This window comes from Spea bombifrons, chromosome 1 (genome assembly GCF_027358695.1).
Source record: "Spea bombifrons isolate aSpeBom1 chromosome 1, aSpeBom1.2.pri, whole genome shotgun sequence".
NCBI lineage: Eukaryota > Metazoa > Chordata > Amphibia > Anura > Pelobatidae > Spea > Spea bombifrons.
This window is the reverse complement of record NC_071087.1, coordinates 80,439,533-80,511,621: the sequence shown is the minus strand read 5'-3', so window position 1 is coordinate 80,511,621 and position 72,089 is coordinate 80,439,533. Positions and strand designations below refer to the sequence as shown.

The 72,089-nt window shown below is 43.4% G+C and overlaps 1 protein-coding gene across 1 annotated transcript; it reads left to right on the top strand.

The window, feature by feature from the left end:
- The first annotated feature begins 31,645 nt into the window (after nt 1-31,645).
- On the top strand, nt 31,646-71,226 carry HCN2 (hyperpolarization activated cyclic nucleotide gated potassium and sodium channel 2). Its single transcript, XM_053465250.1, has 8 exons — nt 31,646-32,101; nt 48,825-49,248; nt 63,923-64,084; nt 65,322-65,540; nt 65,674-65,820; nt 66,097-66,337; nt 68,432-68,596; nt 68,849-71,226. The coding sequence occupies exons 1-8, from the start codon at nt 31,680-31,682 to the stop codon at nt 69,742-69,744; spliced, it is 2,676 nt and encodes an 891-aa protein (XP_053321225.1). The 5' UTR covers nt 31,646-31,679; the 3' UTR covers nt 69,745-71,226.
- Nucleotides 71,227-72,089: the final 863 nt, after the last annotated feature.

Sequence of the window (72,089 nt, the reverse complement as noted above, 5' to 3'; positions counted from 1 at the left end):
TGAGGATTCAGAAGATGAAACCATCTTTACTCCACAAGTTCTATAAAGAGGTCTCAAGGCTGTTACAGGACAAGGGCTGTGCAAAAATTCCAAGGGTTTCCCTGTGTTACCCATGATTAATCCTCTCATTCAAGAAGAATGGATAAATCCCAGCAAAAGGAGCTTTATTTTTAAACACTTTAAGGAAATGTTTAGGCTCCAGGGACAAATGAGAAGCTATCCCTAAAGTGGATGTGCAGATAGCTCAACAATCCATGATTCCTATAGGGGAAGTGTCTAGTCTTAAAGAGCAGAGACTTCTTGTAGGTGTGTGTTTCAGGCTTCCAGTGCTATCAAAAGCATCAGTAGCTAGAGCTCGAAATGTTTGGTTGCAGGCATTGGAGTGCCTTTCGGAAGATTCAGATAAGGTTATTTCAAGATTAATGAAAAACTTAAGACTATCCAATAGTTTAAGGATTGAGGTAAAAAGCTATCTGCTAAAAATATGGGTCTGTCATCTAGGAGAGCATTATGGCAGATCTTGGACAGCAGACACCACTTCTAAATCTGCCTTATGTGAATTACCCTTTGAAAGGCATAAGCTTTTTGGAGCTCCATTAGAAGAGTTTATCAAACATATGTTGCATACTAAAAGAGCTCTCACAGGATAAAAAAAGAGCAGATGGGACAGAAAATATCCATATAAAAACACCAGGCTTTTTCAGTCATCTTGTAAGGCGCAGAATTTTCATAGACTAGGTCAGCACAGAAAGTTCCAGGACCAGGCTAAAAAAGCCTAGAAAATTCAGACAGTTGGAGGAAGACTGCAGTGGTTCAAACAAGCTTGGGAGCAGACAACAAGCAAAGGTTGGATCCCAAGAATCATTGCAGACGACTACAGGATCAGGTTTATCAGAACCCCCATGCCATGGTTCCTAATTTCCTCCTATCCTTCGCCAGTGAAAAGCACCGCTCCTTTTTTTGGAATGCATTTCTCTTTTGAGAAAAGGAGTTATAGAGACAGTCTCAAGAAGACAAGGACTTCAAGGTGTTTAAGTTCAAAACTGGACGGAAGGATCCATCTGGCTTTGTCTCCAAGAAAAATCTGCAGTACCAGCATTTCAGAATGGGAGCAATTTTCACAGTCACCCAATTGCAACAGAAAGGAGATTAAATGGTGACTCTAGACTTAAAGGACGCTTATTTCTATGTGCCTATTGTGGTAACATCCAGAAAATATCTGATTCTCAATAAGGACCAAATCAAGACTTCTTCATTTCCAGTTCAAGTTTATCATCTGCCCCGAGGATTTTTACGCAAATCTTAAATCCTATAGCAGCGGCTTTAAGAGAAAAAGATATCTGTTGCCCTGTACGTAGACAGTTGGCTCATCAAAGCCAGTTCTGCCCAATACCTTTGCTAAGATCAGGTTTTTAGAACAACATGGCAGGATTATAAATTTCAGGAAATCCAACCCTACGCCTTCCACAAAGCTGCAGTTCCTGGGTCTTGTGGTCGACTCCAGTTACCTGCGTCTCCTTCTCCCAAAGTTAAAAATCAGGAAAATAAGAGAGGAAATATTGGCCTTACAGCAAACTCCGACTTGCTCCTTCAGAAAGGCTATAAGCATTCTCTGTGTTCTTACAGCATGCATCCCAGCAGCCGGCTGGTCAAAAGCACACAAGACCCCTTCAATGAGAAATCTTTACAAAATGGTCCAGAGGGGAAGAGGAGCTAGATACAAACTTCAGTGTCAGATGAATTTCTATCCCAACTGAATTGGTGGAAAAAGATGGATCATCTTGCCAAGGGTCTTTGATTTCAGGAGACCTGGCCAAGCCATTATTCTTGTACATAAATGTCCCAGGGAATTGGATCTTGTTCCTCTTTGCTTTGTAGTATTGTCTGAATAGATCTGCACAGGAAGGCCTTTGACAAACGGACTGAACTGCAGAAATGAAATCTGCTTTGAGTTCCTTAAAAAAAATAACGAAGATTATCTCTGATCTTTTGATCCCCACGGTCCTTTTGTTATGTGGCCAGGAATATGCACCCCTAACCAATCTTGGGGTGTCTGTGGTAATGTAGCACCATAAGCTTAATAGATGGGCATACCTTTTTTGAGGTGAGCATACATTAGCCACCAACAGTCTGAGTATGGGAATATACTTTTCCAGTGTGTGAGGCCATCCGTCCCAGAATTTTAGGATCTGTAGAGGCCACGTGTGTGCCTTTGCCCCAGAGAACTCTGGAATGGCAGCCACCATAAGGCATAGTACCTTTATAGCCTTTCAAATAAAGCAACGAGAACAATTAATTAGGCTCCAGACTGATCTGAGAACTCTTGGAGGGGGGGCATTTTATGCCTTTGGAGTCTACCCACATACCTGGGAAATGGATCCTCTGGGATGGAATGAGAGAAGACGTTTTGAGATTTACAATCCATCTGTGACCCTTCGAGGAAGCGACAACCTCTGATATATGTAGACTGAGCAGCAAGCTGGCAGAAGCCTTTATGAACAAATTGTCTAGATATGGGATGACGTAAATACCTTGTGACTGAAGCAGGGCTGTTAAAACCACCACAATTTTTAAGACTCTGGGAGCCAAAGACAAGCCAAAAGGAAGAGCCCGATATTGGATGTGTAGAACGAAGGATCTTTTCCCGAATTGCGAATCTTAAAAATCTTCTGGAGAAAGGATGAATAAAGATGTGGCAATAAGCATGCTTTAACTCCAGCGCCCCCATGTAATTGCCTTGATCTAAAAGATGAGCCATTGACAAAGGATTCCATTCTAAAGCGTTTACTTTGGATAGATCTAGAACCATTCGAAAAGTCATATCTGGTTTTTGAACCAAGAAGATTTTGGAATAGGTGCCTATTCCTGTTTCAACCCAAAGCACTGTGTCTACAGCCTTCTTGTCTATTAGTTTTTGTACAACTTCTAGCACAGAGGGCTTCTTAGTAAAAGATGAACTTCTTTCTGAAATGAGAAAAATTGGAAGAGGAAGCTGAAGAAAATCTATTCAACCGACATTAAAAACGTTTTACCTTATCGGCCGTTTTCCCCTTGAATCTTCCAAAATATTTTTTGGAGGAAGACTGTGATGAACGGTCCTGAAATTGACACGATGATCTATCCTTTCTTGTACCTATAAGAGGAGCGAAAAAACTGTTAGCATTCCAAACGAGAGCTAAAAAGCCTGCTTTCCTGCCTGCCTGCTTTGAGGCATCTGCAGACCAAGCTTTTAACCATAAGGCATGTCTAGCGACTATAGACAAACCCATAGATTTAGTAGCTAGGCGAATACCCTCAAGAGATACATCGCAAAGAAAATCACTGGCCATTTTAACATTCCCTTACGGTTTGAAAAGTTAGTCCTTGGAAGCACAGGAAGTCAAAATATCTTCTAGTTGAGCTAACAAGATATGTTGATCCCTAGAGACTGTAGAAGCTGTAAGCACTGTGTACCTAAGGTCAGATAAGTACATCTCAAGGCACAATCAGCTTTCCTGTCCATGGTGTCTTTCAGCCCTGAGGAATCTTCAATAGGAATAGTAGTGCGTTTATCTAAACAGAAGGAGGAGATTCAAAGGCCTTAGATTCTTCCTTATCCATCAAAAATAAAGACAAATCATCAATGATTTCCCCTTCTAAGTATGATATGAGACTTCCTCTTTGAAAACTAGTAAAGTCTGATTCCTGTTCAGAGGACATATCCAAGCATTCCTCAAATTTACGCTTAACATCCATTGTCCTTAAGGGGTTAATACAGGCTGAACAGGGTTTTTTCTTATAGTTATAAGGTAAGGGGTGATCACAGGAGGCACAAATTAAATGTTTTGACTTCCAAGAGACTTTGCCTTTTGGTTCAAGACAAATGTCCAGGGGAGGATCATTACAGGCTGACATCCTGAAAACAATTTAAAAATAATTAAAAATCAGCCCAGAGCTATTGTATAAATAGTCCCAAAAGGCAAACAAATAGTCAGAAAACCTGTTCGCTTAAGGAGCTGTATCAAAATACAATGGCAGGGAGCACTAAATTTACACAAACACAGCACTTCACTACTTCAGGGATCGCATTCAGCTTTTAAAGTTTGAACTTCACGCCAAAACTTGTCCATGGATGTCACCAGGGGCCCCCGCGAGATACTACAGTACAGGCAATCACGCAAACCACGCATGCGCCTGAACACGGTAAACTCCTGTCTGGGTTTCGGCCTACCTGCACCTGCTTTCCTCCTCATGGCTCTGTGTTTGTTAGGCTGCGCCCCCTTCCTCTTCCAACTTTATGTCCAAGTTAACCCCTCCTCTTCCTGCAGGCTGTGACTATATTAACCAGCTAGTTCAGTTGCTGGTTGCCCTTTTGTGGTTCCGGACCTGTGAGTGCGTGCTTCCTTCCAGTGTTTGATTCTTGTGTATGACCCGGCCTGTCTGACTCCCATTCCTGTGCTGACTCCTGCCTGCTTTTGGACTACGTGGATTTCTGGACTCCTGACCTTGGCTCGTGTGACTACCCGTTCTGGCTCCTGACCTTGGCTTGTTCTACAACCACCCGCTTGTCTTATGTTTTGGATTCTTGTTATTATTTTATTTTAATAAACATTTTGACCAGTACCTTTTTGCCTCCGTCCTGATTCACTGGTACCCTGACAACTCCATAAAGATGGTGGATCTCTTCGGAAGCTTTGTTTAAGAAGCTGCAAGGGGTTGAAGCCGAACCCTTTCTGTCCACTGGAGGAACTCAGGGGGCCTGCCCGACTGGAAGGCAATTCTGCGGACCTCTGTACTTTCCATAAGCCTTATGGGTTCTTCCGGAGGTGGTCTCAGTTGTGGCTAATGCTACTAATCACTGTCATTACAGTGGAGGATTTTCCCTGCCATCCCAGGTGACACTAAGGATAGACTCCTCCCCCGTACCTGATAGGGCAGGACTCAAAACTTTAAAAGGGCCCTCCCTCCTACTAACACCAGTATTTTTTCCTGCCCTACCAGGTAGGAAGGACTCGTCTACCTTTTATTATTTTCTTAGGCTCTAGGTTGAGCCGTTTTCCCCGGGCTAAGCCCCCATTCCTGGGGGATACCTTGCACCTTAGCCGGATGGCTGGTGCTGCGTCGCCCAGCGCTTGTCCCGGTTCCTGGACACTGCTGCGGTGCCGCCGTCCCGGCGGTGATCGTGGCCGCGGTGGCACCGTCGTCCCGGCGGTGATCGTGGCCGCGGTGGTGCAGTCGTCCCGGCGGTGATCGTGGCCGCGGTGGCGCCGTCGTCCCGTCGGTGATCGTAGCTGTACCACCGCTGTTCTGACGGTATTCGCGGCTGCACCACCGTTGTCTCGGCGGTTAGCACGGTTGCTCCGCCGGTCATGTTGCGGAGTTGCCAGCATGTTTGCCGTCACCTCCTATGGCCGGGGACGCCTGCCGGTCTGAAGATTCAGCGGCTAGACGCCGCTGTTGCAGCTTACTGACTTTAGCCATTATGGCGTCCTTAGACTTCCGGTTCGGGCTTCTGCACTTCCGGTTGTGCGTTCCAAGCCTCGTTTTGGTCAAAATTCAAATTTTTGGCGCCAAACTTTCTGCTGTTGCAGATTACAGCCTATTTCAGCTCCTTTTCACTATATATATAGAAGGTAAGTGATTTGGCTGCTATGTGTGTTCCTGCTGTTTTCTTTTGGTCAGGTGCTGTTGCATCTTTCATTATGTCCGCCCCTGATAATTCTGAGCCGCCCTCTGTTGAGGACAAGCCTAAGAAAGCTGCTATGAAGTCTAAGCATGCCCAATGCTCCGGGTGTCACAAGGCTTTGCAGGATTCAAGAAAGAAACTCTGCTCCGCTTGCCTGAGATCTGTAGCGGATTCTGAGCCGTCTGGGGGAAGGGAGTTTTTGACCTGGCTTAAAGAGGAGATGCAGTCTACCTTCTCTGCTTTCCGTCAGACTGTTCCTGCCTATCATCACCTTCCAGCGGTTCAAGACCCCGCTCTCCTGGGACGTCAGCCTTTGTACTCAGACCCTGAGTTTGACTATCCTGAGGTAGAGGAAGGTTCCTCAGAGGGATCCGGGAGGAAAGTTCCTTTTTGTTCCCGGTGGAAGAAATTGAGACTTTAATTTCTGCTGTGCGGTCAGCTATGCATTTGGAGGAGGTCCCCACCCTAAAAGATGACGCTTTCTTTGGTGCCAGCTTCTCCAAACAATCTGCCTCGTTTCCTGTTCATCCTGCGCTTTCTGACATTATCAAGCAGGAATGGAACCACCCGGAAAGGAGGGTTAACCTGTCCAGACGGGTTAAACGCATGTTTCCCTTTGATGAGAACTTCGCTGAGTTTTGTGCTACCCCGCTGGTGGATACTGCTGTTATGAAGGTCTCCAGGAAGACTACTCTGCCGCTGGAGGATGGCTCTCATTTTTCTGACCAGATGGAAAAGAAAGCCGAAGCTGCAGTTAAGAAATCTTTCGAGGCCTCAGCTGCTGTCTTTAAGCCGGGAATTGCTTCTGCCTCAGTTTCCAGAGCTGTCAAGATTTGGCTCTCCCAGATCGCTGCCAAAACCTCCAGGGAGACTATCCTCAAAAAACGTTGCTGCCGTGAGATTGGCCGTGGATTTTCTCTGTGATGCCTCCATTGAAAACATCAGAATGACGGCCAGGGCTTCAGCGCTTTCGGTTGCGGCTAGAAGAGCCTTGTGGCTCAAGGCCTGGGCGGCGGATAATGCCTCTAAAACAGGCTTCTTAATATCCCTTTTAAGGGTAAGACTTTATTTGGGGAAGAGCTGGAGTCCCTTTTGGAGAGAACCACAGGGGAGAAGCATTGGATGCCTCAACGTAAGCCTCCTTCGAAAAGACGGCAGTCCTTTCGGCCTTTCTTCCCGGAACATTCTAGAGGCCAGAGTTCTAGATTCAACCCCTCGTCCAGAGAACAGAACTTCCAAGGCAGATTCCCTCGTGGAAGGGGGAGATTTGACAGGATTGCCTTCCCTAAAGCGTTTCAAGACCCCAAGAACGCTGCATGACGCCTCCTCCATTCCGGTGGGAGGAAGGCTCCATTTTTTCACCGACAGTTGGTTCTCACTCACCCGAGACCCTTGGGTGAGAGCCATTGTATCGCACGGTTATCAACTTCAATTCCGGACCAGGCCTTCAGACCGTTTTTTGATCTCCCACCTTCCTCCAGACCAGGCAAGGCGGTCGGTCCTGTTATCCACCATCCAACAGTTGTCAGACCTCAGAGTCCTGGTTCCTGTCCCCTGGTTCATTAGACCTAAAAGATGCATATTTCCACGTTCCCATCCATCCATCTCATCAACGTTTCCTGAGAGTGGCGATTCCCCGGGGTTCAACTATCCAGCATTTTCAGTTTCAAGCCCTTCCATTCGGATTGTCAGCAGCACCAAGAGTCTTCACGAAACTTTTGGCAGTCGTGGCGGCCCGTCTCCGTGTCCAGGGAATCTCAGTCATTCCTTATCTGGACGATTGGCTAATCCATGCCCGGTCGGCACAGATTCTTCGGGTTCATCTTTCCACGGTGGTCAACACATTACAAGATCTCGGCTGGATTCTGAACTGGGACAAATCCTGCACCGTTCCCTCTCAACATCTAGAAGACAACCCACTGGCTCTGGACAGGCGTGTCTGTCTTCCTCCGCAGGTCAGAGCTTCCCTCTCCTGGTGGCTCCATCAGAACGTCCTTGCCGCTGGGAGAAGATGGTCTCTTGTCTCCAAGGTACTTCTCACTACCGACGCCAGCATCAAGGGATGGGGAGCTACGTGTCAAGACCTGTTTGTGCAGGGTCTCTGGTCTCCAGCGGCAAAACTTCTTCCCTCAAACTGTCTCGAACTTGCAGTAGAAAAAGCTTTGCATCACTGGGGGCATCTGCTCGCCGGCAAGGACATTTTGCTTCGTTCCGACAATCAGACAGTGGTAGCCTATATCAACCGACAAGGGGGCACAAGAAGTCCTCGGCTTCTCTATATATCGCTCAGGATTTCTTTTTGGGCAGAGTCCCATCACATGACTCTGTCCGCCGTTCACCTCAGAGGAACTTTGAATTCTCAAGCAGATTTCCTGAGCAGAACTCCTGTGCTGAGCGGCGAGTGGGCTCTGCATCCGATGGCCTTCAATCTAATTGTCCAGCGGTGGGGCTTGCCCGAGATCGACCTGATGGCATCCAGAGACAATGCTCAGATTCCCGTCTTCTTTTCCCTCATGCCTCGGGATCGTCCATTGGCAATAGATGCCTTCTCACAGGAATGGAATTTCCGTCTCGCATACGTTTTCCCTCCGTTTGTCCTAATCTCCAGGGTCCTACAAAAGATCAAGAAGGACCACGCCTCCGTGATCCTGATAGCACCGGACTGGCCGAAGCGAGTCTGGTATTCCGACTTGATCGCTCTAGGTCTCTCTCCCCCTCTGAAGCTCCCAGCTTGGAAAGACCTTCTACATCAAGGTCCGTTCCTACACCCAAACCCTGCAGTGTTCCACCTGACGGCCTGGAGATTGAACGCGGACTGTTGAGAGCGCAAGGTTTTTCCTGTCATGTGGCTGAGACTCTTCTGCAGAGTAGAAAGAAGGTTACCTCCCTGCGATATATTAAGATTTGGAAGAGATTTCACAGTTGGTGTTGTTCCAAGGGGATTTTGCCAACTTCCTGTTCCTCTGCCTCTATTCTGGACTTCCTCCAGGAAGGTTTCGACTATGGACTGCAGCCTTCTACGATCCGGGTGCAGATTTCTGCCATCAGTGCTCTCCTCGGGTTCGAGCTTATATCTCTGCCTGTGATCAGACGTTTTGCCAAGGCCATCGTCCGGATACGTCCTCGTTCGGTCACCAGGATGGTTCCGTGGGGCCTGAATCTCGTCCTTCAAAGACTCACATTACCTCCTTTTGAGCCTCTTCAGTCGGTTTCTCTGTATCTATTATCGCTGAAGACGGCCTTCTTAGTAGCCATTACTTCCGCTCGTCGGATTTGTGAACTCCAGGCTTTGTCTATGAAGGAATCGTTTCTCCGTTTTTTCCCAGGATAAGGTGGTTCTCTCTCTGCCGCCAGAGTGCGCACCCAAGGTTCAGTCGGCTTTCCACAAAAGCCAGGAGATCGTGTTGCCTACCTTTTTTCCTGCTCCTGGCTCGGCTGAAGAGGAAGTTCTGCACACTTTGGATTTGAAGAGATGCCTCACCATCTATTTGGAACGGACTCTACCCTTGCGTAAGTCCTCTCGTTTGTTCGTGGCCTTGTCAGGGCCCAACAGGGGCATCAGCATCTCCAAGTCTTCCATCGCGAAGTGGATTGTTGCAACCATCAACTTGGCGTATTCTGCAGCCGGCCAACCTGCTCCTGTGGGGATCCGTGCCCACTCTACTAGGGCAGTCTCCACTTCCTGGGCCGAAAGATGTTGTCTTTCGCCCGACCTGATCTGCAAGGCGGCTACTTGGCGGACTCTCCACGCTTTTGTGCGGCATTACCGTCTCGACCAGATGACTCAGGAGGACTCTCTTTTCGGTCGGAAGGTCCTTGAGGCTGTTTTGTCTCCTTAGTTTCCCACCCTTCTTCTTTGGTAAATCTATCCTTAGTGTCACCTGGGATGGCAGGGAAACAGGAAGTTCTACTTACCGAGAGCTTCTTTTCCCTGTCAATCCCTGGTGACACGTTTTGTTCCCTCCCTTCTTTTCAATACATTTTGTTGCATCAGATTGCTTTGCCTGTGTGGTCTTTGGTATTTACTGGTGTTAGTAGGAGGGAGGGCCCTTTTAAAGTTTTGAGTCCTGCCCTATCAGGTACGGAGGAGGAGTCTATCCTTAGTGTCACCAGGGATTGACAGGGAAAAGAAGCTCTCGGTAAGTAGAACTTCCTGTTTCCCAACCCTATGGAAAACTGGAAGGTGGTGTTCTTAAAGCCTTGGTGGCTATTTCTTGCAGTTCTAAGTCCTATATTGCCTCAGCCTCAGTGGCCTAGTAAGTTAAGTCTTTGATGCAGCAGCTGCAGGAGGACCTGAGTGCTGGAGCTTTGGAAAGAGACATCCCTAGTAATGTACGTTGTTGCCTCCACTGTAGATTTTCTCTGTGATATGGCCAAAGAAGATCGTGAGATGGTAGCTAGGTCCTTTGTTGTTACTGTGCTGGCATGCAGAGCCTTATGGCTAAAGGCCTGATCTGCAGTTATGCTCTATGCATTTCATGGGCCAGAGCTGGAGTGTTTGCTGGAACGTACAACAGGCTATAAATTCTGGTTGCCTCAGAAGTTTCCGAACAAGAATTTGTGGCTTCAGAAATCAAGAAGATCTACATGGCTTGAAGTCTTTGAGAGAAGGCCTATTCAGCAAGGCGGCATTTGCCTTACAGCAGAGGGAGAAGTAGTGACATGGTCACTTTTCGTAAGATCTGTCGCCAGGTTCGTTCGTCAGGAGCCATCCAGATTAATCGTCTTTAAGGCATCCAGGAATAATTCTGTATATTTTAATTCAGGGATACGGCATGAAACTTCAGGCTAGGTCCCCTCCTCGTTCGGATCAGGGAGACTGAGGCTCATCATAGATCTGGGGCATCTGAAACACTACATACGGTTCAAGATGGACACAGTCTACCAAGTTGAAAAAGCAGGACAGCTCACCCCCAACCCTCTTTGCCGAATCCCAGTACACCAGTAACGGTCATACCCCCTAACAGCGGCCCTGGCTAAGGATAAGCCCTTATTAACAGCATGCTAGCAAGCTGAATTTACAACAGCTGTGTGTTGCCACTTTAATAACCCCCTGGCATCTGTTGCCAGAGTGGATTGGTGCCTAAAGAGCTGAGGAACGTACAATCCATGATTACCTTTAGTATAACAAAAACTTCAGCTGCCCTTCATTGGTTGATGCCGGAGAGCTCCCTGCCGGAGACCGAGTCACACATACAGACCCTTAACTCCTGATGCAAGAATTAAAGATCCGTACGTGCAACTCTATTGGTCGCCGGTAGGGGCTTCCTCTGGCATCAATCAATGAAGGTCAGCTGCGGCCCCTGGAGAGGCCTGAGAGACAGCCTCCTCCCTATTAACTATGGGCCCTGGCTTGTTAAAGACTTCTGTGTGTAGGTACGGGGGGGGTCAGTTTCTACTGATTTCCCCCCGGTACAGTTTTTACCATATTCCCTAAATATTAGAGACTCTGAGGAGTGTGGAGCTGATTTGGTATTGGTACTGTACTTTGCCAAAAAAAATGTTTTGCAATTACTTTTCCCTGTGCCCCCCCCCAGTTCCACCACTACAGACATTTAACCCAGCCAAACCATCCGTTTCCCTGGAACTAATTTTGGCCAGTAATAGTGTAGGTTGGGACCCTATTGTATTGTTAATCCCTTTACTGACCCTATTGTCTCTGGGAGGCAGATTAAGGGAACGGTTGTGCACCCAAGAGTGTGTTGTCCCAGGCTAAGGGAGCACAAGTCAACGAAGGTAGTCGGTCGGAATATCTAGCTCCGTGACATCGCTCATACAGATCTTTAACTCCTAACGCCGAAACTTGGCCTGGCAAGGCTCCAAGCGTTAATGGTCCGTACGAGCGACTCTATTGGTCGCGGGCAGGGGCCTCCTCTGGCATATATCAATGAAGGGTAGCTGCCCTTGTGTCATGTGGCCCCTCTGTACCTCCGGGTGCTATTCTTGAAAGAAGCACTCAGAAAAAAATTGCATTGTTTTTAAGAAATTTTTGGGCATATGACAGTACTAACAATCATGTTTTTAACTGTGCATTTAGTTAAAAAAATGTAAAATCCAGAGTAGGTTAAACTTAATAGAGAAGTTATATTATAGAGCAATTTTTCACTTTAATTTATTTTAAAATTTGTAATGTATGAAATTGGCATGCATTAATTGTGTTTAATGAGACAGCCCTGGCCGGCAGTGAGATTATGTACTAAATCTTTGTCGCAAGAGACAAATCTTCTTAGTAAGATCGAGTTTGGTAAGTTGCCTAGATAATGATTTTGTATCATGTCTGCAATCTCAAGGGCCGATGGTTTCTTTTAAAACCAACCTTACAAAGTCTGTTTGTATCCCAGTGCTGGTTAAAGTGAATCAGTCACTTTCCTGCATTGTAAATTTTATAGTTCAGTACCAGTGGCGTCTCCAGTCATATTTAGGGGGGAGCACATGGGGGGACAGGGACCAAAGTAGGGGGGCAATTATAAAATGCTACATATACACTATATATATATACACTATATATATAGTGCCCTGGCTGCCGATCTTACGTGGGCCGCACCTCGAGGTCTCGCGGGCCGCATTTGCGGCGTTTCTATTGGGGGGGTTCCTACGGCCCTGGGGGGGATTTCTTCATTATCTGTCCCCCCCACATGAGTTACTGGGGGGGATCTGTCCCCCCCCATCCCCCCCGTCCCCCCCGGTTCCTACGCCCATGTATACATCTTAGGCAAGACATAGGCCCAAACCCTTTAGTCATTCATCACAATGGGTAAAACCAAGAAATATAGCTTGCGTGGCAAAAGTTTGTTGAGCTTCACAAAATGGGAAGTTGTTATAAGAAAATAGCCTCTACTGTCTTTCAAAAACAAACTAAACTGTCTTTAGTTTGCCATACACTATTGCAACTTCAAATGGGATTGGGCTCTATGGTCAGATGAAACCAAAATAGAGCATTATGGTAATAAACACCAAAGGTGGGTTTGGTGAGGTAGCCATATGGAAATGTACCTCATTCCCATGGTTAAATATGTTTTGGGGCTGTTTTTCTGCCAGAGGACCTGGACATTTTGTTACAATAGAATGAATACACCTATCTTCTCCTGCTGACATTCACTCCGTTCTTAATTTCCTGCAAACTGGGTTTGATAATGGCCTTAAACCAGCCACCTTGAAGGTACAGATAGCTGCTCCCAGCAATTTTCTAGATTTCCGTCTGGTCGAACATCCATGGATTAAAAGATTTTCCAAGGGTATCTCTAGATTGCAACCTCGTCACCATCCTACGATCCCTCAGTGGGATCTTAATCTGGTATTAGAACAATTGTCCTCCTCTCACTTTGAACCACTGGAAGATGTTTCTCTCAGGCTCACTCTTAAGGTCATCCTCCTAGTGGACGTCACTTCTGCCCGTAGAGTTGGGGAGATTCAAGCAATGTCTATGAAAGAACTATTCCTCAGAGTTTTACCTCATGCAGTGGTGTTGAAACTTCCACCTGAGTTCTTTCCTAAAGTTTTTTTCTCATTTTCAAGCAAGCAAGGTTTATCCTAAACTAGGTTAACTATGAATAATAATACTATACTATAATACTATACTATAAACAAAAAAACACACCTATATAGCCTAGAAGCTGCCCTCCACCACTTATACATATAGAACTATTGCATTGCCACAGTTTTGTCTTGATAAATATGGAAAATGTTCTCCTGGATTGTGGTCATGTGGAATGGGAAATCACTGATTTTAATTAAAAGACCAGAATGCTATTCTACTGACCTGCTTCTTATTATAGATTGCAGCCAAAAATATGTGCACACATTTAGTTGTGTTATTTGTCATTGTCTGTGCTGACACATAGCTTGTCACCTCTAAAGCTTTGCACAATGTCACTTGTGTACCATATCCCCAGCCTGGGAATTGATATCCATCACTAGGTGTCACTAGCAAAATGGTGTTTCTATTTTGAGAACCTGTGCTGGCACAAAAGTTTAAAGGAATGAAGGGTGTATAATGATGTGAGTAAGAGTTACACACACGTACACACTGGGAGGGTGCCTTCAAAATGTCACTACAAAACAGATTCCCTGGAGCAGAGGTAATGAGCTCAGAGGAGATCTGCTTAATTAGCTGCAGAGTTAACCCTCTCCCATAAAGGGAAACCAAATCCTATAAATACACTGCTTCATGCTGCCCAATACTCGATTTAACCTTTAATGCTAAAGGAGCAAACACTGTGTTGCACGCTAAAGGTTAAAGCAGTGTACTCCTTCCAGATCAGAAGGAATCTTTTACCCAGCTTGTAAAAGATTATTTATCCCTTTTGCCATCCTAGGAATTTAAAGTATTGCAGAGTGCTTTAACGTTAACATAATAGGACATTATCTGCATACCAACGTGCGCTAAAGGGTTCTAATCTGTAGAATTACAGTTCATATTTCGGCTCCTCTATGTCAAATTCTCCAAAGTCTGTCAAAATACGTATTAACATCCAAATCTTTTTAATACAACGGTGCATTATAATAAAAAGAAATGTGTATTAAATATTATATACAATGATCATTATTGGCTGTGCAGACTAATAATAATCTATAATAATAATCTGGTGTTTCCATTCTATAGGTAGCCCTGGTGGAGATTGCTGTGGATACTGCTGTCTGCTGCAGCCTTAGATTTCTGTATAATCACTGCCATGCAAGGTACAAAGGGCAAAATAGAATCAGTGTCCAAGACTGCAATAATGCAGGGCCAGAATGTACAATGCTCCAGCAAGGGAGCCCAGGAGCATTGTTTGAACTCAAACTTCCTCACCTGTAACTTTCAAAACCTACATCCCTCCACTACGTTAAATAAATGAAATAAGCCTCCATTGAGCCCTTTGGAGTCTTAGGAGATGCAATACAGGCTTTTAACACTGGGGGCTGCTGCTGCACATAGTATATAAGAATGATCCCACCAAGCCTGTGGCTGAAGATTAGAAAGAAGACTACGGTATTTTACTTCTTTTTGGATGGCCCTTTTCCATTGGCTGAATGTTGCGTATATGGGACTTTGAGCATCATTAGCAGGGGATTGTGGAGGTGGGGTACAAATTGGCATATAACCCATGTGATTATTTAATTATCTCTCACCCCACCATACAGGGGATGGAGGGAGAAAGGTGGGGCAATTATTGGCCCCTCCTTGGTTAATAATGGGTCTAACGGACCCCAATTTCTTTCTTTTTTTTAAAATTATATTTATGTTGTACGGGGAAGGAGGGTCTTGCAACTCAAACTTGTGTTTACATTTCCAGCAACAATTACTGAATTTCCAAGTTGACCTGAACAGTGTTTTCTATTGAAACAATATGCAGAGCATATTTAGGGAATATTTAGCTTTAGGGAATTATTTCTACTTTTGACACCTCTGTTATTTAAATGACGTAACCCATGCGAAAAAAATATTTTTCTCCAACAAACGTACATTATTTACAAACCTAGAGGCCGCCATTGTTGTCAGTCGTAATACTTTTTCTACCCTACACCACAGAGAATTCTTTATGGTAATGCTAACAATGTCTTGCTTGTACAATTTAATTATTCCCTCTGTAGACATGGGTGATTAAGACTGAGCCAGTTTGATAAGCAGTCAAATAAATTTGGGCAAGGTAAGGCATCTAGAAAACAAAATGACTAATGTGCAGATGTCCAAAAACATTGCGTTATGCAAAACTAAAACTATTACACAATAGTAGCAGTATATTTAAGCTGATACTAGTAATACAAAATGAAGAGAGTTCCCAATAAATCATTACCTAACCCTTACACCCTATTAGATGAGAGAGTGGGAAAGATCGTTTGTGGGATTGGGTGGATAACCAACAAAACATCTTGGCTGTAGAGCGTAACAAGATGGCCAATATGGGAGCTGCAATGGTGGTCTGTGCTGCAACAGAACAGAACTCTGTTGTTTTTACAAACCCCCTGTGCCGGTCAGGGGAGATTGGATGATTTCCATAATTGGTCCTTGAGCTTTACTGCAAAATGGGACAGTGAAGTAGCTATCTGGGAAAGTAGTAGCGCTGCTTTATCTATATATTGGATGCATTGCTTTATATATACAAATTCATTTGTCACAATTATTGTACAAGAATGTACTCCATCACACATATTGAGTTGGTTGCTAATCTCATTTGGCACACTATCTGTAATCCACCACAGTCTAAAATACCCACCTTTGTTCTAACGAATACTGTAATTCTAAAGAAATATAGGTGAGATGTACATATTTGCCTCCTGAGGGTGGTGCGGGGAAATTCAAAGAGGTCAACTGAAGCAGCAGCAGCAGGGGAGGGAGAAACAGTAGGCTGTTTAGAGTAGGTTAGGTAAACATAGAGGGCAGAAAAAACACCTGGCAGTGGGGTGAGTGCAGCCAACTTATATAATTTTGTACACCTCCTGCCAGGGGAGGGCTGGCAGCCTAAGGCCTGGGGGGCAAGTCTAGTCAAGTGGCCTGTTGCACCACCAAATCAGCACACCATCCATGCCCATCTTTTCCTGATTTTCTAACGCATATTAAAGTGATTGGACTGGGAGTAAAATAATTTATGTTTAATAATATGTTTAAAAACAGCTAATTTTTGTAACAACAAAATTTTTAAATATGGAAAAATTGGACCCTAGGCATTTCCTTGGGCCCCTGCCGCACTGACCAATGATTAGGGGAAGACTGTGAAAGTCAGTACAGTCTTCTCTCCTCCTGACCTTACTGTGACATTGAGAGGTCCTCTCCCCTGTAATCATCCCCAGAGTCCCTTAGTCCCAAATTCACTAAGCCACACCTCTCTTTTACTTACTCCCTGTAGTTCAGGTATAGATCAAATAAACAACACATGTAAACAGCACGTGCATGTATAGATCAACTGAATAAGAAATACAAACCCTGTATTTGCAGGTATACATAAATGATGTATGGAAACAGATCAACAGAATAACACACAAAACCAGCTTTGCAGGTACAGATCAACTGGAAATCACATAACAACTAAGCATTAAAGGTATAGATAAAACCCCCTAAATTACAGGCATAGATCACAGGATGCACACCACCAAAGCCAGCCCTGGTGTCCACACTGCCCACATAGAACCCAACCAGCACCAAGATAACAATAACAAATTACAGTCCAGAGCCAGCCAACTTTGTCCCCATACAGCCTGTCCCGACACCAGTGCAAGCTCTGCAACACCGACACCCAAACACACACACCAGGACAGGCTCTGCCACACCGACACCCAAACAGACACACCAGGACAGGCTCTGCCACACAGATACCAGGACAGGCTCTGCCACACTGACACCCAAACACACACACACCAGGACAGGCCCTGCCACACAGACAGCCAAACACACACACCAGAACTGGCCCTGCCACATAGACAGCCAAACACACAGACACCAGGACAGGCTCTGCGACATCAACACCCAAACACACACACACCAGGGCAGGCTCTGCCACACCGACACCCAAACACACACACCACGCCAGACTATGCCACACCGACACCAAAACACACACACCAGGACAGGCTCTGCCACACCGATATACAAACACAGACACCAGGACAGGCTCTGCTTCACTGACACTCACATCCAAAATGCTTTCCACACTGGTTTGGTGTTTGTTTGTTTCCCCCCTTGTGTATTGATGCCCCAGCCAGCCCCCCTTGGGTTTTAATGTATTTCCCCCCACACCCTTGTGTATTGCCCCATGTGGATTTTTGCCCCCAGCCAGCCCCCTTTGTACATTATGCCCCTTGTGTATTGCCCCATGTGGATTTGTGCCCCCAGCCAGTCCCCTTTGTAAATTATGCCCCAACACCGTTGTGTATTGATTTATGTGATATCCCCAGCCAGCCCCCTCCCTTGTGTATTGATGCCCCCCTTTGCCCCCTTTGCATTGTTAATGACCCATGTATATTGAACCCAGCCACCCATTTATTTATGTGGTGCCCCAACCACCCTGTTGTGTACTTATACCCCCTAGCCACCCCCATTTTGTATTTAATTGTTTTCCAATGAAGCCCCTCCTTTGAATATGGCTCCCCTTCCGCCTATTACCCCACCTATTTTTTATTTTTTTTAATACTTACGTTTTTGCTGCCATCCTTCATTGCTGCTGTCCTCCAGCGTGCTCTTCTAGCCGTCATGAGGAACTGTTCCGTGTGACTCAGCCCCCTTGAGCGGCCCATCACATTGACGATGTGATGTGCCGCTCAAGGGGGCGGATTCACACGGAACAGGACACTGGGCGGCACTGTACAGGCACGTGGCCGCTTAATGATCAGCCACTTACATGGGTGGCCGCGCGGCCGTTTAATGTAGATTGAGGGCGCCCTTGCCTCCTGCTGTCAGATGGGTTTGGTCTTTTCGCACAGAATCGGGGCAGAGACACAGTTTACATGTTGTAGACACAAGGTAGTTTATTTCATGTATTGAAGCTAGGGTTTGCTAATACTCCAGCAGCTGAGACTACATTCCCCATGAATGGGGAAGTCTGTTAAGCAACATGGGGAAGCGAGTACTCAACAACTGGAGTGGCAAAGGTTAGCTTTTTTTTTTGTAAATCAAAATGTATTTTTCAACACATAAAAAGGGGAAACAGGGGGTGTAAAGATGGGGGAGTGAAGGAAAAACGGGAGGAAAAAAGAGAGAAAGGAAAGGTGGGAAAATATACGTCAAATTCCTGGCGCAGCAGGAAAATATCCAGTACAGGTAAGTCAAGTGGATCTCAGACTGCGAGCATGGCCTGCGTCGAGGGCTCGGCCATGAATTGGGACCAATAAAACCGGGTCCGTCTATGTTTTTCACTAAGATTTTCTGATCTGGTGACCAGATTCTCCAGGACCCTTACACTCTCTACTCTCACGAACCGTGGGAAAGCTTTGCCCAATGCATGGGGATCACAGCCTTAGCCTAATTTAACAAATGCCTAACCACCGATTTTTTTATAGACAGAAAGCGTCAAGGAAGTGTGGTGTAGCAAGCAACTAGTGGGATGGAATGGTGGCGGATGGTCAATTAATTCGTGAAGGGTGCCGTATACTGCCTTCCAGAATGGGACAATGAGAGGACTGTCCCACCAGATATGAACCACCGTCCCCACCAACAACCCACATCTCCAACACACATTAGGGTGGTCCGGGAACATGGCATGAAGCCTAGAGGGTGTACAGTACCATTGTGTGAGGAGCTTATAAGATAACTCCTGAGTCTTGGTGCTTATGGAACTCACATGCGTCGGCACTAAAACCTTCTCCCACTGTGACTTAGATAACATCACCTGAAAGGCTTGTTCCCACGAGTCTGATAGCATGCCATTAATCCGAACCCTAGCCGAGGGGCAGGAGTATAGGTCGGCCACCCACCCCATCATATGGGGACCAAATCTCTAAGTACCGCAAGCATAAACGTCCACTCAAGTCGATCGAACGCTTTTTCTAATCAAGTGTATAAGATTGACCGCACTCAGTGTCCCATCCCTGCACTCCCGCCCCAGCATGACCCTGATTGATGCGGGTGTACCACATCCGTAAGAAACCAAACTATATGCATGGCAAGAATTTTAGAGAACAGCTTCAGATCCACATTCAACAGCAAGATAGGCCTGTAATTACCACAAAGGTCCACATCTTTGCCTTCCTTCGGAATCACAGAGATCGTGGCAGTCAAAGTATGTGGATGAAAGCCACTAATATGGAGTTAAACACATTCATCAGACAGGGCCCTAAAACTTCAAAAAACCTTTTATAGTAGCCAAGGGACAGTCTATCTGGTCCCGGACGTTTCCCCGTCTTGGAGAGCTTAACTGCCCTCATCAACAAACTTCCTAGCAATCTCCGACGGCAGGTGGCGTGTGACACCCCTAGGGCAGCGGATTTTGGGTATGTAGGCCTGCTGGCATTTTTTGGGTAAGGCCCTAGCCAGGTACCTCCCAGGTTTGTTCCCGTGTTCATGATAAATAGCCTTAAGTCTAACATGATGACTGTCACGTTCTGCGGAGCTGCATATCTGTCCTGCTTTAGTTTCTCTGCTTTGCTTTGATCCATTCCTGGATTTCCTTTTGCTTTGTTCTATTTTCCATTCCTTGCTTCTGCTCCGGCTCTTTGCTTCAGCTCTGCTTCCTTTATTAGGTGTGCCCCACCTGTGTGTTCTGTTTGTCTCAGTCTGCAGTCTGCAGTCTAGGTATGTCTCAGTGCTGTGTGTTTGGTTTACATGTGTGGTTTGTTTTGTATCTTTGTCAGCAGGGATTAGCGTTAGGACCCACCGTCATTGGAGTACTTTGGCGTAGTGGTGGGCTAAGCATACTATGGCCGTATCATGTGACGGAATCTCCAATAGTTATCATGTAGTCCTAGGCTAGTTTCTGTATTCATGTTTGTCTGTCTTTTATTTACCTTTGCCCTTCTTCCTTGAATCATCTGAGGATTCCGGTTCCTCTCTCCTCTCCCCATGTCCCAGTTAAGATTTCCTATCCTTGCTTAAAGGAAGAAGCGTCCGAGGGTTCCGGCTCCTCACTCCTTCCCCTGTGTTCCTAGCCTTCTTCCCTGTCCTTTGTTGTGCCCTGTAACATGTATGTCTTGTCTGGTTATGTTTATTCCTTGTCTTGTGCCTGTTTATACCTTGCGCTATTCATGTCATGTTTCTAGCCACTTCTCGTGTATATCTCATATCATGTTTCTTGCCTGGTCTCCCTTTCCCTTGCTTGTTATGTGTCTGCTATATTAACCTTTGCCTAGCTTCCATTCTCCCAGCCTGCAGCATCCTGCACGTGATTCAAGTGATATGCTTTATGCCTGCTCCAGGGTGCCTGCAGGATATATCTCTGTTTTGTTCTGGACTACATCCGCTGCCATATCAGGGCGCTGGTGTTTGGCTGCACAACCCTAGGTGCTCATCACCTGGGTGAGTGTGGTCACCCTGCAACCAGGCCTTGCCCAGACTCCACTACTGCACTGTGACTCCTGCATATAACCATCGGGCGCGCTGGGTCCTTCCAGTCATCAGCTTGGACCCAGTCCGTGACACCCACTCTATAAACCCCAGCAAGACTGGGTACATGAACTACACCCAAACAGAGACAACATCCCCTCAGAAGCAACTGCTGCATAATTACCCAGCGTCTTCTTTTGGTTCAAAGCCTTTATGTCCTTTTTTTACTACCCTCTAACTACCCCCTTTTTGTAATACCTCAGAAAGTTTTCAGTGCATTACAGAGCTACACTACACTGCACAACATTAACTTTTCTTGTCTGCAATTCTTGTGATGTTGAGCAGTAACATTGCGAGTTGGTTATTACAGGAATAGTAGCTAGTAACTGCAGACTGGGCTACAGGGGAAGGGCTATAATAAGTCTTCACTACAAACACTGACTTTTGTTAACTAGATCTTAAATAATATTCAGCCAGCCATATTGCTAGCTGAGCTCTATGTGAGTTATAGACTGGGGTTGTGGTGGCCTACACCACACACTAACCTTTTTGTTGTTGATTGCAGCTCCGATGATTTCCAGTCAGCCATTACTGGTGAACACCATAAGAATTTATCTTTACCACCCCAGCTATTGTAGACTAAATATTTATGCAGGTACATGATGGTCTGTTTTCATTGTCTTTGCCCTGTCGCCATTCTGTTACCATTGTTTTAAGGTTATTACTGATGAAAACCCAAACCCAAACCCAAAAAATTAGTATAAATTGTGACAAACCCCTTTTGAGCTGAGGTCCACTTGGCTCAGGGAAATTTTTCAGGGCCTTTTTTGGCCTGTACCAAAACAGGTACCTTCCTGTCCCATCACCAGTCTCCCTGAGTCTTGTGAGCTTTCAGGGAGTTTAAATGTCAACTGGACTAGACTTTCACAATCTGGTATGGACTTCCACTCCGTTGCAACATTGGAGCTGGAGCATTGGCCTGCTCTGGTCTTCAAATGCGCCATCCCAGACCCATGTGCATACACTTAAACAGTGTAGGCTAGGGAATATAAAATGTTATTTGCAACCGAAAGATCTTATGAAGATCTGATCAGACTGGTCACCATTAATCTCAAATTAGAATCTAACATCAGTGCATATGGTTATTACTAGAATTATTGCCTTTGCTATTATTTCTGTTATACAGATATATAAACATTATTTTGTTAACTATGTTAATCCATAAGGAAAAGTATAAGGAAGCACTTGATTACCTCCTAGAAATGAATCTTTATAATACTTACATATGTGTGTTTATGATAGCCAGGGATGGAGTGTGGCAGACATAAAATACACTTCTTTACATTGAGATAGTTGGAGGAAGGGCAGCTGGCTAAGGCTGATGTATTCCAGACACCTTTTCTGTAACTGGTTATGACTTGTAGCAAGTCACACTATGCAATATATCCAATTATTCTCAGATCCATCAGGATGAAGGACGGTTTTACTGCATTCCTTACATCACTGCCTTGTTGTTTATCCTGTTAATACTGAAATTATTTTTCACCACATAACCGGGATTATTTTAGTCAATAAATGGACACATGCGCCATAAAAAAACAAACATTTTTAACCTTTAAAACAACAATGCATTTCAGGGCAGCTGAGACTGTGAAGATACGAGTGACTCATATGTTGTTTTGTGTTAAGAGGGTGACCACTTTTTGTGGGTTCCATCTGACTATAATTTCTAAGTGGATGAGCTGGTGGTACAGTATTAATTTCCCTGTCTACTGTAAATAAGGATGTAATGATAGATAACTGGTGACCAGGAAGGGTAACCACCAAGTTGCTAGACAGCTGTGGTGGGAGTGGGGTCTTTATGCGGTCTTTCATTAAACAATGGACCTATTGTTTTATCAGTTCTTTGATAGCTTACTTATAAAACTGTTTTCATCTTTTCCCAAATATAATCTGTTTACATCTTCTATCATATTATGGAAACAATTTTGTATGCAACATTTCAAAGCGATTTGTCCAGGCATACAGAACATAAAGCATAGAAAAAAGGAAAATAAAGCTGTCTTTGTGTCAGGGACTGGGTCCATACATATGACTGTAATGACCCAGAGCGCCCAAAGATGGTGTTCAGGAGTTATTGCGCAGTAGCAGAGTTGGGCACGGCCTGGTGCAGGGCGACTGCACTCACCCGGGTGTTGAGCACCTAAGGTTGTGCAACCACATACCAGGGCCCTGACCATAGCAGCGGATGTTGTCCATAACAAAACAAAGTGATATCCTGCAGGCACCCTGGAGAGGGCATGAGACATAGCACTGGAATCATGTGTAGGATGCTGCAGGCTGGGAGTACAGAAGCTGAGCAGAGAAACAGCTGAAACATAGCAAGCAAGGGGAACAGAGCGTGCAAGGACAGGAAGACCAAACAAGAAACATAGCCAGACAATACATACACAGTACAGGACACAACAAAGGACAGGGAACAAGGAACTCAAGGGATGGAGAGAGGAACCGAGATCCTCAGATGATTCAGGGAAAAGAGGGCAAAGGCACATAAAAGACTGACACAAATGGATACAGGAACTAGCCTAGAACTATGTGATAACAATTGGAGATCCTGTCACATCATATGGCCATAGTATGCTTAGCCCACCACTATGCCAAAGTACTCCAATTTTCGGTGGGTCCTAACGCTAAACCCTGCCTACTAAATTACGAATAAGCTAAAACTAAACATTGAACCTAAACACAGAACCAAGACGGACATACCTTTAGACTGCAGACTCTGACAAACATAACAAACGGGTGGGGCACACCTTATAAAGGAAGCAGAGCTGAAGCAAAGAGCAGAACTGGAATCAAGGATTCAGAAGCACAGAACAGAGCATATGGAAAATCCAGGAACGGATTACAGCAAAGGGGGGGAACTCTAGCGAGACAGGGGGAAACGAGAGAAGCAGCTCCGCAGCCTTAATGGGTACAAAAATTCATTCTCTAGATCACTCCAACTCATGTAACATTTTGTTCTCAGCTAAAAGGGATGCCTTATAGTATTTAATATAAATCTTAAGTATAATGTTCTTAAAACAATTCTTAGTTTCTTGTTGCAATGGATAAACAATAATCACTGTGTTTTGAGTTATTTTGAGGGGACAGCAAATGTACACTGTTATACAGGCTGTACTCTCACTACTTTACATTGTAGCACCGTGTCATTTCGTCAGTGAAAAGATATAATAAAATATTTACAAAAATGTGAGGGGGTGTACTCACTTTTGTGAGATACTGTATATGCTAGCAATGCATTGTATTTTGAAAGTCCTATCCATATATATATAAAATCTAACTTAATACAAGTTGGTGAAGAGAACTTAGAGTCGGTTTGGGTTACAGTACAATTTGGCAAAAGTAAAGTAACTCGCATAGGTGTGATTTATAGACCCCCAGGACAAGTAGAAGAACTCGATAATCTACTAGTGGAGGAAATAGCTAAAATGACAGTGAAGGGGGATGTTATAATCATGGGTGACTTTAATCTCCCTGATGTGAACTGGAAAACGAAAGTAGCTGGTTGTACCAGGAGTGCGGATATTCTAAACTCCTTATTGGGATTATCTTTAAAACAGGTGGTTGAGGAACCAACTCGTAAGGAGGCCACATTGGATTTAGTGTTCACAAATGGAGATTTGTTAACAGATATTTCTGTAGGTGAAAGTTTGGGATCTAGTGATCATCAGTCTGTGTGGTTTAATATACAAACAGTGACTGAGTCACACCACACAAAAACAAAAGTTTTAGATTTTAGAAAAGCTGACTTTTCTAAAATGAGAAAATGTATAGAGGAGTCATTATCAGACTGGGGCAATTTAAATGGTGTTCAGGAGAAATGGGATTTTGTAAAAGCTGTTTTATTGAAGATAACAGAAAATTGTATTAGGTTGGTCAGTAAGAGTAAAAAATTAAGGAAACCGCTGTGGTACTCTGCAGAAGTGGCCAAAATCGTGAAAGACAAGAAGTTAGCCTTTAGTAGATACAAAAATACCCAAAGTGAGGAAGATAGACAGATCTATAAAATTAGGCAGAAAGAGGCAAAGAAAGTTATAAAAACTGCCAAATCACAGGCAGAAGAGCGAATTGCCCTATCAGTAAAAAATGGAGATAAAACATTTTTTAGATATATAAATGAGAAAAGGAAAGTTAAACAAGGATTAGTTAGACTAAAAACAAAAGGCATATATGTAGAAGAGGATAAAGGTTTAGCTGACTGTCTCAATGAATATTTCTGTTCAGTTTTTACAGATGAGAATGATGGAATGGGACCTCAGTTGGGAAAAAAGACTGAATCATTTGAAATATGTGAGTTTATCGAGGCGGAGGTTTTACTTCAGTTGTCTAAGGTAAAGACAAATAAGTCGATGGGGCCTGATGGGATACACCCCAAGTTATTAAAAGAGCTTGGGGGTGTACTAGCAAAACCGTTAACTGATATATTTAACGAATCATTGGTAACGGGAGTTGTCCCTGGGGATTGGAAAGTAGCGAATGTTGTGCCTATACACAAAAAAGGCAGTAGGGAGGAGTCGGGCAACTACAGGCCAGTTAGTCTTACATCTGTAGTGGGAAAATTAATGGAAACAATGTTAAAGGAAAGGATTGTTGAACATCTGAAGTCACATGGCTTTCAAGATCAACAACAACATGGGTTTTCCTCAGGAAGATCTTGCCAAACAAATCTTATTGATTTTTTTGATTGGGTGACTAAAGTAATTGATCAAGGTGGTGCAGTAGACATTGCGTATCTGGATTTCAGTAAGGCCTTTGACTCTGTCCCACATAGGAGACTTATAAATAAACTGCAATCTCTGGGTTTAGATCCCAATGTTGTTGAATGGATTAAGGAGTGGCTGAGTGACAGAAAACAGAGGGTTGTAGTCAATGGCGTATATTCAGAACAAGGTCTTGTTACCAGTGGGATACCTCAGGGATCTGTACTTGGACCCATTCTCTTTAATATTTTCATTAGTGATATTGCAGATGGTGTTGATGGAAAGGTATGTTTATTTGCCGACGACACAAAAATTTGCAACAGGGTTGATGTTCCTGGAGGAAGAAGCCAAATGGCAAACGATCTAGGTAAGCTGGAAAAATGGTCAGAGCTGTGGCAATTGGCATTTAACGTGGATAAATGCAAAGTAATGCACCTGGGGCATAAAAACCCAAGGGCAGAGTATAGACTATTTGGTACTGTCCTAACCTCAACGTGTGAGGAAAGGGATTTAGGGGTAATTATTTCTGAGGATTTAAAGGTAGGTAGACAATGCAGTAGAGCAGCAGGTAATGCTAGCAGAATGCTTGGTTGTATAGCGAGAGGTATTAGCAGTAGGAAGAGGGAAGTGCTCATGCCGCTGTACAGATCACTGGTGAGACCTCACTTGGAGTATTGTGTACAGTACTGGAGACCATATCTCCAGAAGGATATAGATATGTTGGAGAAAGTGCAGAGAAGGGCTACTAAAATGGTTTATGGATTACAAAATAAACCTTACCAGGACAGGTTAAAGGATCTTAACCTATATAGCCTGGAAAAAAGACGGGACAGGGGGGATATGATAGAAACATTTAAATACTTAAAGGGAATCAACAAAGTAAAGGAAGAAAGTTTATTTAAAAGAAGAAATAAAACCGCAACAAGAGGACACAAGCATAAACTAGAGGGGCAAAGGTTTAATGGTAACATCAGAAAATATTACTTTACGGAAAGGGTAGTGGACGCATGGAATAGCCTCCCAGTGGAAGTGGTAGATGTTAATACAGTGAGGTCATTTAAGCAAGCATGGGATAGGCATAATGCCAAGCTAGATATAGGATAAGGGCAAGTACTAAAGGAGAGTACTCAGAGGTTGGGCAGACTGGATGGGCCTTCTGGCTCTTATCTGCCGTCACTTTCTATGTTTCTATGTTTCTATGTTTCTATATATATATATATATATATATATCCAAACAATTTCACTAGCCAACATCTTTCAAATGGTAAGTTTCTGCTGTTCACCTGCATTAAAGTAGAGGCCATGCCCAAAAGATTACACTCACCCTTTTCTGGCACAGTAAAAAAATCCGTTGTGTGTCCTTCACCCTTCCCACTGAAAAGCAATTAAGAATGAATAGTAAACAAATCACTAGCTAATGAGCTTGTTAGTGTTTTTTCGCTGCCAGGATTGTGAGCTTTCTGTAAAAGTGACAACATTGCTCAGTTAAGCAATCAAGAATATAAATAGACCGTAGTATGTAAAAATAGGTAAGTGTATAGCTTCCTACAGTATGTTCCTGTGGGGTATTTTATCACTGGGTTCCTGTGCCTAATTAGAAATCCAATTATAGACTTACTGATGCATCATACTCTGTGTGTAGCAGCATAATTACCAGATTACAAAGCAACAATTAGCAAAGCAGACCACGATTTAATGAAAGGAAAACATCTTCATTGGTACAGTGCAAAAATATGTGTTCTCGGGTCTGAGTTGCGATAACACCAGGTGACCATTGACTATGCTTTTTTGCTTTTCTGACATTTTTTTTATAGCTAGGCTGTGCTATGTGTTACTAATCCTTCTAATTTGTTATAGCCCATTGTAAACAGAAATGTCCGACACCTTGACAGAAATTTGGGCTTGCCATACCATTATAAATAACCTCCTTTGTATTTTTTTTTTTTTTTGGAAGAATCTGATCAACCAGTCACAAAGGGAAGGCCAGATGCATGCTGGTTAAAAACTAGAAAGTATAAAATCATACAATGTTACTAAAAATATTTGAAAAGTGATACCAACTAACCAAAAAACTATGGCTGCTGTTGTGTATCGTCCACCCTGCCTAACTCTTGTACTATATCAATAAATAATAAAAATATGTGTAAGCAGGGCCGGCCTTTGGGGTGTGCGACCTGTGCGACCGCACAGGGCGCCACACTCCAGGGGGCGCCGCCGCCGCCGCCGCCGCCGCCGCCGGGTCCTCCCCCGCCGCCGCCGCGGGGTCCTCCGCCGCCGCCACGGGGTCCTCCGCCGCCGCCGCGGGGTCCTCCTCCGCTGCCGCTGCCGCCGCCGCGGGGTCCTCCTCCGCTGCCGCCCCCTCTGCACCTAAATGAAAACGTTGTTTTTTTTGTTGTTGGTTTTTTTAACTTTATTTAATAACCTCCATGTTAAATAAAGTTTTTTTTAACTTTATTTAACATGGAGGATGTTAAATAAAGTTAAAAAAACCAACAACAAAAAAAACAACGTTTTCATTTAGGTGCAGCGGGGGCGGCGGAGGAGGAGGACCCCGCGGCGGCGGCAGCGGAGGAGGACCCCGCGGCGGCGGCGGCGGTGGCAGCGGAGGACCCCGCGGCGGCGGAGGACCCCGGGGCGGCGGCGGCAGCAGCGGCGGCGGTGGAGGACCCGGCGGCGGCGCCCCCTGGAGTGTGGCGCCCTGTGCGGTTTGAAGGGGCAGAGGGGGGGTAGTTTGAAGGGGCAGAGGGGGGGTAGTTTGAAGGGGCAGAGGGGGGGGTAGTTTGAAGGGGCAGAGGGGGGGGTAGTTTGAAGGGGCAGAGGGGGGGGGTAGTTTGAAGGGGCAAAGGGGGGGGTGTAGTTTGAAGGGGCAGGGGGGGTAGTTTGATGGGGCAGAGGGGGGGTAGTGAGGGGGGGCGCCAGAGGAGTAGTTCGCACAGGGCGCCGGAACACCTAAGGCCGGCTCTGTGTGTAAGAGACACCTTTAACTATTTATCACCCTCCACATTCTTCATATTTTGCCTCAATATAGGACTATCTTAGATTGCTATGATTTATTGGTTATGTGTTGTTGTGGAAATCAAATGTTGTGCTCTTGAGACCATATACCACAAATGTGTCTGTTGTCCTTTTAGCTAAGATCAAGTGAGTAACAGGGGAAAGCTTGATCCTCTGGCCTTAAGGTGCCTTCTGCAAGCCCCCAGGGCAGTTTTCTTGGCCCACTCACAGTTTGGTTGGGTCTCATCACTGTGGGGAGCAAATAAGTACACAAAGATCACCCAGATGCTACATGGCTTATTTTTACCTCCCTGGCCCTTCTGGGCCTGGTGAGGAAAACATTTTATACCAGCTGAAGGACTGGGGCCTTATATGGCTTGTTTATCGATTTATCTCACGATTACACTCGTTTGTGTGTACACTTGTTTGTGTGTTATTTTTTGCCTGTTTTTCTTAAGTATTGGAAAATGTTGCACAGTGTAAACAGATACGAACATTGATTCTGTCAGGACCCCAGTGGAACTCACCTTGGTTCCTGCAGTTCATGGGCCTCTGTCTCTCTCCTTCTCCATGCCTGCCTGCATTTCTTTTCTTGTGTACTGCTCCTTGGCACAAATGCCCTGTCACTTCTTCCTTATATATCCCTTCAGGGGACATGGCCTAAGCGGGTGGTTGCTTTAAAAGGCAGCACTGAGTGTTACTCCGTGCTCAGTCATTTTGATCCTCTGTGAGCTCCTGATTGTGGTTGTGTCTTGTTACTTACCCCTGGATTGTGAGGCTGTAGCTCGGCTTTTTAGCGAGAGGGACGGTTGATGCCTTGTGGCTCTCACCTCTTCCTGAAGGTTACAGTGGTCTTCCTCCTTGCACCACGAGGAGGAGCAAGAAGATCCAGCCCTCCTTCGGGCGAATGTCTGGGAGGGAAGGAAGGGGAGGCATATCTCCACAGGGAGTGCCTCCTTAGAAGATGCTGGGGTTCAATCTTCCTTTGCAGCTCTTAATCTGAGCACAATGAACTTCAAAAATGAGCTGGAATGATTTGCCTTTAGTATTGCTTTGGGTTTAACAGAGGGTGCCAACCTTGTTACAGCTCCAGTGTCCACTCAACCCACCCTTAACTGGACAGTGTAAAAAAATCCTCCAAATGAAAAGAAAATTAAAAATATAAAGCACAAAGTCAATCAGTGGCAGGAAAGTACTCCCTTTAAAACCAATAGGAAAACATCCCACACTTGCGCACTGGGGTCTAAAGAGACCCCTAAAGTTTGTCTGGGAGTAGATTCATAAGGTTACTCCTCCTGAAGCGGGAGTGCTATGGGTAGCCTACCTTGGGAAGTTTACAGTTATGTTTTCTCCTGCTATCTATGAAACAGATTCTGGAAATCCCAAAAACTAAATATTAGTCCAGTAAAAACAGGTATTACACCATACCGTAATGCTCTTTTTTTTTGCATTCACTTACGGTAAGTGGTGTAAGCAGAGGCACAGGTAGGATATTTGGAGGGCAAATATGGCACAGACAGGCTATTTATGGGCACTGAAAGCTGGTGCCATAGATCGCATAGACAAGCTGTTTGGGGTAAAGGTGGCACAGGTAGGCTGTTTGGGGGCACAACAAGCTGTTTGGTGGCAAAGATGGCACAGACAAGCTGTTTGGGGGCACTGACATCTTTGGGGACAAAGGTGACACAGGCAAACTGTTTAGGGCAATGCCAAGCTGTTTGGGGACAAAGATGACACAGGCTGCTTGGGACCACATATGGCACTGATAACCTGTTGCTTGGTGAACTCAGGGATGGCAGGGCAATTTTCACACTGAGGCCACGTGGTTTCTAGTTACTTGCCTGTACTAGGGTGTTATAATTAGCATTCAGTTTAAACTATTATAATTTCAAATATCCACGTCCAGAAGGCTCAATTAAGTTCACTGTAACTATTACTGTTACTCTTACCCAAACACAGAGTTATTAAATATTAAAATACCAACATGGCATAAACATATGCATGGAAAAGATAGAGACACGGGTAATTACACTGATGGGTTACAGAAATACAATAAAAGACCACACAAAGCCACAGTTCTCACTCACACTTTCCTGTAAAAGTGAAAAGGTAAGGGTCCACTAATTTGGAACCTACCTTACGAAATGGGGCTAGAAATAAGCATACCTTCCAACATAAAACATGGCTAAACATGGAAGCCTTTTTGGGGGGTGTAGTTTGAGATGCAGCTTGTGGTTTATAATGAGTTTTTTTGTGAATTTGTTACGTCATCACAGATGTTTAATGATGTAAAGCATTTAGAAAATAAAAAGTAATGAATTGTGTCGCCTTACGCATTTAATGTTGTTTCTGTGCATTGTGACTTTTGGCACTGCAGGACATAGACATACACTAGGCACACATTCTTATCTCCTAGGAAAGTGACTCAGGCCCATTTGAGATGTATGGATAAATGAATATCTGTGCTAGAGAGGTGCAAATAAAATAACCCGTGATAAATAAGGGTCACGGTGGTTCAACACTTTAGTGGCTATAACGGTAACCTAGTTTCTATATTGACATTATTCATTATGGAAAGCATGTTCAGGCTCCTCCAAAATGGACACGCCCCCGCAGTAGAAGTTATTACGCAAATTCAGGTTCCGCCCACAAACTAAAAAAACCTTCCCCAATGACCCACTATGCCTGTACCAAAGCAAAACTACCCCTAATTTCACCCATCGTCACCTTCCTCTCGTATCCCTTCCTACTGTCGCTGTGCGCCCTATCCCCGCCCCCTAATACTGCCCTGTCAATCATACATTTTTCCCACCCCAGAAGGCACGCGTAAGGACTGCTCCTGTCTTCTACCTATTTATTAATTGTCTTTTTGCAATCACTCCTCCGTTAGAAACGCCTACAACTTGCCTGTTTTCCATAGCCTTCCCAACCCATTCATGCTTCCAGCTTCCTTATTGGACCGCATTCGCGTATCTGGGCCGACCCTACAACCTGGCATCCTCTTACTACTCTGCCTAAACAATCTGACAAGGATTTGGCGTATTCTTGCTCTCTATTGGCTAGCTCATACGTCCGTGCCCATTTTTCCTCCTGCTACTTGGTTACTTTACACAAGGGATCCCCCCTCCTTTCTTTGTCCTAACTGGATAAGCGTTTTTGTCCCCTCCTTCTCAAAAGCAATTGGTTCTTTCTTCCGAGAGGTTCCGCCTCTTTGGGTGTCCACGCCCTGCTGTCCCGCCCTCCGCTCACTCCGCAGGTCCCCGCTACCACGAACGGGCGGGGAGGCGGCAGCTGTAACGCTGCGGGGATGAGGGGAGTAGAGGCAGCTGCCGCTGGAGCTGCAGCGGCTGAGGAACAGCAGCCCCGTCCCGCTGGGAGGCGGGGAACGCGCAGCCCGTGCAGCTCGGCAGGGACCCCCGGTACCGGGAAAGGCAGCCCGAATGGAGAATGCAGGCGGGAGTTATCAGAGGCGCCGCCCCGGGAACACAAGGTGTCCTTCTCCACCGAACCCCCACGGGGGTCCTCACCGGAGAAAGAGACGGAAGATGGAGAGGCCGGTGATGGAGATGTCCGGAGCAGCTTCATGCATCGCCAGCTCTCTGCCATGCTCCAGCCCGGGGTCAACAAGTTTTCCCTGCGGATGTTTGGCAGCCAAAAGGCAGTAGAGAGAGAGCAGGAGAGGGTGAAATCCGCGGGGTCCTGGATCATACACCCCTACAGTGACTTCAGGTACCTCGACTGGTGGTGGGGAGTGGGGGGTGAGATGTTATGTTGTGGACAAATAGGGGCTGAGGAGGCCAGTGAGATGGGGAGCTCATCGTTGTGTTGTAAGGCAATGTGGAAGTTTGGGGTAACCTGCCAGTGGATGGGGGGTGTTATTTCAATGACTGCAGTGCAATTATAAGAGGGGCATCAGAAATACAAGGGTGAGATGAATGATGCAGGTGGGGAGAAAAAGACAACAAAGGACAAGCCAGGGATGCTGGGCTGTGATAGCATCTCATGTGTAAGCAATGTCAGGAGACGTGGGTCAAATACCCTGCCGGTCCAGGGAGCCTAGAAGTAAACCATGTCAACCGGTGCTTAGTACTATGTGTGTAGGCGGCTGGAGGTCCGGGATCACTAACGTGCTGGTCCTGGCAGAAAGGTGTTAGAGGGTGAATCGAAGGTCACTGTGTCTGGCATGTGTGTGCATATAGTGATGGGGAAGAGAAAGGAAGGACAGGGACGTCAAGCCAATGGGCATCTATCAGATGTGTAGCTTGATGAGGCTGTATCTGACATCATATTAAAAACGTTTTGTTTGTGTTCCAAAATGCCATCTGTGCTTTTTTGGAACCCACTAGTAGTTTCCCAACTGAAGCTAGGTCATCACTTCCTGTGAGCATCCAAAGCTTAGAAGGTTAAACCTTGAAACCAGACAAGAATGTCACCACTGAAACCTGGCCCTGGTGCATTGAGATGGATGCTGTAGGCGTATTCCTCAGATCATCCAAATGCTCCCCACACCTCACCAGTCAGGTGCTGAAGTTCTCAAGAAATGTTGGATATTTGCCTAGATTGCAGCTCGGAACCATTTCTGTTTTGGAATAGAATGACATGGTATTTAGCTAGGTTGATATGCATCAGCTCTTCTGCTACAGATAAGGCCTCCTCCACAGGTCTGTCTAGTATTGAATGGGTTACCAGCTCTCTCCTCCCTCGCCTGCTACTGTTCAAGGTTGCAATGTTCTTGATGTATGTAAGCTTCAGTCATACATCACCTGGATAACGACCTTCCATATGCAGCCAGGGCATTAATACGTTCCTGATTTATGTAGTTAATATCTTAACGCAGAACATATAGACACAATGTGACAAATGTTTTCTTGCTTTATCTTTATGATCATAAAGGCATTTGATTCTTCCTATTACAACATCAGTGGAGGCATTTGTATTGTAGTCAAGGATTCATACAGTTCTAAAATATGCTTTTACCATATTTTGACTTAATGTATCCAGAATGATCCCAATTTTATATTTTTTAAGGAAGAACACTCACTTTTTGTAGATGGTTACAGAATGAATTCTATTTCTTTGGATGGATAGTTGGATGAAACATGCCAGCCACCTGTGTGGTGTTTGTTCTGCTGCTGTTCATCACTACTACTTTGGTGAGCAGCAAAGCAACCTTTAAATAGTTTATTTTATGGTGTAAGAACAAGGGTTCTGACGAGAGTATGAGTAGAATGGTTTGCTGTGGCCAATGTCAGTAGGACAGTGATGGATTTGACGGTATCTTGCTAATAAGCATAATCCATATATTACAGTTTGACATCGTATTCACCTCATAGCTGGTGTTAATGACCAACTCCTATTCCTAGTTATTCCCTTTTCCCTGCCCAGGTCTGATATAATAATTGACAGTGTTTTCACAGAACAGGGCATGTTGGAAACTGCAGCGAGGAAATGTGAAAAAAATAATACACGTGGATACCAATAAATGACACGTATATCATATGAAACGCACAATTTGCATAAGGAATAATGCAATCAAAGAGAACACATATATATCTCTAAAACTTACCAATGAGTATGTGAATATTTCCTAGGAAAAATGTACTATGTGTCTGGTTTGAAGTTTTGATTTTTGAAAGATATCAGTATTTACTATAATGTCAGCAGACCAAGCTCTGCCTTGATGTTGTGTTGACTTGCATACTAGTGACAGTGTAGTCCTCTAAAGTCTGAAACTCTAACAAGAAATGGAGCCACCAGTTCTTAGTATCTGTTTTATACCAGATGATAGCTCGGTATGTTGTCCACAAGTTACGCTGTCCATGGTGCTGAAGGACCACAACTTAGTGTTTATTCATTCTCTCAGTAAGCAGGCTCTACTCCCGGTTAGTGGAACCTTACTCCTGGTGTTGACATTCAAATACCTGCAGCCATTCTACATCATTTAATATAAAAAAAACCTTATGGTTTGCTTGTAAGAGTAAAGGATAAAGCACACACTGATATGCAGTAAACCTCATCACACACTATTTCTATGTCTTTGTTTGTGTCAGTAAGTATAGTATTAATTATAGTATGATGGAGAAAAAACACAAATGTCTCCAGTTGCAATTTCTGACTGGTTCTGGTTGACGCTTAATCATTTTCCTTTAAATGAACCCGTTCAGGTATAGCAAATTCTGCAGAAGGATGACCTCAGAGTATACATCTAAGGTCATCAGCCCCAATTGGTGGCCCTGGGCAGTGACGTAAATTCAACGGAAACAGTGGTGTTGAGTGAGCAGGAGGATGGGTGAAAATGCATGTTCCCTGGAGCATTGTTCACATGGACATCATTTAGCAGCAGGTGTTGCAGTTTGACAGATAGAAAAGCACTTCAATGTCACTCTGTCGTTCACATCCATCCTGTAGGGCGGCACAGGCTGAGGTGGCCAGACTAAAGTATATCTCAATGTAAAGTGCAAGGTGGTTGTCTGTGTGTGGATGCTGGTGTATCTGCTCGTGTAGAGAACCTGTTCACTGTTTCTTCTGGTTCCGATTGTGTGTGCGCCATTTGTAAATCTTCATTTAATACTATAGCGACTGTATTATTTTGCTGTCGGACTGCTGTATGCATTTTACCCATTTTCTCATGCTGAGTTCAGAGGTACTTCGTGGCACAACCTGTAAAGCAGTTATTGTGGCCTCACTTCCCTTTTCCCCACCGTTTCACAATCATCTAGCTTACACAGGGCTGGGGTGGAATAATGTAAAGGGGAGGAATAATCACACAGATTCTAGGAACAGTTAATGTGACTGCTGTTGCATGTTATTTAAAATTATAGTGCTGAGATCCTGCCTGGACTGTGTATGTGTCTGTCTTGGGCAATCATCACATTCCATATCTAGATAATGAGGGTGATGTATGTATCACTTCAGCCACAACTAACCCTCAAACTATAAACTGAAAACATACAAGTTAGATAAATCCATGCATCCCACATACTGTAGGGCAGTGTTTTATCTGAGCTGGTCAGCAATATGTAAACATTGTGTCCTGGAAAACATGGCCCATGTGGTCAAACTAGGTCTAGGACATTTAGATAATGGGGGCGATATATGTATCTGTCCTACGACAACTAACCCTCAAACTCAAAAATGAAAACGTAAATAAATAAAAAATACAATGTTTAACTACATTACTTCATTCATTATAAGCAGCTTTCACTTAATGTCGAGGGTCAAAATGCTGTTTTTAACTCTTTTTGATGACTACATCCCCATTATTACTTTGCCTGGGAGATGCATTTAAATATGAATTGTCACCTCGTGATTCTGCTATCATGAAATGCTCTACCAAATGTTGTCCACGTATGAACATGTTAGTACTGAAGATACTATAAAATGTAAATCAACGTATCGAGGATAGAAAAACTACTTCAGTTTTAACTTTTAGATATGGGGGGCTTAGCAAAATATCCCACAACTCTTTGTTCTTCAAAAGTCCATGTTTCAGTTTTTTTCATTGGTTATTCAAACAACATGTATTTCAAAATGCTGTCAGCTAGCCCATGTTTTCTGCTATACACGGCTGATGTGTACTAAAATATGTGCACACACACGAACACTTTTATATATATGAAGGGAAAAGTTATTTGATCCCCTGCTGATTTTATACGTTTGCCCACTGACAAAGACATGATCAGTATAATCTTAATGGTAGGTTTATTTGAACGGTGAGAGACAGAATAACAACAGAAATCCAGAATAACGCATTTCAAATAAATTATAAATTGATTTTTATTTTACTCAGTGAAATTAGTATTTGACCCCTTTGCAAAACATGACTTAGTACCTGGTGGCAAAACCCTTGTTGGCAATCACAGAGGTCAGACGTTTCTTGTTGTTGGCCTTCAGGTCTGCATATATCTCAGGAGGGATTTTGTCCCACTCCTATTTGCAGGTCCTCTCCAAGTCGTTAAGGTTTCGAGGCTGACATTTGGCAACTCAAACCTTCAGCTCCCTCCACATATTTTCTATGGGATTAAGGTCTGGAGACTGGCTAGGCCACTCCAGGACCTTAATGTGCTTCTTCTGGAGCCACTCCTTTGTTGCCTTGGCCGTGTGTTTTGGGTCATTGTCATGTTGGAGTACCCATCTACGACCCATTGTCAATGCCCTGGCTGAGGGAAGGAGGTTCTCACCCAACCCTTAGCCTATCCATCGTCCCTTTGATGCGGTGAAGTTGTCCTGTCCTCTTAGCAGAAAAATACCCCGAAAGCATAGTGTTTCCGCCTCCGTGTTTGACGATGGGGATGGTGTTCCTGGGGTCATAGGCAGCATTCCTCCTCCTCCTCCAAACACGGCGAGTTGCGTTGATGCCAAATAGCTCGATTTTGGTCTCATCTGACCACAACACTTTCACCCAGTTTTCCTCTGAATCATTCAGATGTTCATTGGCAAACTTCAGACGGGCCTGTACATGTGCTTTCTTGAGCAGGGGGACCTTGTGGGCGCTGCAGGATTTCAGTCCTTCACGGCGTAATGTGTTACCAATTGTTTCCTTGGTGACTGTGGACCCAGCTGCCTTGAGATCATTGACAAGATCATCCTGTGTAGTTCTGGGCTGATTCCTCACCGTTCTGATGATCATTGAGATCATCTTGCATGGAGCCTCAGACCGAGGGAGATTGAGTTATTTTGTATTTCTTCCATTTGTGAATAATTGCACCAACTGTTTTCACCTTCTCACCCTCAGCCTTGTGTAGGTCCACAATCTTGTCCCTGGCATCCTTGGACAGCTCTTTGGTCTTGGCCATGGTGGAGAGTTTGGAATCTGATTGATTGATTGCTTCTGTGGACAGGTGTCTTTTATACAGGTAACAAACTGAGATTAGGAGCACTCCCTATAAGAGAATGCTCCTAATCTCTGCTCATTACCTGTATAAAAGACACCTGAGAGCCAAACATCTTGCTGATTGATAGGGGCTCAAATACAATGTATAATTTATTTGAAATGCATTTTTCTGGATTTTTTTGTTTTTATTCTGTCTCTCACAGTTCAAATAAACCTACTATTAAAATTATAGACTGCTATGTCTTTGTCAGTGGGCAAACGTATAAAATCAGCAGGGGGTCAAATCATTTTTTCCTTCACTGTATATATATATATATAATGTAAAGAATCGCACCGAAATTCAAGGTTTCAGCCCCTGTCTGGGGCTTTTATCAGAGCTGTGTAACTTGTGCAGAGCGGTGAGTTAAGACCCTAGAATCGCTGCGGTTTTCTGTTTCGGGGAATTAAAATCCGGCTCCTCCCTTTAGATTCCTCCCGAGTCTCAATGGGAAATGTTTCCAATTAACTCGCATATCTAATTAATAAGAAGCTAATCCAGGAGAATGGCTATAAAATCCAATTAGGAAGAAAGGAAGGCAAGGAAAAAGTGAGTGCGACCCTTGTTACATAGTATCTAGCTGCTTTCACATATTCACAGAGATACAGATTAGCATGTATGGAGCCCACAATCTCCAAATCCAGAGAGCTACGAACATGCTGGGTTTTCAGGAGAACACCATTTTGCTCACTGATAGACTGTAGTCATTATTGTGTTTGGAGAAATGCAGAAACAGGTAGTATTACATTATTATTTATCATTATTATTATTATTATTGTTTTAAATAGCGCCTTCATATTCCGTGGCGCTGATAGAATTTGACAGCAGATAAGAACCATTCGGCCCATCTAGTGTGTCCGTTGTGGCTCTGATTATGACTTCTCTAATTATCTTCTCAATAATTAAATAGTTTTCTCAATCTAATGTGCATATCATGTATCTCTCTCTAGATAATATGCTATATGTTTATAAACTCACACACTAACAAAAATCTGCATATACATCGGATTATTTGTGGTTTAGTGCCCCCCTTACATTTCCTTGTCTTTCAAAACAGTAGTGGACAGTGACATCATAGGTGAGTCACCATGTATGAGTATGAATCTCCATGGAAACAACTTTATAAAAATAACTGCCAAAAATCTGAACTGTATGGCTGATCTTTGTAGGAATAAAACCCCAAAAGACTAAGATACAATCTAACTCTGTTGAAAGAAGCTTATGCCATTTGAAGGGGCCTTATTATTGTCTTCCAGGACCCTTACTAAGGGGAATGCGTAATGCCCAAGAATAGCTTCTTGTTATGACGTTAACAGTTAAAAATATGGAAGTGGCACAGAGGTTTACCACTGGAGTATGCCACATTTTGTTCTGTGTGTACAACCATAGATTTATTTTTATGGGTCATCATGCTTGTAATTGCTTATACCGTATTTGCTCGATTATAAGACGACCCTCCCAAAATCTGAATATTCATTTAGGAAAAAAAAAAGAAAAAGCCTGAATATAAGACTACCCTATAGGAAAAAAGTTTTACTAGTAAATATTAATTTAATAAAAGCTATGATTGAGAAAAATATATTTTTTTGTTTTTATTTCCTTTTATTTGCCACTCTGCCCCCAGAAATGCCTTATACCCTCCTATATGCCACTCTGAACCCATGAAATGCCTTTTAACCCCCTATATGCCACTCTGCCTCCAGAAATGCCTTATACCCCCTATATGCCACTCTGACTCCAGAAATGCCTTATACACTCTGGCATATAGGGGGTTAAAAGGCATATCATGGGACAGAGTGGCAAATAGGGGGTTAAAAGGCATTTCTGGAGGCAGAGTGGTATAAAGGGTGTTAAAAGGCATATCATGGGGTACTCTGCCTCCAGAAAAGCTTTATGCCCCCCCATAGAACACTACCTCTTACCAGTGCTTCTGACTGCGTGGTGTCTAGTGGGGGCAGCAGGTGGAGGCCGGCATTAATTCCGCCGGGGCTTCTATGACTGAGCACTGGAAGGTCATGTGACGCCAGTGCTCCATCATAGAAGTGCCAGCAGTAGTTGTCTGCGTCTATCGAGCAGACGTTCCCCAGCTGCCAGAGAAGAGAATTCCCCACAGCTCTCTGGCAGCCGGGGAAGGTCTGCACGATGCGCGTAGACAACCTCCGCTGCTGCCCGTGCTTTCGCTGGCGCTCGGTGATAGATGCCCCGGTGGAAGTGCCGACAGCAGCTGAGGTTACCAGACAGGTAACTGCGAGGGATCTGGATCTTAGTCTCATAGCCTCTATTTGAGGTCTGATTATAAGACGACCTTGATTATACAGAGCATTGTTCTTGAAAAAACCTTGTCTTATAATCGAAACAATACGCTACTTGAAATTACGATACTATACTATCTGATATTTTGTCCCCTGAAAAAGACCCGCTTTGGGTAGAAACAGGCATTTTCCTTCATGTTTACTCTTGTTGCAGCTCTAAATATCAGTTTGATTGTATATCTGAGTTTTTTTTTTATAAGCTCATGAGTGGGACCCTCAGAAACCAACTATTCTTCATGGAAATACATGAGAGAGCCATAAGGCTAGGTGGTAAGCTTAGCTGAATACTAGCTTATTTTACCTGGACGTTCTATATATTCATGTATGATTTGTGCTTCTTTGTGCAAGGTTTCTGTAAAAGTTATATATATTCAAACTGGTATAATTAAGTCAGAGAGGAAGCTTGGAAGCTATAGATTTTTGATCTTTGTAAACACCTGTACTTATGTTGCAGGCAAGTTTCTTTTGGCATGGGCATGGCTTGATAGTTTGGCCATAGTATGGCTTGTGTCATGCCATAAACCTGCCTGCTCAGCCATTATTTATGCGGAAGGCTGAGTCTTCCACAGGAAGCATAGACCGTGTAGCTCTATACCATTAAATAAATTATGAACTTATATTTCTTTAAACAGGAGGTAGGCGATAACGACGTTTTTAGTGCGGTTACGCATAGGACTACAGTGGTCTGAGGAGCACAAATTTGGTTGGTCTTCAAGAGAGATGCGCTTTGTATTTTTTTTTGTTTTTTTTTTTAGAATGTCCTTGCATGGTTAATGCGGACCGACAGCAGCGTAAATCCCAGGGTATGGGAAGTTGTCCCTGTGTTTTTAAGATTTCAACATACCAGTCATGAAATTGATAATATAATATAAGTGTTCACACGTGGCATTTTTGCACCTGAGTGATCCCAAAACCTCACTTTTATTGGTTCGTGCTACAAATATTTCAACCCTCCTAGTACTGTCACGCGACCGTTGTAGCGGGTATTTCTTTTCAATTATTATCTATTTATCGAATGTATGTGAACCCCTATGGGATTGTGTAATTTAATCATGGAAGAGGCTGACTTGTGAAAAGGGCCTGTGCGCAAGCTTTTTCTTCTTGAGTATCTTCTAGGCCACGTGGAAAACAAGACTTCCAACCACCTACAGCTTATCCCCAAGTGTTTTAACCAAGATGCTTTAAAGTACGAGAGATGGGAAAACTTGGTGACCTTTATTGTTAATTCTCAACGGCGAAGTAAAGTGAGCACTTGAAAGCTACACAGAGCTGTGAGACACAAAACTCTCAGTGCACATTAATAGCCATCAGCGAATGTACAAATAGAAGCAGAATGTGGTCTGCCTGCGTTTTCTGCTGTTAGTGTGCACCATACCAAATATAGTGGGGAACGCAGACTTTTTATCCTCTTTGTTTAAGTTTTTTTTTTATTGGACTTGCAGACTGTTGTAACAGATTAAATCACAGGAGGTAGCTGCTCGCTTTGCTGCTTGTGACATTATGTTAACAGGCTCATGGCATAAAATATGAATGCATTCTGACATGTATAAAAAGGAATGAGTACAGTAACACAATTTGACAGAAAACAAATGTACATTAAACGTAGTAGCCATTTAAAAATATAGTTTTGAATTCCTCCACTGTCCGAGAAGTAAATAAGAAGAAATCAGGTTTGCCAGGTCACAATTCTCTTGATTTACTTGAATCCTGAATTACCACTTGTTAGTGTTATGCATGGAATAATCTTGTGTGTATGCAAGGACTACTATAATGAAAATAGTAGGTTTTAGTTACCATACACATTTGTTACAAATGATATATTTCAAGCGTTGGGAAGCTGTGGCACCAAAATGTTTAACATCTAGTTTCTTTATTTGCTTCCCCGCATTGTTCCCTACCAATTGGTGCTTTTGCTACCAGTATGCTATGGTTGATATTCCTGCTTGAATGCATGTGACCCATTTAAGTGTGTCTTTAAATAATAATAAAGTCAAGGTCTGGTACTAGAGCCCTTTGGTTAGCTAGCAAATTTGGGGAGTCACTACATAGAATCTTCAAGATTGGCTATTAAAGGGTTAACATTTCGAGAGTCCCATTATTAACACATTTAAAAAGTTCCAATGTTATGTCATATGATCATATTTTCACTAATATAACATTTTAAGAAATATGTCCCAGTCTAAAAATAATATCTCACAAAATACATGTAAAGTATTATAAAGTATTGATCAGTAGATGAAACATTCGGCAAATATATATTAATGATCCATTTCATAAACAATTGATAAAATATTAATCTATTTAATAAGCTGAAAAATACATTCAATTATTAGTAAATCAAGTTAATAATCAAATATCAAATTACTAAATTGTACATTGTAACCAACATACGGTAATGTTCACACCATACGTTCATGCACACGCCATGAAACTATATTCTGACATACACTCACCCTAATGCCATATAGTAACCCAAACACCATACGTTCCTACACACACATAAACACTGACTTACAATATATATACTCACGCATGTTGAAATTACATATATATATACGCACACATACTAACACTGACTAGCAATATATACACTCACTGGCCACTTTATTATGTACACCTGTTCAATTGCTTGTTAACACATATAGCTAATCAGCCAATCACATGGCAGCAACTCAATGTATTTAGGCATGTAGATGTGTTCAAGACAACTTGCTGAAGTTCAAACCGAGCATCAGAATGGGGAAGAAAGGGGATTTAAGTGACTTTAAACGTGGCATGGTTGTTGGTGCCAGGTGGGCTGGTCTGAGTTTTTCAGAAACCGCTGATCTATTGGAATTTTCACGCACCTCTTGAGAATGGCCGAAAAAGAGAAAATATCCAGTGAGCGGCAGTTGTGTGGACGAAAATGCCTTGTTGATGTCGCAGATCAGAGGAGAATGGGCAGAATATCGAGAATATCATCTCTGAACGCACAACACGCCGAACCTTGAAGCAGATGGGCTACAACAGCAGAAGACCACACCGGGTGCCACTCTTGTTAACTAAGAATAGAAAACTGAGGCTACAATTTGCACAGGCTCACCAAAATTGGACAATGGAAGACTTGGAAGTATGTTGCCTGGTCTGATGAGTCTCGATTCCAGCTGCGACATTCAGATGGCAGGGTCAGACTTTGGCGTAAACTACATGAAAGCATAACTCCATCCTGCCTGATATCAACGGTTCAGGCTGGTGGTGGTGTAATGGTATGGGGGACATTTTCTTGGCACACTTTGGGCCACTTAGTACCAATTGAGTATCGACAGCCTACCTAAGTATGGTTGCTGACCTTGTCCATCCCTTTATGGCCACAGTGTACCCTTCTCCTGATGGCCACTTCCAGGAGGATAATGCACCATGTCACATATCTCACATCATTTCAAACTGGTTCTTGAACATGACAATGAGTTCACTGTACTCCAGTGGCCTCCACAGTCACCAGATCTCAATCCAATAGAGCACCTTTGGGATGTGGTGGAACGGGAGATTCTCATCATGGATGTGCAGCCGACAAATCTGCAGCAACTGCGTGATGGCATCATGTCCATATGGACCAAAATCTCTGAGGAATGATTCCAGCACCTTGTAGAAAGTATGCCACGAAGAATGAAGGCAGTTCTGAGGGCAAAAGGGGTCCAACGCGGTACTAGCAAGGTGTACCTAATAAAGTGACCAGTGAGTGTATATACCGTGTGTGTGTTTGTGTGTTTATAATTATATATATATATATATATATATACATACACTGACTTTAGCACTATACACATTAACACATGACACTATATATACACACACACACACACAAGTATACACTGATTCTAACACTGTGCACACACTACCTCTAGCACTATAGATACACACACAAATACTACACTTCAGTACACAGTGTAGGACTATAAATATAAATGCACACACATACCAACTAACACTACAGTAAACACACATGCACTTCTTCCCTCTCCATCCCCCTTACTTCATCTTACAGTATACAGTGTATACACAGTCACACAGGGGTCGACAAATTTGGTTTTGGACCAACTTATTTTTTTCTTCCCCAATAATGTTTTTATTTTAATCTATTACTCCCTGGTCTGCAGTTAAAGAATGTTTATTGGGCCACTATGACATAAAACGCACCTTTTTTCAGTGCTGCATCATTTTGTACAGTACTGCAGTTAAGCCTTTTTATGACAATGGGTATTTTACACCATAAAGACTCAAGCTTGTATGTTTAACCATTATTCTAATGCTTTCACATGTTAACAGCCATACAGTAACAGACACACTAGCGTGTTATGCTCACAAATACATTACATTTTTTTCATATAGTGTCAGCAGATTTCGTAGCGCTGTTACAACAGAACCACACAAGCTAACATACTACTCTCATATATACACCCTACACTAGAGGAGTCCCGCGGGTCCCGTGGGTCCCGCAGGACCCGCCAAAAAACTTGCGGGCGGTCTTTCTGGGGCTGCGGGCGGTCAGGCACTGTACCTGCGGGTCCCGATAATCCCGTGCAGTCCAGCAAGGATGCCTTCTCGCTGCTCCATTACAGTGTCTCCTATCTTGCTCCGCCCATGAAGAAGGCGGAGTCACATGATGTGACATCACTTCCTGTGACTCCGCCTTGTTCCTGGGCGGAGCAAGAGAAGAGACGCTGTGAGGGAACAACTCGAGGGCAGCCTTGCGGGACTGCGCGGGAAATCAGGTAAGGAGGCGGGTGTGATTGGCCACAAATGTGGCGGGAGCGGAACACCCGCACTGCGGGAGCGGGATTCAAAACAGCGGGAGCGGGCGCTATCGGGATTAAAAAAGCAGTCCCGCGCAGGGCTCTACCCTACACCATACACTAATACACACACTATATCCTAACTAGGGCTGAAACAACGAATCGATAAAATCGATAATAATCGATAACGGAAATCGTTGTCGACGATTTCCGTTATCGATTAATCGAGTGATCGATTCGTTGTTGGAGCACTCGGCTCCTTTTACTTACCTCCGCGAGCGTTCCCCGCTTCTGCTACACGCTCTGCAGTCTCCGCCTTCTTTCAGCTACGTGACGGATGTGACGCGTTCCGGAGGTAAGTATTCTTCATGTCTATGTGCGAATCGCTCTGTGCGAGTGGCTCTGTGCGAGTGGCTCTGTGCGATTCGCTCTGTGCGATTCGCTCTGTGCGAGTGGCTCCATTCGCACAGAGCAATTCGCGGGGGTGGGGGTCCACGGCGGGGTGGGGGTCCACGGCGGGGTGGGGGTCCACGGCAGGGTGGGGGTCCACGGCGGGGTGGGGTTTCAGGGGATGCAGGGCAGGGTGTGAGTGTGGGTGCAGGGCAGAGTGGGGGTGGGGATGCAGGGCAGGGTGTGAGTGTGGGTGCAGGGCAGAGTGGGGATGGGGGGTGCAGGGCAGAGTGGGGATGGGGGGTGCAGGGCAGAGTGGGGGTGGGGGGGCAGGGCAGGAGACTGGGTGCAGGGCAGAGTGGGGGTGGGGATGCAGGGTGTGAGTGTGGGTGCAGGGCAGAGTGGGAGACTGGGTGCAGGGCAGAGTGGGGGTGGGGGGCCAGGGTAGGAGACTGAGTGCAGGGCAGAGTGGGGGTGGGGGTGCAGGGCAGAGTGGGGGTGGGGATGCAGGGCAGGGTGTGAGTGTGGGTGCAGGGCAGAGTGGGGATGGGGGGTGCAGGGCAGAGTGGGGATGGGGGGTGCAGGGCAGAGTGGGGGTGGGGGGGCAGGGCAGGAGACTGGGTGCAGGGCAGAGTGGGGGTGGGGATGCAGGGTGTGAGTGTGGGTGCAGGGCAGAGTGGGAGACTGGGTGCAGGGCAGAGTGGGGGTGGGGATGCAGGGCAGGAGACTGGGTGCAGGGCAGAGTGGGGGGTGGGGATGCAGGGTGTGGGTGCAGGGCAGAGTGGGAGACTGGGTGCAGGGCAGGGTGTGAGTGTGGGTGCAGGGCAGAGTGTGGGGGCAGGGCAGAATGTGGGGGCAGGGCTGGGTGCATGGCAGAGTTGGAGACTGGGTGCAGGGGCACAGTGCAAAGTGCTGGGTGCAAAGTGCTAGGGCTGGGTGCAAAGTGCCAGGGCTGGGTGCAAAGTGCTGGGTGCAAAGTGCCAGGGCTGGGGCAAAGTGCTGGGTGCAAAGTGCCAGGGCTGGGGCAAAGTGCTGGGTGCAAAGTGCTGGGTGCAAAGTGCCAGGGCTGGGGCAAAGTGCTGGGTGCAAAGTGCCAGGGCTGGGGCAAAGTGCTGGGTGCAAAGTGCCAGGGCTGGGTGCAAAGTGCTGGGTGCAAAGTGCCAGGGCTGGGGCAAAGTTTCTTGAACAGTAATAGTCCACCTCTTTCCAGAATGTTTGGGGTTATTTTGTTTCATAAATATTGTGCTTGGGTTCTTGTACTTTGAAAATATTGTTTTTTATTACATCATAACAAAATAAGAATGTTAATGTAAATTTTAAGTTGTTTTTTAACATCCAGTTCATTAAATTATTTTAAATAAACGAAAAATTTGCATATTTTGTTTTTTTTTATCCGATTAATCGATTAATCGAAAAAATAATCGGCCAACTAATCGATTATTAAAATAATCGTTAGTTGCAGCCCTAATCCTAACACACTAATGCTCATGCCGTACTATAACATACATAACACCATACAACCTAACACCACACTCATAAACATTCACACACTAGCCAACAACATACACACACTGGCTAACACTATACTTGTTATAAAAAATGCACACTTTAAAACTATGCACACATACCCCATCAGCCATAACATTATGACCATTGACATGTGAAGTAAAAAAAACACTGATAATCTTGTTATCATGACACCTGTCAGTGAGTGGGATATGAGCATCGCTCAGACGTCCACCTGCTGCCTGAGAGGAGGATCCAGGTCCCCTGCAGTTCTGCAGGGGATCTGGATCTTAGTCTTGTAGTTAGACCTCTATTTGAGGACGACCTCAAATATACAATGAGGGGTATTTTTCAGAGCATTATATTCTTAATGCTTGTCTTATATTCGAGCAAATATGGTATTAGGCAGCAAGTGAACATGTCGTCCTCAAATTTGATGTGTTAGAAGCAGGAAAAATGGTTCTGAGCAACTTTGATATGGGCCAAATTGTGATGGCTAGACGACTGGGTCAGTACCTAAAGTGGTCCAAGGAAGGAAAAGCGGTGAACTGGCAACAGGGTCATGGGTGGCCAAGGCTCGCTGATGTATGGCGGGGGCACGAAGGCGCAAAGGCTGGCCCGTGTGGTCAGATCCAACCACCAAATACAAACGAGCTATTGTAGCTCACGTTTCTGAAAAAGGTACTGCTGGTTCTGATAGAAAGGTGTCAGAACACACAGTGCATTGCAGTTTGTTGCGTATGGGGCTGTTTCAACGCAGACCAGTCAGGGTGCCCATGCTGACCCCGGTCCCCTGTCTACAATGGCCACGTGAGCATAAGAACTGAACCACAGAGCAATGGAAGAAGGTGGCCTGGACTGATGAATCACGTTTTCTTTTATGTTGGCCGGGTGTGCGTCGCTTACCTGGAGAACACATGGCACCAAGAGGCATCCATGGAGGCCCCGCCTCGCAACTTACATGACTTACAAGGATATGCTGCTGACATCTTGGTGCCAGACACCACAGCGCATCTTCAGAGGTCTAGCAGAGTCCATGCCTTAACAGGTCATGGCTGTTTTGACGGCAAAAGGGGAAACTACACAATATTAGGCAGTTGGTCATAATGTTATGGCTGATCGGTGTACACATTAAATCTGGCACTACAATATAGTAGACACACTGACTCTGACGCTACAGTATACACACTCACAAACTGACTCCAGTACTATACATATACACATATACACACGGACTCTGACACTACATTATACCCTAACATACACTACTCGCCTCGTGGCGCTACACTGCTGCCTTCTGCCTTTGTGAATTTGACACCCTACACAGCTATACATACATACACACATTGACGCTACAGGACACATACTAACTCTAGCACTATACATACACACATACACATAGACTCTAACACTACAGTACACACACATATGCTACCCCCTTCCCTGTCCCTCTCTTCCAAATATGAAAAAGGAACATTTTCAAATAATAATTTATGGATTTTGGTATGAGGGAATAATGTTTCTAATGCCACATTTAGTCGTGAAAGTGTAAAATTCAGCAGATTAGAGGGGTCAGCCCCTTTAAGTACATTTTGCATACATTGTTGTACATCTATTTTTGATAACATTTAGAGATTAGATGGTCTCTGGTTACTGGCTATAGCAGCTAAATATGATATTTTACCTGGTCAATGTTTTATTAGTCTCTAAAGGTCATATCAGAGGAACAAGATCATATAACACTATGCTTTAAATCCAGTGATGTTATGTCCTTCACAAACGTATGCACATGGTTATCCCTAAATGAACATGCAAAAATCCTGTTTTCTGTTTGACATCATGTAGCTCCAGTAGTGTCCATCTGGTCGTACTAGTCTAGTAGTACAAGCTCACTGACCTTCGCTGCCAGCCTTTTACATATAACAAAAAGTAGTAAGTTATAAGAAAAAAGAAAAATACAAATTGCCATCTACCATTTTTCATTGACATAAATATGATGCCTTTTTGTGTTACCATGTAGACATTACTATTTTTCACTTGGTACACTAAGAAATTACTATAGAAACACAGAATTTGATGGCAGATGATAACTATTCAGCCTGTTTAATCTGCTCACATGTCTGTGTGCCTGTATTTTTCATCCTTCATTGGCACCATTTTAAGGCACCGGCTGGAGGGCAGAATACTGTTTAATCAATGAAGCAATATAATACCATAAATATATGCCATGGTTACGCAACACTTCTGTGTCCACTATTTATTAATGTGTAATGCATGTTACTATGTTTATTTCAGTTTTGTCCACCTAAAAAACTTGATTTCTGATAATCAGGTGGCATATAAAAAGAGATCATAAAGCTCAATGACTATACCCACTGAGGGCATTTTCACACACACACACAGATTAAGTAGTCTGATATGTGCTGGATTAAGTAGTCTGATATGTCCATCCTTGTGATTTTTTTTGGTAGTGTGTGCAATACTGCTTATTGTCACTGTTATTTACAACACAGCTAAGACTTACTTGTAGGTTTACTGACTAAATGTGAAATTGATGCCAATTATATACATGCCTACCTCACCATACTTTTTACACCCACAGGTTCTACTGGGACTTCACAATGCTGCTCTTCATGGTGGGGAATCTGATCATCATCCCTGTGGGCATCACATTCTTCAGGGAAGAGACCACCACTCCATGGATTGTGTTTAACGTAGTGTCGGACACCTTCTTCCTCATGGACCTGGTTCTGAACTTTCGCACAGGCATTGTAATTGAGGACAATACTGAGATTGTTCTAGACCCACAGAAAATTAAGCGCAAATACTTTCGCACGTGGTTTGTGGTAGATTTTGTGTCCTCCATCCCTGTGGATTACATATTCCTAATTGTGGAAAGGGGCATTGACTCTGAAGTGTATAAAACAGCTCGGGCTCTACGAATTGTAAGGTTCACCAAGATCCTCAGTCTTTTGCGGTTACTTCGGCTTTCGAGACTTATTCGGTATATACATCAGTGGGAGGAGGTGAGTAAGAAAATCTGGCTTATTTAATATGTTAAAAATGTGAGGTGGTGTCTTATATATGATTAGAAAAAGGTAAGTCTTATTTTATAAGACTATGTTTGGAAGGGTGTTCACACTATGTAATTTGTAGTAGGGAAAACAAAATGTGAGTTACCCAGTATACTTAAAATGGAACAGGATGAAATTGAAAAAAATACCATTTCTCACTTATCTGATAATCTGTCGCTTATCTACAAAAGTTAATGTGTTTAGCTTTTAAAAAACTCAATGTTTACAGCAACATAACCATTTTCCCCCCCAAATCTGGTCATACTGACCCATGTGCTATTTGGGACATCTTTGAGGCTGGCAAATTGTTGATCGCCTCCTCAACTCTTTTAAAACAGGCGTCCACCATACAGTGTATGGCGGACATTGACGCCCAGAGGAGGGGCCACCAGAAGCCCCTGATGCCGATCTTGGTGTTACAGCACCACCGTTTAAGCGAAGAAACAATTGCTTTCTAAGCTTGTTTAATGCCATGATGTGCCAGGCAAGTGACTGTTTTTCCGTGATGTGCCTGGCACATCACTGGTCATTAAGGGGTTAAAGTCACTGAGAACGACCCATTCTACTGCCAATGTATGTCTATGAAGATGGCATGCCTACTTGTTTGGTTTTTTTGCACCTGTTTTTAATTGGTGTGACCAAAATGCCTAAACGCATAAATTAGGAGGGATGTCCACATATTTTTTGTAATATAAAGGAGGAAGGCAATCGGAGTCATTGTGGATTTTGTAGAAAGAGCATTACAGCTGCATGGAGATAATGAGTGTGGAAATCAATAGCCGGTTCCTGAAGGTTCCTCAACTTTCCAAACTGTTCACCAGGATTGATCTTTATAAGTAATCCCCATTGAGTGCTTTAATGTATTTACCAGTGAAAATGTTTTTCAGTCATCATACGTCTTTTGCTGTTACCCACTGGTGAGGGGGATCAGCGGCATCCGCCAGTGAGTTGCCCCATACCTTAGATGGTTGGTGAGGATTGAATCCTCTCAGTGTCATAGGGTTGGAACTATCTTACCAGGGCCCCTAATTATGCCCTCTCTGTAAACCCTTTACCATTCTGCAGCAGAACCTTTACAGGACTATAAATTGTGTCAAGGAAAACCGGACAGTGTGCTTGAAGGGTCAGAACCGTGTGTGGAATGATACTGATTCCTATTGACACAGTGATAGGAACCTAACAAGCTTTTGGATAACAAGACAGCTCCAGCAAATTAAATTACGATATCATTGGCAGACCCTCTGCTTAGTCTGCCACAGCGGATAACAAATCAAGTCCCAAAGGGCCTGGCTATGACAGCCTTAACTTACGCACCAGAAATGAGCACATCCTTAGCAGATCCTTGTTAGTGCTGCTACTGTGCCCTGCGGATGGGTTAAGTTAAATTAACCTGATTTTAGTGGTGCTTCAAGGTCTGTGACCTTTCAATTTTCTTAAAAAGTTTGGATCACTGTTTTTATTTAAATATTTTAAATCAACCTTTCTAGCCCCTTTATGTATGTTTTGTGTTGCGTGAGAGAAGCATTAATACTATTCCCTTCTGGTTGTGAGTTTTAAATAACAATAATATGTAGCACATGTTCCATATATATCTATGTTGCTAGCTGATAATTATGCACTTCTGTTGCTTGACATAGCTTGTTGTATGTATGTATGTGTGGAGCCACATAATTACCTTTCTTGAGCTCTTCTAGGTTACAGCGATGTATGAGCGGAGTGCCTGTGTGATACTGGGCCATTTACATCACTGGCTTGGGTCCTCTAGATGGCAGCAATCCATACTTACTGTTTACCCCACTAATTAATGATTTTGGATGTGAATCACTGCAAACAAATTATATGATATTTCTTTTATAGTGTTTCTGTTTTTCTCTCTTTGTAACTCAGTCTAATAGTTTACCTGATAGGGATGTTTTGTTTTGCATTTGAAGGAATCTTTTCCCAGGTGTGCGCGACCCCTGATGTATCGAATTTCAGCCTAAGTACTAAATAACGCGTAACGCTAATTCTGTTTTATTCAAAAGGACTTTACTAGCCCTGAAAATCTTAATTCCCACATTAATTGTGTGAAGTTAAAAGTCCTATAATCGGAAACTTGCCAAGCTCACTAAATCAGGTTTATTACTTCTAAATGCACTCTAAAGTGTGAAGGCTTGGAAGGCGGCTAAACCTATTGCAGGGGCAGGTACAAATGCATACCTGGGAACTTCTGGGCTCCCGCTACCCGGAGCCTTCCCTTGCAGGACACAGCCAGGACTGCCCACTGACATTGTGGGAGGTCCCGCTGGGAAACACTCCCATTTAAAGGGAAAATGGGCGTGCAGCGACCTGGAGGATTCGGGTCTTGCTTCACCCCGCAATCTCCAGGTCAAACCCGGAGAGTTCCCAGGTATGTACATATGTTTGCCAGTTAGTTAGTTGTATGCATTACAAATCCACCTTTAGTGTATGCCATGGGAACAGCCATCTAATTGTTCAAATCTTCATAATTATTTCTTATAAACTCTATCTCTTACCAATAGTCAAATCGCTAAATGTCATTCATTCGGATAGGCAGCCTTTGTAACGGTTCAAAGTAGTAAACTTCAAGCGAAGACTGGGCACCTGGCACGTTGGGTAAATGCATGGTAGGCCGCTGGCCATCTATGCCCCATACTTACCTGGTCTGTCACTTCAGCATGCCTCTCCAGACTATAAGTGCCAGGGCTGCCTCGAGATCGCAAGCCCAGCCCTGGTAAACTTCAAGACAGGAAATTGATTAGATAATGCTGGCTGGCTCTGACGTAGGCTGCTGCCAGTCTCTGGCTCCGGGATTTGAAGTACACTGATTGACAAGCAAAAAGCACATCCGTGATTTATCTTTTAATGTACAATGGGATTGATACTAATGGTCCCTGACGCCTCCACGAAAGAAGAATGCATATTGAAGTACACGGAGTACTTTAATATGCGTTCTTGAAAATTAAAAAATCAAATAAGACTTACTTGATGTGGAAGAGACAGCCTTGCAGCTGCTATCCTCCCAGTGCTCTGATTACTCTTTCCACTAATTGGCTGCATGTGCACTGGGCTCTGAATATTACGTGCAAGGAACACAGCTGAACACATCTCCTGCATGCAAAATAGCCTGACGAATCCCCCCATGCATTTGCACGTTGAAGCATCACAAAACTTGCAGCCATGCAGCTATTGACAGATGTACATGGGAAATTCCCCTTTTCCTTCATTCTCGATAGACCATTAAGTAGACCTCACCTGTTGCTCAGGGAGTTACCAGCGACCTATATGGCGCTTAGGGCAACTTCTGGGCATGGGCTGATGTTCTCTCCTCTTTCACTCGTGATTATGTATGCCATGGTAACCGATAAACCGGGTAGAAAAAGATGTTCCAGCATGATATACATGGAAGAGGGGTGCCACAATGTATACGGAAGTGTGTGTGGCTTGCCGTGGTAACTGGGAGGAAATGGATGTTCCGCCATGATGTACATGGAAGTGGGGTTGTCCATGGTTAAGAAAACTATAAATTAAGGGATCTTGTTCTTGATTTATATAAATAATTTTTGGACTTTGGTGGACAATACAGAGACGTTATTCTCATGAGAAAGCCAGTGGGATTGCTGGCAAAATGCATTGAGCCTAGCAGAAGACAATTTTCTTGGAGATGTGGACTGTATAGCTAGAGTGATATGTTGATGCGCCATCCTTTTATCGCAAGTTTCTTTTTTTTTCGGGTCCGTGCCATTGGCGTCCATTTATATTTTATAGAGCCAAGATTAAAGAAGATTCTATTTGATGAGCCTTGTGAGCTATTTGTTTTACACTATATATATATATATATATATATATGTGTGTGTGTGTGTGTGTGTGTTTCCTGTATGTGTATGCACCCCTTTGTGTGATGATATTGCCAGGACAAGAGGAATACTGCTTGGGTGGCAGCAACACAAAAGGAGCATATTTAATATTTAAATGTTATCTTTATACATTTTACACATTCAAACGCGTGTTATTTTTGATAATACTAAATATATAGGGAACAAGCTTGATTAGAGGCTTAAAACTTTTATTTGGGTAAAACGCAATAATAGTTTCCAAAAGGATTTTCCTTTTTGGGTTTTTTTTTTTTTTTACCTGTTTAAATCCAGCACATGTAGACAAAAGCCAATTCTGTTGCATATATTGAAAGCTCAGTAGTAAACTTGTCTTACCTAACATTTGCTTTGTTTAACCTTTCCCAAGGAAACCATCCACAACATCATTAATACACAGTATGAATCTTTCCCTGGAAACTCTTATGTAAATCCCATCCCTTAAATTCTCTGTCAACCACGGATTATGACCCTAATTAACAGTAACTCCAGATTTGAAAGGATTAGAACCCTATAGAATAAAGGTATCTTTTTGGCAGAACATTTTTAATTCCTGAAAATATTTCAGAACCCCTACCTTAAAATTAAAAATGCTTAAATTCTATACTAGCCTGAGCTGGTGCCTACAGTTCTTACCCAGTGTAACATTGTTTAAAATACATCCTAATTATATTAAATATAAGGATATTTTTTGGTGCTGTGCTCTGTCCTTCCTAAAATGTAGAACTTGACAAGCAGTTATGGATCCTAAATCACTAATTCATTTAAAATTTATATTTTAGGAGCAGATCGTGACCGTTTGTAATTTTTGAGGATCATTATTGTGAGTGTGTTAAATAGAATGGGTGAAAAAAGTAAGCTTTTTGCACATCTATTGATGAATAGCCACGTAGTGTTGTAATAAATATGTGCACAGTGTGAACAAAAGAGTACAGATCTGATCTAACTTAGGGATCTCCAAAGCCTCTATAAACATTTGGTTTTATATCTCGTTTCTATTTTATACTGGTGCCAGTTGTGTACATTTCAGATGTTTGGGGAGAGACGGTGTGAGCTTCCTGTCATTTGGTCGCCTGGCCTGTCTTTCGTTATAAATTTGTTAGAGGCAAAGTGTGAAAATCAGGCATTCTATACAATGTCTAAAGGCTTCAGCCAAAGTGAGTGTGAAATCTGAGCATTCTTCCGCACTTTCCCTAAGCGGTATGGAAAATGCCATAAAAGGCTTAGGCGATATATGGTTAGGTAGGTTTCCAAATAAAAAAATAAATAAATCCCCCATAATGCTTTACTTGAAATAGCCTGTTAGCCTAGGTCACTTTATATTTTTCCGTTTGTGTATAAAACCATAGTCAAGTGCATTAAGAGTTAAATTAATCTCCCTTGCTGTTTTGATGGGGGGGCATTGCTAAGAACTAGAAACCAATTCATATGATTTACCGTAAGCATTGTGGTGGTCTGATTAGTTGGTTATTATGATCCAACATGGATAAAAAAAACATAGCTTATAATGAGAGCAATGTCTAGTTTAATTTTGGGGATGCACAAACTTTGTATATTGCTAAAGTGAAAAAAAACCTGCTGAAAATGTCTATGTTATAAATGAGTTCAGCTCTGCATGTGTGTGCATGAACCACCATCCATCATCCTGCTACTAATGCCTCTAGCTATATAACCCAACACTCTGCTTGCTTTTGTTGACACTTTATTGCATTACTTGCTTACTTTTAAGTCCTCAGAAATAATTACTCCCAATTCTCTCTCTTATGATGTTACTGACAGAACAGTGCATCCAATGCTTTATTCTGCCTTGGGATTTTTAAGTCCAAACATCCAAACCCAAACACTGTCCCCCATAGAAGAATTAAATTACAGTGTCAAATGCCTTAGTGAAATCTAGGTAGGCTATATGGATTGCTCCTCTCTGGTCTATTATTTTAGTTAAGCGATCGAAAAAATAAATTTAGATGGACAAGATCCGCCTACAATAAGCACATGCTGAACTAGCCTTTCCTTTACCATGATTTCCATTAATTTACCAACTACTGGTATAAGACTTACTGGTCTGTAGGTGGCAGAGTGTGCCCCCCCCCGAGCCTTCAATGTTGTCTGCTAAGAGAGTTTAGGAGGCGGTCGCCACTGTGAGAGATTTTGCCTAAATAAAAAATAAACAAGTTTCCAAGAGGGTCTCTCCAGACCTTATGTGGAACTCTGGGCTCTCCCTGCAGGTTGAATACAAGTACTGCATTCAACCATGCAGTCAATTAAGCCCAGATTACTAATCACAATGTGATTAGTAAAAATAAATACAAAAATATTTGGTAACATTTAAAAATAATTATGTAGTGCTGTCACCATCAGGGGAACCATACCGTTTCGAGAAAGAAAAAAAAAGTTTAGTGCTGTATCTTCCTAAAGATCCTGGCATGGAAAGAGTTAAAATACTAGCATTTCGGGGCGTGGCTTGGATGGCTAAGGAGTAGGTCGCATGATAGAGGAGCTCCTCCGATTTTATTCAATTTATACTACTTATTTGGCGTTTTTGGAACCTGGTGGATAACTTTCCGCTTCCACTTTACTTCTGTGATGTCGGTACACAAGAACCGTTCGTCATCTCAAAACCTACCTGGTTTTTTTGAGCCAAAACCGAAGAGGAAGACGGCTTCCCGCGCTGTGGCCTCTGCTCGTGTGGGTGAGGGGGAGGAGGAGACCACGCTATTTCCAGATACTGCTGAGCCGCCGACTTCGCCGTCTCCCTCTCCTGATGACACTGAAAATCAGGTTGTCACTATCACAACGATGAAGCTTTTACTGGAAGACATGAGACACAAGTTTCGTCAAGATATTGAGGCCACCTTTGCTGCCGTCCAAAAGGACCTACACGATTTGGGAGAACGCACACACCATCTGGAAGACAAAATGGAGGACTTCTCCACTGCTCACAACACGGTGGTTGATGTTTGCGATTCACTTCAATCCGAAGTGGACTCTCTACGGCTCAAATTGAGCGATTTGGAAGACCGATCGCGTAGAAATAATATCCGCATTCGAGGTATTTCGGAAGATGTTTCGCCGGACAACTTACGTTCGTATGTCACTTCTCTCATACGTGCTGTGCTGAATTTCTCAAGCTCGGAAGAGGTTTGCATTGACCGTATTCACCGTCTACCACGACCTGCCTCGCTGAAAGGCTCTCCCCCCCGTGATGTGATTCTCCGTGTTCATTACTATGAAATCAAAGAGAGGTTTATGTCGAAAGTGAGGTTCAACTCTGATGTTCCTGAACAATATCATCACCTACAATTTTTTAATGACCTCTCTCAATATACCTTACAACAAAGGAAATCCTTCTCTGAGATCACGGCTGTTCTACGATCCCACAAGATTTCCTATAAATGGGGTTTCCCTACTCGCCTTTTCCTCACTAAGGACGGAGCTTCGCATTTGATTCGGTCCCCTAAAGAAGGTGCAAAATTGTTATCAGAATGGGGCTTGGATGTGTTGCACCCGAATCTACCTTCCACGTTGCCGGTGACTCGATCCTCTTCATCTTCGCCTAAGCGGTTGGCTAGAGAATGGTCTACACCGTCTTCTAAGCGTCCGGTTTCATAGATGTACCTACCTTGCATCTCTTCGCATCTACACGACGACGGATCCCTAACATCGTCCGGGGTTTTTTTTTTTTTTTTTTTTTTTTTTTTTTTTTTTTTTTTTTCATTTCGGCACATATTTTCCGTTGACTTCTACCTTGCTAGCTGGTTCTGGTGATTGTGTTCCTCCGGCTGCCTGGGATTTCTGCGCAATGAAGTCACTTTTCGACGGCTTGAGTTTGTTACCGGCTCATGCCTAAACTCGTTATACACTCGGGTTGACTATGTTCCTGATACCCGGACTGTAACTGTGTTCCTGATACCTGGACCGTACCGATGGCACGTATCATCATATGTGTGAGATATTGTGACCTTTTCTTATGCTGTTTACTTGTTTTTGTTTTAATCTTCTTTTATCTGTCGTTGTTTTGTATTCTACTACTTCCCTCACACTGATCGTATTTGCTATATATACCTGGGAGTCTCTCCTCTCTCTCCTGCTTCTTCTCTCGTTGAGGGACTCCAGAGGGAGTGGGGCACTATTTGCCTTTCTCTTTTGGGCTGCTACTTACTTCAGGCCCAATGCACACAACTGCGCACACACATATATATATACGATCTACAAAACAACAAATTTTTTTTTTTTTTTTTTTTTTTTTTTTTTTTTTTTTTTTTTTTTTTTTTTTCTTCTTCTTCTTTCTCTTCCCAGGTTTCCATACACCATGGTTCATTCCTTTTCACGATATTTCATTTCTTACATTATTTCCACTGGGGGGCTCCTCCGTCACACCCTTTTCTTCTTCTCAGGTAAATCTCTTTTCTCATCCCCTGTGTGCCTGACCCACAGGGCTTTCTGTCTACCACCCCCTTCTGCGGCTTCCAGCTCGTTGGGCCGCAAGTTTCGTACCTTTGTTCTCTTCATAATGTTTTGGTTTAAACGTTACTGTTTTGGCTTGGATCAATTATCGGGCACCCGTTATGGTGCTCTGTCCATGCAAAGTTGGCCTTCTGCTATCTGGTATGATTATAACTATTTCCTGGATATTGTGACCTACTACGTCCACATTTTTGATTCTATTTTCCTTATTGTGTGCTGTTTTTTGTTTTCCTTTTTTTTTAGAGACCGGTCGCGCTGTTCTTTTGTTACTGTCCTTGGTGATCTTCCTTGGGGGTCTCCGTTGTTCTGCATTACTTGCGGGTTGTACAGCTCCCTTTTTCTGTTATTCCTAGTTTTAAATTATGGCGACCATTAAATTAATGTCCCTCAATGTGAATGGGCTTAATACACCATACAAACGTAGGATGCTGTACTCAGAAGCTAAAAAAGCTAACGCTCACATTTTATGCATCCAAGAAACACATTTTAAACAATCTAAGCCCCCGAGTTGTTTTCAAAAAGATTTCCCGTGGCAATTTCATTCGATGGCCGCAACATGTAAGGCGGGGGTTTCTATTTTTCTCTCCAAACACCTTTCATTCCAGCTTATCAAACAAGCGGTTGACCCCCAGGGCAGATTTCTGATTATTACTTGCATCATTAATTCCACAGAATATACCTTGGTCTCCTTCTACACACCAAACACTTCACAGTTACACTTTGTCACAAAGTTACTGTCCAAGATTGACCGCCTTAAGAGAGGCCGTCTGCTTATGTGCGGCGACCTTAATGCTCTCCTAGACCCGCTATTAGACACTTCTACTACTTTTGGGGGCAATTATGGTAAGAGGGTGAAATCTCTGGCTTCTTCTCTCACTAAGTTGTTGCACTCCTTTCAAATGTATGATGTGTGGCGCCTCCATCATCCTTTGGTCAGGGATTATTCTTTCTTTTCGGCAATGCATAAATCCTACACGAGAATTGACCTTATTTTAGTTGACAAACTGACACTCCAACTGGTTCGGGACTGCTCTATCGGTGTTATCAATTGGTCGGATCATGCGCCTGTGACTTTGTCGTTGCAGGTCGCTCATTCTTTTATTGGTAAGGGATCTTGGCGCCTCAATAACTCCATACTCTCTGATGAATCATTAAAGGCTCAGGTCCAATCACAGTTAGCTTTATACTTTCAGGAAAACCAAGACCCCCATACTTCGATAGAAACGCTATGGAATGCCCATAAGGCGGTCATTAGAGGTAAATTTATCAGTATCGCCTCCCATTTAAAGAAACAAAAAGCACAAGTCACCGATAAAGATTCCTTGCTTTTGAGACTTTATGACCTTGAAACCCTTAATAAACAAACCCCCTCGGACCAGGTGCTTGCTGAAATCGCTTCGGTTAAGCTCCAACTCTCCACGATTCAGGCTGAACTTACATCCCAGATGCTGTTGCGCTTGCGCCAACGCTTCTACTCCAAGGGCAACAAAGCTGACTCTATGTTGGCAAACAAACTTCGACACTCGGCGACCCTGGCGCGTCCTCAGTTTGTTTTATCCTCTAATGGACTCCCACTTAAAAACCCTTCCCATATTGCTGATAGGTTTGCCGATTTTTACTCCTCCTTATATAACCTTCGGGATGATCCCTCTACTCCTCAACCCACGGTTGAATCTATTAATACATACCTTTCCTCCGTATCTTTGCCCACTCTTACTGCAGAGATGATCTCTCAATTGGGAGTCCCTTTGGAACTAGATGAACTTCATTCCACAGTCCGGATGTTGAAGAAAAATTCAGCTCCGGGTCCTGATGGCTTAACATGTTATTATTATAAAACTTTTTTCTCAGTATTGGGCCCGCATCTCCTGTCCCTTTTTCGCTCCTTTATGTCTAAGGGTCATATCCCTTCCGAAAACTTATATGCCCATATCGTTACAATCCCTAAGCCGGGAAAACCTGCTGATAAATGTGAACATTTTCGCCCGATTTCATTGTTAAATAATGATGTCAAACTCTACGCCAAAATTATTGCTAATAGGCTTTCTTTAATACTCCCTTCCCTTCTTCATTCAGACCAAGTTGGTTTTGTACGCCATAGACAGGCAAATGACAACACCCGTAAATTTATTAATGTTTTATGGAAAGCTTCTCATGATCAGATTCCGAGTGTTTTATTATCTTTTGACGCGGAAAAGGCTTTTGACCGTCTCCATTGGGTGTTTTTATCGTCGGTCCTTTCCAAATTTGCTTTTCCGCCTTTCTTAATTCGTTCAATTATGGCTCTATATTCCTCTCCCTCGGCCTCAGTTTCTTTTTCGGGTTTTATTTCTTCCCCGTTTTCCATTTCTAATGGGACGCGCCAGGGCTGCCCGCTCTCTCCACTTCTTTACACCTTGGCGCTGGAGCCTTTGGCTCAGCGTATTCGTTCAGATGCACAGATTTCGGGCTTTCCCTCTACAGTGGGCAAGGACATTACTTTAGGGCTCTTTGCAGATGATATTTTGGCCTCACTCACAAATCCCTCCATCTCCCTTCCGGCGTTGCTTCATCAATTTCAGCAATATGCTGCTATCTCGTATCATAAAATCAACGTACATAAAACTCAGGCGATGTCTCTTAACTTACATAACCAGTTGTCTGCCTCGCTTCAACTTTTATATGCCTTTGACTGGAGGAAAGATTATCTTTCCTATCTAGGCGTTAAGTTACCTCGCACTATAGCTAAATTACATGATTTCAATATTCGGTCTCTCTGGAAACAAATTCTTCTTGACCTTCAGAAGTGGCGGTCTTTTGACCTTTCATGGCTTGGCCGTATATCTTCAGTGAAAATGATGGTTTTACCGAAACTACTATACGTCTTTAGGGCAGTCCCGACCAATATTCCCCGTTCATTTTTATTCCACATGCAAGCGACCTTGGACTCTTTTATCAATGTCAAGGGCAGGTCGCGCATTTCTAGGAGTGCTTTCTATTCCCCTAGGTTTAGGGGAGGTTTGGGGGCCCCGGACATTCGAACTTATCATCGTGCCACTATCCTTTCTCAGACAATTTTGTTTCATTATAGAGCAAACCTTCCTCAATGGGTCACACAGGAGAATTGCCTTGTTCGCCCCTATTCGGTTTCCCAATTATTGTGGCTTAAGCCTCGTTTTCGGCCGCGATTATTTCCACTCCCTCCCACCACGCTTTGCTCGTTCCAGATATGGTCTGAATTAGCTAGACGCCGACCTTCTCTATTCCACATTACTAGGGCTACCCCGCTTACTTCCCTAGAACTCCTGATCCCGGAACTGCGACTTCATTGTTGGCAAAATAAGATGCTCCTGAGGGTGGGTGACCTTTATGATAAGGGTTCTCTGCGATCGTTCTCTGATGTCAGCTCTGATTATGTGATACCTACCTCTGAATTTTACAAATTCCTGCAAATACGACACTTCCTGCTCTCACATTCCCCCTCATACACGGTTAACATTCTTTCTGATGACCCTATTGTTCATATGTGCACTAAAACCTCCTCCTTCAGGGGCATGATTTCGCAGTGCTATGTTTCCCTGTTGATGTGCCTTTGGGAAAATAAACTCCCCCAAATGTTAGCTTGGGAACGTGATTTGCAATCTACCTTTTCCCTTGAAACTTGGTTGGATTCCGAAGAATCCATGCGGGGTGTCTCTCATTGTTTTAACCATATTGAGCTCCAAAAGAAACTGGCGTGTAGGTGGTACCTCACCCCGCAAAGGTTGGCCCATATGTTCCCCTCTTGCTCTCCGCTATGCTGGAAAGGTTGTCCAGATGTTGGATCCATGCTGCACGTCTGGTGGTCTTGTCCCCCCATTCAGGACCTTTGGGGGAAGGTATTTTATATACTTGAGTCTGAATTACACTTTCCTCTTCCTCGCACCCCGCAGTTGGCACTACTTCATATGTTTCCAGATGATACTCCCTCGCCTGTTCGGAAATTAGTTATTCATTTTTTTTTGTCTGTTAAATTATCAATTGCTCGTAACTGGAAATCGCCTGCGCCTCCTCGCCTCTCAGAGGTCCTACATTATCTTGACCATATTCATGTTCTGGAACGTATGTCTTTCCAAAATGACCAAATGTTCCCATTGTTCATGAAAATTTGGGCTCCCTGGCCCCAAATTCGTCTCTCGCCCATGTGGCAAGCTTGAGAGGATTGGTGTCTATTGATGTGTTGCGACCGGTCTCTACTTACCTTACAATTTATTATTCTTTTTTTTTTATTTAGTGATTATTGGACGGCTCTCTATTTTACCTGACTATAGCTGTCTTTGATTTACCATTGTGCCTGACTAGAGCCCTATAAATCCTTGCCTGTTGGTTGTTTATTTCCTTTTATTTTTATTTTTAGCTTCAACGCAAAGTGTTTCGAAGCCTAGGTTGTTTCCATCATCAGCGCTTTCTAGTCTTGCGTTAATGGTCGAGTATCTTTTGTTTTGAGGGGATGTCGTGTGCATCCTTTCCCGTTTCTTTGTTACTATTGACCTCTCCTAGCTCATGACTGAGTTTTGAGTGTCCTAGATGTCGCTATGTTTATTTTATCTATGCATGTACGTGTCATGTTACCCTGTACATTTTCTAAATTTGAGGACCTTGTTCTACGTGTCCGCCAGGAAAAAAGCTTGTTCTTTTGTACTTGTACGATGAAAGCTTGTTCTTTTGTACTTGCACGATGTATTGGAAACGACTAAAAAAAATTGTTGAAAATAAAGAAAAAATTTAAATTTAAAAAAAAAAAATACTAGCATTTCAATCACCAATGAGGTGTCTAGTTTTTTTAAAAAATATGCCCAAATAGGACATGGGCACGAGCCAGATGTCAAAATGAAAAGAAAATAAATGTACCCTTTTAGCCCCCAAACGATCCATCAAGCCCATGCATTGGTGGTATCATTGTACTCAGAAGATGTTGCTGAACACACATTGGGGTGTTGTTTGTCAGTGACATAAATACTAATGGCTTGAAATTCACACCTAAAGTACAATTTGTGTGAGAAAAAAAAAATACTTCCACAAACTTTGGCAAAGGCTGGTGGTAAAATTAGTACATGGTGAATGTTAAAATACCACTATTTGAAATACTCTGAGGTGTCTAGTTTTCAAACAAGTATGGTTTTCAAACAAGTATGGTTTGATGTGGTATATTGAATCATCTGGCTTCAAATATGACCCAAATAGGACATGGGGGCAGAATTTGGAAAACTATTCTTTCCAAATCTGGTAATCCTGTCCCATGTACTTTTTGGGACATCCTTGAAGACGGCCAATTCAATTTACCCCATCGAACCATATATTTTTATAGGTTAGTTCACACCCCTACAAGTGACATCCATTTGTAAATACTAAATCTAACACATCTTTCTTACTTGTTGGCTCTTTTACCAACTGCCCTAAACATAGTCCCTGTAAAGCAGTTAGGATTTCTCTACTCCCTGCTGACCCACCTGTTTGGTTTTTCCCGTTTGCAACAGGGGGAAAGTAGTGTTACCCTCTTGCATCTCATTGACCCCTCTACTAATTTAAATGCCTATTAATGAACTACTGAACCACTATAGAAAATCTTAACTTGTCAAAATCGACTGGTGTTGTCATGAATTATGTACTGCCAAGCAGGATGGATATCAGTGGGCTCACTGGCAGTACTTCTGCTGCAAACAACTTTCAATCAATACATGGAGACAAAGGAGGCCACTCAATGTCATACAGAGCCATGAAAACAACTATTGACAAAACTTTGAGTTTAACACGCTTTATTCATAATCCAACAGACTTGCAGTACACCAGCAGATCAAGGAATCAAAATATGTTTTATGCTATAGGCACCTTGTCACAGTCATAAAGACATGAGAAGCCCATTTCCGGGCCGCTGTTTGGGTTTATTCTCTAAAGAGGGAGTTGGTACGAGAGTTTGCCGACGAGTTGCCATTTTCTTCTTGCCGTTTTCACTTTACATTATGAAGGGCCAATTTAGCTTTAGTTCCAAGAATAGCTTGGACCACACTGTGTAAAGAAGTAAGGTTTCTTGAAAGTCACCTATTTGGATTATTTAGGCTCAATTCTTGCATATAAATTTCCAGGGAATGGCCCTTTATTATGCATAGAGTATTCACGGAGTTATAACCCAATTGACACATTAGCTTTATGACTGCTTTACATTTTGCAATCCGTCTCAGCGAATCATGACTTCAGAAGTCTAATTTAAAGAAAGCAAGTTCCTACATGTATATTTGCTTATATGCTAAGCATTCGCACTGGTCTCTTTGCAGGTTTTCCACATGACTTATGATCTTGCCAGCGCAGTGATGCGGATTATCAACCTGATTGCTATGATGCTGCTCCTCTGCCATTGGGATGGGTGTCTTCAATTTCTAGTTCCTATGCTCCAGGATTTCCCCAGTAACTGCTGGGTCTCTATAAACAGAATGGTGGTAAGTGCCATTTACTCCGTTACTTTCTATCACATTTGTCTTTGCTACCTCTCATAATGCAATTCTGCTCCTGCCGGTTTGTATGTAAAAAAATTAATAAACAATAATATATATGGTCATGATGTAGCACCTTGCAGAGATTGTTATACGTGATAAAAGATCCTTAAGCACTAAATTACACTAATTTGAGGCCATGGAATTCCAATGCTGGCTTGGTTATCCTGTCAAGATCTTCTGGAACTCAAGCTAATCTGCTAGGAAAGTTGAATGTTCTTGTGTCAGGTAGAGTAGGAGTTAAGTCCTTGAAGCTCCTACTTTGATCATGCTTGTCACATGAGACAGGTGCCAAGAAGCTGCAAGCTGGCACTTGAGAATTCACAGAGGGCCTGGGTAGTGCCCAAAAGAGAGGGATCAGTAACTTGGTGTGTGTCTGCGCTGCAAATGAACAGCTCAGCACAGGAAAATGAATAGATTTTTATCTGCCCCCACTTTTTCCTTTCTAATTTTGTTATTCTTTTATCATAATGTATTTGCTGTGTCTTTGTTTTCTTATTATTTCCACCTGTTCCTTTTTTTTTTAATATTACCCTTTTTATTCCATTTTACACTTGTTACTTTTTACCCCCGTAGCTCTCCCCATATTTTCTGATCTCACTTCTGCTGTTTTTTTTTCCTTTACATTGTTTTGTTGACTTTACTTCTACAATCTCCACATAATCCCCATTTCTTTACTGTAATGCACTGTTTTCCATACTTGTCAGTATTCTCAGCCATACCCTCTTTTCACCTTGTTGTCTTGCTAAAACTCTCCTCTCCATCCTCTTTCACTCTCCTTTCAGTAATCCCAGCTCAAGCATATCTTCGTTCTTCTAAGTTGGGTAATGTGTGTTCTTTAGTTGGGTCCAGGGCGATGTATTGGATCTGTCAGAGAGACGCATCATATTAGTGCATGAGTGTTAGACACCGTGTTTTGCACACGTGTGTGCACAAACCAGATGCGTGCTCCTGGATGGTTGCAGCATGCATCTTTACATGAGACCTTGGGGGCGTGTCCTTGCACACTACATATGTATGCACATTTGTGGCATGCTTCATTCATGCCACATATTGTCAGCACAGGCACATGTGCACCAGTTTCTCTCACTGTGCTTGCTTCCTTCCTAGCTGGCAGAAGAGGGATGGGCATTTACTAAATGCTGGATGATAACTCTGTCTTCCTGTTTGTGCCCTTGTGCAGAACGACACATGGAGTGAGTTGTACTCCTTCGCCCTGTTCAAAGCCATGAGCCACATGCTGTGCATCGGGTATGGGCGCCAGGCTCCCGAGAGCATGTCTGACATCTGGCTCACCATGCTGAGCATGATAGTGGGCGCTACATGCTATGCCATGTTCATAGGACATGCCACGGCTCTTATCCAGTCACTGGACTCTTCCCGAAGGCAATATCAAGAGAAGGTGAGGAGGTGCGGGCTAGGAACGGGGATTAAAAGTACTTCATGCCTTCCCACTTTTGATTGCATGGTGGTATGACTTCATCCCCATGGTATATCTCTCCATAATTACATGTATTTCTTCCATTTCTCAATAGTACAAGCAAGTGGAACAGTACATGTCCTTTCATAAGCTGCCAGCTGATTTTCGCCAAAGGATACATGATTATTATGAGCATCGTTACCAGGGCAAGATGTTTGATGAAGACAGCATCCTAGAGGAACTTAATGAACCCCTGCGAGAGGTGATTGCTTGGAAGCTTTTACACATGGGTAATGTTAGGAGTGAGTGCCTGCACATGTCTGCAGGTATAAGAATAAAATTTAGCTGTGATGCAATGGACAAGCATTGTTTTGGGTTGTAAGATATGGGTAAAATGTTTTTTTTCTAATTTAATATGCTGTTAATATGCTGTTTAATATGCTATTTCCTATATTCTCCTTTCATCATTTCCCCCCAGCACTACAGTTGTTTCCTATATGATGTCCTCTTTCAATTTCTGTTTTTTTCTTGTTACTAGGAAATTGTGAACTTTAACTGCCGGAAGCTTGTAGCATCTATGCCACTCTTTGCCAATGCTGACCCCTGCTTTGTGACAGCCATGCTGACCAAACTGAAGTTTGAAGTTTTCCAGCCGACAGATTACATCATTCGTGAAGGAACCATTGGAAAGAAGATGTACTTCATTCAACATGGAGTGGTTAGTGTCCTTACCAAAGGCAACAAGGAGGTCAAGCTGTCAGATGGGTCATACTTTGGAGGTAAGATGTTCTTTGCAATCCCATGCATCTCCCGGCACTCCTAACTTGTGATGCAGGGCCAGTTTTGCTTTGGTCCTTTGTGACCCAGAAATCAACTGTTAAAGATGGAGCTAAAAGAACAGTGATTATTTTCTTACCTCGAGTAAAAATATTCATTGCATAATACCAGTATGTATAAGAGTGCATCCATAGGTGCATGTAGCATACAGACACAAATGCGTTTGATATATTTAACATTTTAAAGTTTGTACATTTTCCATGTACTGTTTGTAATGGTAATCTTTTAAATAAATATTCAAATATGGTTACTTATCTTGGACAAATAGTTTGAGAACTGTTGTCACGGTTGTAATTAGTAATAGATGGGCCTGAAAAAAATATCTGCAGGAAAAAAATCCTTAGAGTGGGAAAAGTCTCCAGACAAAATGTTACTTCTATAGGGTGTAGCTGCCTATTTTTTCACTTAAAGTTTATATTGAATATATTATATTTATATTTTATATTGGTAAGATAATAAAGGAGAAAAAGAAACAGCGTAAAATTGGTGACACAAGCTGTCAGAAATACAATATACAGACATCACAGGTACATTTCATGTTCCCAAGAATGAAATCACTTGGCGTTGGGCCATAAATGCAGGAGTAGAAAGCATCCCAACTCTCCCAGACGCTCATAGGCATAGTGTTTGCCATCATTTAAGTGTGTGTTGTAGCCAGAGAATATAATACTTCCTGGAGGGTAGGAGTTCAACATTTCCACTTCCTACCAGTGCAGACCTTGGCCACCAGCAAGACGTGTCAGGAGTTTCTGGTGTGAGGACAATTTAATCTGTTACTTGAATATTTATGTTTATTATAAATATAATTAAACATAAATATATAAAGGAAAAGCTTTCAATTAAATCAGTGGGGTTCTGCATAGATATCTTGAAGAATCAGCCAAGGGTGTTCACTGAGCCAGTGATGGACCATATTGGTGTAAGTTGATATGTTTGTCTGATAAAAAAAAAACAAGGAGTAGGTAAAGAGGCAAATGCAAATGGGGATTCTTGGGAATCCATCTATGCATTTTTAATAGGGACATCATGTACATTTAAAGGGCTCTCTCAGTTATCTCATGCATTAAAGTGCAAATGATGGCTGTAGTGTCCCTTTAAGCAATGCTGCTGGCTTCCTTTTATCCTTGTGTGCACGCTGTATTCTAAATGGTATTGGCAGTGGTGTGTCAAACCATGGTCTTTAGCCATTTGCCCCCTTTAAAGCTGCTCTCCCTACACTCCAATGGCCCACAGCTTACCACTCTGGTGATCGTACACTGTGCGAGCAGTCACACTTTTACCTCACATTACATGACCCTGCTGTGTTTCTGCTTCCCTGTGCCAGTCCAAAATTGTTCCCCCGCACAGGGATGCAGAAATGCAACCAGGGTCACATTATATAAAAGCGAGGCAGCTCGAACGGTGGTGCAAGCACCAGAGAGAAATCTGCAGGTGAGGTAAGGGAAGCTGGTCAGTGGGAGGGTAGGGAAAGGGAGTATGTATGAATGTATGTTAGAATGAAAATGTATGTATAAGTGTGTGTCTTAACATGATTTAACATGAATGTGTAAGTTTTTTTGGGAAAATAGGTGACATGTAGGCTTTTACGGTCATTTGATGTCAAAGATGAAACAGGCAGGCTGTTTGGGGGCACTGATGAGCTGTTTTGGGCAAATGTGGCCCTTACAACTATTTGGCAACAAAGATGGCACTGTGGGACATGTTGCTTATGAAGTCAAGGGAGGCCTGGGCAATTTGTGCACCGGGGGGCTGTGGTTTCTAGTTACACCACTGGGTATCGGTGTATATTTTGTATGTAAGAAAATACATTTTCCCATACTTTATTATTTGTATTTTTAATTTACTGTAAGTGGCAGTGCATATCTTGGCTTAGTAACAGGTAATCATTAGCTTCAGTGTAGGGATTGCATTCACTTGCATAGTGGTGTACAGTATTAATGGACAGTGTTTAAGAGGCATTAATTTCAGATGCCTTGAGAATATACAAGTAGCAATCCCACTGAATCAAACATTGTAATTGTTTTTTTGCTGGTCAGAGATCTGCCTGTTGACCCGTGGCCGACGCACAGCCAGTGTCCGCGCTGATACGTACTGCAGACTCTACTCTCTTTCTGTGGATCATTTCAATGAGGTTTTGGAGGAATACCCAATGATGAGGCGTGCATTTGAGACCGTGGCCATAGACAGACTGGACAGGATTGGTAAGGATATCTGCAGGTCCACCTCATCCTTTCTCTATTCGTTTATTACATGAGTACACCATTTTCTCCCTACCTTCACCACTTAACCATATAGCATAAAAAGTATTACCTTATTGACGGATGTGACATATTATGACAGGTTGAGAATTTTAGACAGATTACAAGCAAAATAAAATTAAGCTACTCAAAGTGCATTGTATATAACCTGATGTTCAACATATGAACTGGAATATATTTTCATCTAACCCGCAGGGAAGAAGAACTCCATTCTCATGCACAAGGTTCAACATGATCTGAATTCAGGAGTCTTCAACAATCAGGAGAATGAGATAATCCAGGAAATTGTAAAGTATGACCGGGAAATGGTGCAGCAGGCAGAACTACATCAAATTAGCGGGGGGATGTATGCCACCTGCAATCCTCCATCACCGCAACCGCAGGTTACTTCAGCCATAGCTACCCTGCAACAAGCTGTAGCCATGAGTTTTTGTCCTCCTATGGCTAGCCCACTGGTGGGATCCCCCCGCATCATGAGAAGGCTACAATATGCTCAAGGAGGGCCTGGGGCGTTCTCTCTGTCTCCAGCCCTGTTCCAGCCACCTCTCCAACTGTTGCAGCATCATCCTCCCCCACTTCAAGCTCAACGTCGATCTACCACTGTCATCCCCAGCCCACCTTCACAATCTCCACGAGTCTCCCAGAACTTTGCCTATCCAGCAAAGGGCCAAACAGGTTCACAATTATCTCTAACTCAGTCTGGCGCTTCTGTTTCCCCTCATAGGCTTTCTGTCTACAAGAGTACCCATTCTTTACACTCTGGCACGCTCACCCGTGAATCTCGCCCGCTGTCTGCATCACAGCCCTCGCTGCCGCAGGGGGCATCACAGCTTCGTAGCCCACCAGCTCCCCCTTCAACTGCTGGCAGCTTCACTCCTCCAGGGGCTAAGGGAGGAGGGTTTGGTCCACAATCTGGGCCAAGGGCTCCTGTCCCTGCACGGTTGACCCTTTCACACCAGCTTTCCTCATCTGGTTCAGTTGCTGGTGTTTCAGACTCGGCAGGAGATGCCTCATTAGGGGGCAGGAAGGATTCAGTGGTCAGTGCCCCAGATACTGATCCTGGGAGGGGACGGCTGTCTGCTAACTTGTGACACAGTGAAAGCGGATAATCCACCTGCTCTGCAAAGAGTGGGACAGGTAATTGATGGTGTGCAATTATAAAGGAGGTTGACAGTAAAAATTGTGCCCACTCCTTTAATTTGTGCTGCATTATTCCTTTCCCTTGAGGAGCAGAGCAATCTTCTACAGTCCCTCATAACAACAGAGGGGTTATTTTGTGCACAAAATGTTAAAGCTTTATGTTACATCAGCAATTTCATAATGTAACACAGGCAAACTCCCCTGAGATGTTGAAATAAGGAATCGGTTTTAGTTGAGGACATATGGTCAAACTTCCCACGCATATAGTAATGACATCTATCACTTATAAAAAGAAAAAAAAAATCAGTGGCAATGTTAAGGACTGTGAGGATATGACCACTTGTTAGTAACTGTATTGTAAGTGACAAACACGCTTTATCATCACTTAACTGTTGGTACTTCCAGCGCCTGTTCCGTAACACGGAAGCTGGACTGTAATGGCAGAAACAGTTGTCGTTACAGTTGCAGAGAAGCTGAAGTCACTGTTAGGCATTTCCTGCCCAAAACAAATTAAGCCAGTTGGTAGGTTTAGCAAACTGCAGGCGGTTTGTCAAGGAGATTGTCTACTTTAGGACTATTATGATCCAGTGACAGTGTCATGGTTGAGGGTCATGTAGTAGTTGCCGACTTTTTGTTTTCCCTTATAAAAATTTGACACGTATATTTATACATAAACTATTATTGAAAGAGGTTACGATTGTAGCATGTGAGATCAATTTGTTATAGGTAATAGTTGCACAGTTACAGCTCCCTTTTTAGCAAAAACTAAACTTAACGTAGGATCATGTGATATCAATGACCCACTTGTAGCAAATCTGCAGCCTTCTTGTGTGATCTGTGCATAATTTGTGACATAGGTACCAATGACACAGGAAAAAAAAAATCTGAATTCATGGGTGCATGTTAAAATCTGATTAATATGCATACCTGCACCATCTGTGCTGATTGTCTGGGTACTCGGCCTAGCTATTCAGTGGGGAAGTAACTATCATATTCAAACCTTTTGAAGATGTTATGAAGTGGAGCAATTGCCCATCAGGGCGCAATACAGCTGCTTAGGATAGTTTAAACCCACAGAACTTTATTATTAATTTACTATTAAATATCCCACTAATGCCACCATCTTAATCCATGGAGTGTATTTTAGAAAGCCATATTGTGTATATCAAACAGCTGTATATTAAGATATATATACCTGTATAATCTGTACTATAAAAAATCCTGTTGTATGCAGGGAAATGGGTAGGTAGCGAAAACAACCATCATTCAGCAACCAGTCACGGGGTATAATAATTGAAGCGACCGTCTGAGGTTGCAACCTGGCACAAAGCTCACTTTTCTCTTTGTTTGGCAGAAAGGTGTTGCTTTGAAATGCATCCTAGTGAGGGGTAGTCCCATCAAAAATCTTTTGTGAAAGGAAGATAATCAGTTATATATTTGTAATCATGTATTGAATGCCAAGTCTGTAGGAATAGTTGGACCTTCTAGAACAGGTCAACAAGGTGATGGTTTACACCTGCTCTTGCTTAGTTTGAGTGATAAGGTTATTTCATGACTGACCTATGTAAATGTGTGTATCGGGTATGGCTGGCACCAGCAGACACTGCTCAAAAATTAGTCTTTCTGCCCAAAAAAATGAAATGTATGTATTCTATTACAAACGCAATAGATTACAGCTTAAAGATATGTCTAAAATACAAATAGCTGTATTAGGTGATTTTCCTACAGTAACACGGTGATTATGGTGCCGTGGAAGGCTTCCAGTTCTTTGCTGTATAAACAGCAACTTGTAATTATTAAAAAAAATTAACAAAATCAGACATTAAATTTCTTGAATTAAATATTTTATATTTAAAAATAACATGGTTATGGAAAGTAAAAGAACCATTACAGAAAATGTGGGACTGCCCCATTAGGATCATTCACTTAAATAAAGATACTGCAGGTCGCATTAATGTTGGGAGAACACTGCTTGCTTTTGGTACCATCAAGCAAGCTTTAGGGATGGGAGCTACCCCCTCCCCTTCCCCTTCCTTGCTCCAGTGCCACTGCCTTCGCCATTAATGACAGTGTCACTAATGAATGTATTTTGGGGGTAAAGGTGTTGATAGGAGAGAACAGGGTGACTCCTAGTTCTTCAGAAGCTGCACTTTATTGAGCAAATGATTCCAGCTTCTCTGTGTGTGCAATAAACATAAATTTCTGGAAAATGTGTGGTGTTTATTAGAAGACAGTAATAGGAGGGAGCCCAACTAAATGACAGAACTACGGTGGCCCAAAATATGTTTTGAAAGGC

What these genes read in the sequence shown, in the direction of transcription:
- HCN2 (XM_053465250.1), top strand. Translation starts at nt 31,680, where the DNA reads ATGAGGGGAGTAGAGGCAGCTGCCGCTGGAGCTGCAGCGGCTGAGGAA. An exon ending in GAAGGCAATATCAAGAGAAG is followed by an intron (nt 65,541 to 65,673) that starts GTGAGGAGGTGC and finishes ATTTCTCAATAG; the next exon opens with TACAAGCAAGTGGAACAGTA. An exon ending in AGATGGGTCATACTTTGGAG is followed by an intron (nt 66,338 to 68,431) that starts GTAAGATGTTCT and finishes TTTGCTGGTCAG; the next exon opens with AGATCTGCCTGTTGACCCGT.